The sequence below is a fragment of the Hemitrygon akajei genome, chromosome 19 (genome assembly GCF_048418815.1).
Source record: "Hemitrygon akajei chromosome 19, sHemAka1.3, whole genome shotgun sequence".
NCBI lineage: Eukaryota > Metazoa > Chordata > Chondrichthyes > Myliobatiformes > Dasyatidae > Hemitrygon > Hemitrygon akajei.
Genome location: NC_133142.1, coordinates 27,202,236 through 27,274,324, shown reverse-complemented (window position 1 = coordinate 27,274,324; position 72,089 = coordinate 27,202,236). Strand labels below are relative to the sequence as shown.

Sequence of the window (72,089 nt, the reverse complement as noted above, 5' to 3'; positions counted from 1 at the left end):
CTGCACCAGTTTGCCATGGTTGGCCTTGTCAAAAGTCTTGCTAAAGCTCATGGAGACAGCATCTACCCCACACCCCAATTCAACTCTCCGTGTCTTCTTTTAAAAAATAACAATCAAATTTTTGGGAAATAATTCCCCAGGCACTAAGTCATGCTGACCATCCCTAATCAGTCTTTGCCTTTCTAATCATAGACATATCCTGTCTTTATTCACACATCAAACCTTCAGGAGACAGTCCACAAGAATTTCATTCTCCTGACCCAATGTTTTATATATTTTTGAACACAAAGGTAACAATAAAGAATTAACTCCAGTTTCAATGGGCATAATCACCTACTTAACTTTTAACATCTTAGAGTCAGGTAACATGGAAAAATTACATATTTATAATGATTACATATCCCAAATAGCAGACTCCTTTGAATATTCCATACTAGTGTCTGAAAGATTCTAAGCACGAATTTCAGACATCTAAAATAATTTATTTCATTAGTATTGAGGAAAGCTCCATGAATATATGACTATCAGGAAATTTAAGTGACTAAACAGGCCTGTCCTGCACTGTGCATTAAGTACCTTTAATGATATGCTGATAGTGGTCTCTTGATGCTTTGCTTCATCAATTCTGAAGTTTGCAATAATTATCGATTAACATGAACATTCACCTATTCTCTTCCCGTGTGGTTTCAATGGGACAGAATCTGAATTTCCCACAGCCACTGGCCAGTTTTAACACCCTGAATGCATCCATTGAAGTTGCATTGTGAACAGGTTTTATTTCTTGAAGACTGGTTCTAATTTTAATTACTGTTATATTTATATAACTCCATAACTCCTGAATAATCCCCAACACAGGTATACTTTCATTTTTGTCCCTTGTTTCCTGGGATATACTTGTTCAGGCCCGGGGAGTTATTGACCTTTATATGCATTAACACAACCAGCACCTCCTCTTTTGTAATGTCAAGATGTTTCACGACATCACTGTTCTCTTTCCCAAATTCTCTAGCTTCCATGACATTTTCCATGGCAAATATAGACGACTTCCAATGACTCCACACAGATGATCACACTGATCCTTAAGGAGATCTATTCTCACCCAAGTTACACCTTTGATCTAATATACTTACTAGAATCTGGTTTCTCATCACTGACATATGTTGTGAAATTCGTTCTTTTGTGGCAGTACAGTGCAATACATTTAAAAGGTTGCTGTTACAGTAACATGAAAAATAAGTAATGTAAAACTAATGCAAAAGGCAAGGTAGTGTACATGGGTTTATGATCTAGTCAGAAATCTGTTAGCAGAAGGGTGCCACAGTAGTGTAATGGTTAGCGCAATGCTAATGCAATTTGGGTGGAGTTCAGAGTTCAATCCGTGTCCCCTGTAAGGAGTTCGTATGTCCTCCCCATGGAATGTGTGGGTGGTCTCCTGATGTTCCAGTTTCCTTCCATAGTCCAAAGATGTAGTGGTTAGTAGGTTAATTTGGCAATGTAAATGGTCACTTGATTAGGCTATGGTTAAATCAGGGTTGCAGGGCTGAAGGGCTGGAAGAGCTATGCTGTAGCCCTAAATCAAAAAAGAGAAGCTATTCCTAAAATGTTGAGTGTCTCTCTTCAGGCACTTGTATCTCCTCTCTGATGGCAGCAATGAGAAGCAGGTATGTCTTGGACAGTGAGTGTCTATAATGATGGATGCCACCTTCAAGGTATCACCTGTTGAAGGTGTCCTCCTTGGTGGGAAAGCTGGTGCCCATAACAGAGCTAGCTGAATTTATAACCCACTAGTGTTTTTAAAAAAAGTAATCCTATGCACTGGTGCCTCCCTAACAGATGGTGTTGCAACCAGATAGAATGCATTCTATGTACATCCAGATACATTTGCTAGTCTTTAGCGACCTATCAAATCTCAAATTCCTCATGAAATATAGCCACTGGTGTGCCTTCTTTGTAACTGTATCAATATATGTTGGACCCAGGATAGATCTTTGAAGACTTTGGAACCCAGGAACTTTTAAGATGCTCACCCCTTCCACGGCTGGTCCTTCAATAAGGACTGGTAGATATCCTCCCAACTTCCCCCTTCCTGAAGTCCACAATCAGTTACTGGGTCTTACTGATGTTGTGACATTCCTCAATAAGCTGATCTACCTCATTCCCGTATGTCTCCTCATCTTCATCTGAGATTCTGCCAACATTCTGTCATCAGTAAATTTAGAGATGACATTTGAGTTGTGCATAGCCACACAGTCGCGAATGCAGACAAAGTAGAAGTATGCCTCTGTCAATTATCAATGAGAAAGATATAATTTCCAATATGACTGACTGTGGTCTCCCAGTGAGGAAGTCAAGGATCCAGTTGCAGGAGGTGCAGAGGTTATGAAGCTTGTGATTAGTACTGAAGAGATGATGGTATTTAACACTGAACTATAATCAATAAACTGCAGGTATGGTTATTTTCCAAGTGATTAGGGCTGAAAGGAGAGCCACTGAGATTGTACCTGCTGTAGATCTAGTGTTGCAGTAGGCAAATTGCAGCGGGTCCAGGTCTTTTGCTTGGGCAGAAGTTAATTCTAGCTATAAACAACCTCTCACAGTAGATGCAACTGCTACTGGGTGATAGTTGTTGAGACAGCTCACCCTGCTCTTATTGAATCTCTGTGTATTCTCTATTACCTTATCTGCCAAGGAGATCTCATTCCCTTTTACCCTTTTGATCTCCTCCATCCCGTATGCTCTCAAGCGATTCACGTGATCTCCTCAGCCCATATCCAACATATATACCTACTGCTTTTTCATTACCATAATCTCCTAATCCCTCACGAGCCTTACCTTTTGCTGAAACAGGAAAAAGATGGCCTTGTGACCCAGTGACACCGATCTGTCTTGGAGGCCGATGTCAGAACATCTTTCAAGAAGGGGAAAGCTTGCAAGGCCCCAACTATGTATTGAATTGACTTTATTTCTTACATCCTTCACATAAATGAGTAAAAATCTTTACGTTATGTCTCCACCTAAATGTAATAGTAATTTATAATAAATGGAACAGTCAATGTAACAGAGTACACTCAAATCAGCACGAGTTAATCACTGATGGCCTGGTGGAAGAAGCTGTCCTAGAGCCTGTTGGTCCTGAATTTTATGCTGTGGTACCATTTCCCAATTGGTAGCAGCTGGAATAGATTGTGGTTGGGGTCACTCGGGTCCCCAATGATTCTATGGGCCCTTTTTTTTTTAACATACCTGTCCTTGTAAATGAACTGAATCACGGGAAGTTCACAACTACACAATATGTAGATAAGTCTACAAGAGGAGAGGATGTACTTGATTTGGTATTGGGAAATGACCTGGTCAGGTGTCAGATCTCTCAGTGGGAGCGCATTTTGGAGATAGTGTTCACAATTCTATCTCCTTTACCACAGCATTGGAGAGGGACAGGAACAGACAAGTTAGGAGAGCATTTAATTGGAGTAAGGGGAAATATGAGGCTATCAGGCAGGAACTTGGAAGCATAAATTGGGAACAGATGTTCTCAGGGAAAGGTGGTAAATGTTCAGGGGATATTTGTGTGGAGTTCTGCATAAGTATGTTCCAATGAGACAGGGAAAGAATGGTAGGGTACAAGAACCATGGTGTAAAACTAGTCGAGAAGAGCTTACAAAAGGTTCAAAAAAACTAGGTAATGATAGAGATCTAGAAGATTATAAGGCTAGGAGGGAGGAGTTTAAGAATGAAATTAGGAGAGCCAGAAGGGGCCCTGAGAAGGCCTTGGTGGACAGGATTAAGGAAAACACCAAGGTATTCTACAAGTATTTGAAGAGCAAGAGGATAAGACATGAGAGAATGGGACCAATCAAGTGTGACAGTGGAAAAGTGTGTATGGAACTCAAGGAGATAACAGAGGTATTTAATGAATACTTTACTTCAGTATTCACTATGGAAAAGGATTTTAGCGATTGTAAGGATGACTTACAGCAGACTGAAAAGCTTGAGCATGTAGATATTAAGGAGGAGGATGTGCTGGAGCTTTTGGAAAGCGTCAAGTTGGATAAGTCGCTGGGACTGGGTGAGATATACCCCAGACTACTGTGGGAGGCGAGGGAGGAAATTGTTGAGCCTCTGGCAATGATCTTTGCATCATTAATGAGGACAGGAGAGGTTCTGGAGGGTTGCGGATGTTGTTCCATTATTCAAGAAAGGGAGTAAAGATAGCCCAGGAAATTGATGGAGAAGATCCTGAGAGGCAAGGCTTATGAACATTTGGAGAGGCATAATATGATTATGAATAGTCAGCATGGCTTGCTGAAAGGCAGGTCATGCCTTACGACCCTGATTGAATTTTTTTGAGGATGTGACTAAACACACTGATGAAGGTAGAGCAGTAGATCTAGTATATATGGATTTCAGCAAGGCATTTGACAAGGTACCCCATGCAAGGCTTATTGAGAAAGCAAGGAGGCATGGATCCAAGGGGACGTTGCTTTGTGCATCCAGAACTGGCTTGCCCACAGAAGGCGAAGAGTGGTTGTAGAGGGGTCATATTCTGCATGGAGGTCAGTCACCAGTGGTGTGCCTCAGGAATCTGTTCTGGGACCTCTACTCTTCGTGACTTTGTGGTGTATATAAATGACCTGGATGAGGAAGTGGTGGGATGTTCTAGTAAATTTGCTGATGCTACAAAGGTTGGAGGTGGTGTGGATAGTGTGGAGGGCTGCCAGAGGATACAGCAGGACATTGATAGGATGCAGAACTGGGCTGAGAAGTAGCAGATGGAGTTCAACCCAGATAAGTGTGAGGTGGTTCATTTTGGTAGGTCAAATATGATGACAGAATATTAATGGTAGGACTCTTGGCAGTGTGGAGGATCAGAGAGATCTTGGGGTCTGAGTCCATAGGACACTCAAAAGCTGCTGCACAGGTTGACTTTGTGGTTAAGAAAGCATACGGTGCATTAGCCTTCATCAATCAGGGGACTGAGTTTAGGAGTCGAGAGGTAATGTTCCAGCTATATAGGACCCTGGTCAGACCCAATGGAGTACTGTGCTCAGTTCTAGTCGCCTCACTATAGGAAGGGTGTGGAAACCACAAAGGATGCAGAGGAGATTTACAAGGATGTTGCCTGGATTGGGCAGCATGCCTTATAAGAACAGGTTGAATGAACTTGACCTTTTTTCCTTGGAACGACAGAGGTGTTCAGATGAGAGGCTTTAAATTCTGTGGATAGTCAGAGGCTTCTTCCCAGGGCTGAAATGGCTAGCACAAGAGGGCACAGTTATAAGGTGCTTGGAAGTAGGTACAGAGGAGATGTCAGGGGTAAGCTGTTTCTTTTAAAAACTCATAGAGTGGTGAGTGTGTGGAATGGGCTGCCGGTGGCAGTAGTGGAGGCAGATATGATAGGGTCTTAAAAAACTCCTGGACAGGTACATGGAGCTCAGAAAAACAGAGGGCTATGGGTAACCCTAGGCAATTTCTAAGGTAAGGAAGGACATGCTCAGCACAGCTTTGTGGGCTGAAGGGCCTGTATTGTTCTGTAGGTTTTCCACGTTTCTGCAGATGCACTGGGCAGTCCACACTACCCTCTGCAGAGTCCTGTGAGTAAGGGAGATACAGTTCCCATACCAGGCAGTAATGCAGCCAGTCAGGATGCTCTTAATTGTGCTCCTGGAGAAAGTTAACACAATGAAATCTGCAGATGCTGGAAATTCAAACCACACACACAAAATGCTGGTGGAACACAGCAGGCCAGGCAGCATCTATAAGAAGAGCTGTTGACGTTTTGGGCCGAGACCCTTCGTCAGGACTAACTGAAAGGAAAGATACTCTTTTAGTACACAGACCTGAATGGCTCATGTATTGAGAGTCAGAGGGGTGGAGGTGAGGGAGCCCACTCTTACCACCTGCTGGTGATCTGACAGTAAGTCCAGCATCCAGCTGCACAAGGCAGGGTGAAGGTCAAGGTCTCCAAGCTTCTTGTCGAGCCTGGATGGAACTATGGTGCTGAATGCTGAACTGTAGTCTAAGAACAGCATTCTCACATAAGCATCCTTCTTCTCCAGATGTGTAAGGATGGTACGTAAAGCAGTGGCTGTTGCATTGTCTGTCGATTGGTTGTGTCGGGAGACGATTTGTAGGAGGTCCAGTTTTGGTGATAGCATGCTGCATATGTAATCCTTGACCAGCCTCTCAAATCATTTGCTTATTATTGAGGTGAGTGCGACAGGACGCCAGTCATTCTGGCATGTTACCTTGGTCGTTTTTGGTACAGGGACAATGGTGGACAATTTGAAGCAGGAGGGCACTCTACACTGGGAGAGGGAGAGATTAAATATGTCAGTAAACACCTGCCAGTTGTGCTGTGCACATCCCGAGTACTTGCCCTGGGATGCCATCCGGTCCCGCAGCCTTGTGACTATCCACTCGTTGGAAACATCTGCGTACCTCAGCCTCAGAGATGACCAGTTTGCAGACCGTAGCAGTGGCTTTCCTTGGAGGCTGGGTTAGTGATATCGAACCGAGCATAAAAGCGATTGAGCTCATCTGGGAGAGAGGCCGTGAAGTTGGCGGCACCACATTAAGCTTTGAAGTCTGTGATGGTATGCAGCCCTCACAAGTCACATGTGCTATTTGTTGTGAATCTCGACTCAATCTTGTCCCTATATTGTTTTGCAGACTTGCAGAGATCATAGCTGCTTTTCTTGAGCTCTAGCTGATCGCCAGCAAAGCAAGCTCAATGTCGCGCTGTAAGTGCTGCTCGCACGGAACTACTGATCCAGGTTTCTGATTCGGGAAGACCCTGACTGACTTCTGGGGGACCTGGCAGGGCTCTGAAAACCCGTGCTAACCAACTGGCGGGTGTGTTCAAAGACATTTTTAATCTCTCATCTCTACAGTTGGAAATTCCCACCTGCCTCAAAAGGACAACAATCACACCAATGCCCAAGTCAGCTGCATTAACGACTATCATCCAGGAGTACTCACATCTATGGTGAAGTGCTTTGAAATATTGGTTATGGCAAGAGTCAACTCCTGCCTCAGCAAGGATCTAAACCCACTGCAATTTGCTCATCATCACAGTAAGTTTACAGTGGATGCGATCTCATTGGTCCTTCAAGCAGCCTTGGATCACCTGGACAATACTAATACTTACACCAGGCTATTTATTGACTACAGCTCTGCACTTGACACAATCATTTCTATAATTTTGATCGAAAAGCTCCAAAACCTGGGCCTCTGCACCTCCCTCTGCAACTGGATCTTCGACTTCCTCAGTGAAAGGCCAGTCTGTGCAAATCAGAAATAACACGTCCACCTTGCTGATAATCAACACTAGTGCACCTTAAGAATGTGCTTAGCCCACTGCTCTACTCTCTCTACACCCATGACTGTGTGACTCGGCACAGCTCAATGCCATCTATAAATTTGTTGGCAGAATTTCAGATGATGATGAGAGGGTGTGCAGGTGCAAGACAGATCAGCTGGTTTCGTGGTGCAATAATCTTGTACTCAACATCTGTAAGACCAAAGAATTGCTTGTGGACTTCAGAAAGGGTAAGACAAGGGAACACACACCAGTCCTCATCAAGTTCCTGGGTGTCAACATCTCCTAGGATCTATCCTGGGCCCAACATACTGATTCTATGTTTCTATTCAGTTACAAAGAAGGTATGACAGTGGCTATATTTTGTTAGGTGTTTGATGAGATTTGGTACGTCACCAAAGACACTGCAGATTTCTGGAGATGTACAGTGGAAAGCATTCTAACAGGCTGCATCACTGTCTGGTATGGAAAGGAGTGCTGCACAGGACTGAAATAAGCTGCAGAAAGTTGTGAACTCAGTCAGGTCCATCATGGCAACACCTGCACACCAGACATCTTCAAGGAGTAGTGCCTCAAAGAGTCAGTATCCATCATTAAGGACCCCAATGACTCAGAACATGCCCTCTTCTCATTGCTACCATCAGGGAGGAGGTACAGGTGCCTGAAGGCACACATTCAACAATTCAGAAATAGTTTCTTCTCCTCTGCAATCAGATTTCTGAATGGACACTGAACCTATAACCACTACCTCACTACTTCCCCCCCTTTTAAGCATTACTTATTTAACTTAAAATATATATACTTCTTATTGTAACTTACAGTTTTAATTTATTGCAATGCACTGCTATCACATAACACATTTCACAACATATGCCAGTGATATTAAACCCGATTTTGATTCTTAAACTCACCTTTTCACTTTTAAATTTAGAATGATTTACCATCCATTTAAACGATCAGTTACAATCTTCTCCAAACCTTTAAAATTAGGATAGTACATAGAACAGTACAACACAAGAACCAGCCCTTCAGCCCACAATGTTGTACTGAGCCAATTAATCTAATCTGTTAAACCTACATTATATCCATATAAATTATCTTCACATTCATGTGTCTATCTTAAAATCTCTAAAAACGCCCTTATGTATCTGCCTCTATTGCTACCCCAGGCAACCACCACTGTGTAAAAAAAATAGGCCCCTAATGATCTCCTTTGAAATTACCCATTCTTATGCCCTCTGCTATGAGACATTTCAACACTGGGAAAAAGATACTGTCAATGTCTCTCATAATCTTATAACCCTCTATCAGGTCTCCACTCAGCCTCCACTGCTGCAGAGAACAACCCAAGTTGGTCCAAAATCTCATCATAGCACATGCACTCTAATAGAGGGAACATCCTGGTGAACCTTTTCTGCACTTTCTCCAAAGCCTTGACACCCTTCCTATAATGGGGTGACCAGAACTGTATGCAATACTCCAGATGTGAGCCAACTAGTTTTATAAAGCTGCAAAATAATCCCATGACTTTTGAAATCAAAACCTCAACTAATAAAGTCAAGCATGCCACATGCCTTCCTAACCACCCTTAAACTAGGATAAATTTTTGATAATCAAAATGTATTCTAATTGATGACTTTAGATAAACATACTAATGTAATTTAAATACTGGAAAAATTGGCTGCAGGGAGATTAATTTTGTTACTGAAAAAACAGTTTAATGATTTCCTTCATTAAGATGCAAATTGTCCAAATTTTCAATTGCCTGTGAATTACAAATTGCTGCACAATGCTGGGAGGATTGCAAAATCTGCCTTGTGAAATTCACATGCAAAATACTGGAGGAACTCAGCAGTTCAGGCAGCATCCACAGAGGGAAATGACCCCTCCACAGGGTTCGGGCTGAGACCCTTCATCGAGTCCTGATGATGGGTCTCAGTCTCAAACATCGACCATTCAATTTCCTTTCAGAGATGCCACCTAAGCTGCTGAGTTCCTCCTGCACTTTGTGTGTTGCTCAAGATCTCCACCATCTGTAGAATATCTTGTGCCCCAAGATAATGGCAGTTTACCACAATCTCCCAGTGAGTTTTATCAAATTGTGGTATTGACTCCCAATTTAAAATGAAGTGTAATGCCAGGTCCGGATCGTAATACTGTACTACATATGCTTTTTTTAAACATTAAGATACAAATTCTGAAAATACTAATCACCTCTCCAATGCAGAAAAGGAGCAACTTCAATTATGAAGCTTCATTAGATAAACATAAATATTTTCAAAGTATTAATTGCTTTAAAAGATAATCCTTGCTTTAACATAATATAAAAAGCAGAAATGAAAAACAGCAAGATTAACTCCAGCATTAGTCTTATCAGCTTATGGCATTTTTAAACTAAGACTGCTACATTTAATAACTTTGCAGATTGGCACACCAAGACCATTGATCTCCAACTCGATTTAGATCAATAATCAGAAAGTAATTAGGCTTTAATCACAAGTGGGAAATAGGTGTGTGAGAATCTCAGCTACCATTTCTGTTCACCTGCTCACATTAATTGCCATTGAATTTATTACATCCTAATGTGTTGAGGTAAGCACAACTAGAGGTTAGTACTATGACGTAGGCACATAAATACAGCTAGGGTACCCAAGTTTTGCACAGTACAGTAATAATTTTGTATTGCACTGTACTGCTGCAAAAAAAATCATGACATATGTGAGTGATGACAGACCTGATTTTATGGGTCTCTTTCGTGGACTGAGAGTAGGAAGGGGACAGGGAGAAGGGAATCATGGTTGGGAAAAGGGGAAGTGAGTGGGGAGGGAGCAGGAAGCACCAGAAAGACATCTGTAATTATCAATAAACCCATTGCTTGGAATCAAATGACCTTGCCTGGTGTCTCAGGGCTGAGTGCACACATGTCAACAACTGTTCCAGCACTCCTCCTCTGCCACATGTCCCACACTCATCCTGCTGCACTCCAGCATCACCATTCCCAACATCCTTTGCTTCCACCAGATTTACAATCTCTCTCTGCTCCATGTTGACAAATACAGTATTATGCAAAAGTCTCAGGCACCCTATCTATATATATGTGCCGAAGACTTTTGCACAGTACTGTATATTGAAATTGTTCCGTTTCACACCTTCTCTATTATTTGTTATTTTTGAGTAAGGCTGTGTCCAACAATTGTAAAAGGAACTGCAGTTCTACTCATTCAAACTGAGGAAAGACCCACATTTAAATGTTTGGGATTGAATGCTAGACTAAAGGAGTTGACTGTCCACTTGCCCCAGCACATGAAAACCAACAATGGGGTCTATGATTTCCTGTATTATGCTGCAGCATTGCCATTGGATTCCTGTGCTAGACTGAATTTTGTATAGGAGCCAAAATCCCTTAATTTTCATAAACATTCAAATTTCTAGGTCAGCAGCCAAAAGAGACAATTCATTTTTGGTTTATTAATTATTTTAGAGTCAAAGTAATAGAAAAGTACAGCACAGATAAAGGCCCTTTGGGCCACCTAGTCCATACCAAACCATTTAAACTGCCTACTCCCATTGACCCACACTCGAACCATAGCCCTCCATACCCCTACCAATCAAACTTCTCTTAAACATTGAAATTAAACTTGCATGTACCACTTGCACAGGCAGCTTGTTCCACACCCTCACGATCCTGAGTGAAGCCTCATCTCATGTTCCCCTTACCTTTTACCCTTAACCTCAGTGGAAAAAGCCTGCTTGCATTTACCCCATCTGTACCCCTCAATTTTCTATACCTCTATCAAATCTCCCCTCAATCTGCTACGTTTCAAAGGAATAAAGTCCTAACTGTCCCATCTTTCCTTATAACTCGGGTCCTCTAGTCCCGGCAACATCCTTGTAAAGTTTCTCTGTACTCTTTCAACCTTATTTTCAGTTTAAATAGCTTGCTATGGACCAGATGGGCCAAAAGGCCTGTTTCAGTGCTTTACTTTACTATGACTCTATCGTTGGGACTTCTATGTACCGAAAAACTTTGCTGAATCATTTGAGAAATTCTATCCCATCCAGTCCTTTTACAGTATGGGACTCACAGACACTATGTGGAAAGTCATCAAATATAACAACCTTATGTTGCTTGCAACAGTCTCTGACCTCTCCACAATTTTATTCCTCTAAATCACTTGGACTGTTAGTTGGTCTGTAAAATAGCCCCATTAATGTGGCTGTATTCCTCATTCCCACCCATAACACGAGCACTGTCCTGACTGAGCAATGCTGTAACATTTTCCCTGATTAGTAACACCACCCCTCCTCCTTTAATCCTTCCCACTCTGTCATGCCTGTAACAATGAACCCTGGAATATTGAGCTGCCAGTCCTACCCCTCCTGCAACCAAGTCTCACTAATGGTTACAATATAATAGTTTCACATGTTAATCCATGCCTTTCCTATACTTCTCAAACTGAAATATACAGCTCAGGACATTAGTTGCACCATGCTCAACCTTTCAGTTCCTGACTCTATCTGACATCTCAACATGTCTCCACAATCTTTCCACTATCTGTTCAGGCATTCTGGTTCCACCCCGTTACTCTAGTTTAAAGTCCCCCCCCCCAAACAGCACTAGCAAACCTTCCTGCTAGGATATTAGTCCCCTTTCCAGTTCAGGTGCAATGTTCTGGCACTCTGGTTCCTATCCCCCGCAACTCTAGTTAAAACCCCTCCACCCCCTGTACAGAACAGGAAAACCTTCCTGGTCTGCTTCCAGTTCAGGTGCAAACTATCCCTTCTGTACAGGTCCCATCTTCCCTGGAAGACAGTCCAATTATCCAAAAATCTTAAGCCCCCGCCCCACCTACACCAACTTCAACTGTATAATCTTCCTATTTTTGTTCTCACTAGCACGTGGCATGGGTAGCAATCCTGAGATCACAACCCTGGAGGTCCTGCCCTTTAACTTAGCACCTAACTCCTTAAATTCATTTTACATATTCTAGTCACATTTCCTACCCATGTCATTGGTACCTACATGGACCACAACCTCTGCTGCTCACCCTCCCACTTAAGAATGTCGAGGACTTGATCCGAGATGTCCTGAACATACTGTAGTTTAACATTAAATTAATTTTGCAATTTGTCTTTAACTATTGTAATAATTGTAAAATCTTACTTTTCCACTTTAATTTGAATAGTTTTAAATGCTCTGGATGTTCCAGCAGATGGCTCATTGTTACTTTCAAGCAATAAGTATTTTTGCCCTGCCTGATCTGCCAACATCCCAAAAATGAATAACATATTGCTCTCTACTCAACTGAGTCTTGGAATGCAGAACTCAGCCCTTGAGTTTTCAACTCTTGGCTTTAAAAAGTGCATTTAAGTGATACTCTTCTGGAGGTAACAAATAATCAGTTATCAAATTAAGAATAAAACTGGGAAACTCTAGATGTCATTCTAGTGAGTGCACCTCCTGGAGGATTATTCAGTACCCCAAATATTACAATTTGTCATCACCTGCTGCACCTTGACTAACAAGATTAGGTGTACCAAGACAACTCAAAAACATCTTAGATGAAACATAATGGAAAGGTCTTAAATTTGGGCTGTCAAACAATGAATTATAACACAAAAATACAACTGCAAATGCTGTGGATCAAAGAATAGGAAATGGCATTTTTGCATTGGGTAGGGTGGGAAGAGGTATAGTCAAGATAGTTATGGGAGTTAGTGGGTTTGTAGAAGATGCTTTCATGCTTATCCCCTCCCCCTCCCCCCTTTATCTTTCCTCTGATTGGTTTTCCACCTGGCGCCTCTAGGCCCTACCCCCTTCCCATCTCTATTACTGGGCTTCGACCCTCTCTTCCCCCCTATACCTGATGAAAGGTCTCGGGCCGAAACGTTGGCTACTCTTTTCTCACGGATGCTGCCTGACCTGCTGAGTTCTTCCAGCATTGTGCACGTAAACAATGAATTATTTTGTTAATGGTATCAATGCTTTATGATCATTGAACAAATGAGCAAACACTAAGTTCCTCTGTCTCCGCCGCATCTGCTCCCAGGATGAGGCTTTCCGTTCCAGGACTTCTCAAATGTCCTCTTTCTTTCAGGATTGTGGTTTCCCTTCTGGCGTCATCAAAGATGTCCTCACCTGCATCTCCTCCACTTCCCGAACTTCAGCCCTTAACCCATCCTCCTGTCACAACAGGGACAGGGTTCCCCTTGTCCTCACCTACCACCCCACCAGCCTCCAGATCCAACACATTATCCTCCGCAACTTCCGCCACCTCCAACAGGACCCCACCACCGAGCACATCTTTCCCTCCCTACCCCTCTCAGCTTTTCGCAGGGATCGTTCCCTCCGCGACTACCTGGTCCACACGTCCCTCCCCACAGAACTCCCACCTGGCACTTATCCCTGCAAGCGCAAATGCTACACCTGTCCCCACACCTCCCCCCTTACCACCATTCCGGGCCCCAGACAGTCCTTCCAGGTGAGGCAACACTTCACTTGCGAGTCTGCTGGAGTCGTCTATTGCATCCGGTGCTCCTGGTGCGGCCTCCTCTACATCGGTGAGACCCGACACAGATTGGGGGACTGCTTCGTCGAGCACAATAGACAGGACCTCCCAGTAGCCACCCACTTCAACTCTGCCTCTCATTCCCATCTAGATATGTCCATACATGGCCTCCTCTACTGCTATGATGAGGCCAAACTCAGGTCGGTGGAGCAACACCTCATCTACCATCTGGGTAGCCTCCAGCCTGTTGGTATGAACATTGAATTCTCCAATTTCCGGTAATTCCCTCCCCCTCCCCCTATCCCAGGTCCCTCTCTGCCTCTCTCCCCTTTCAACTTTCTGCTTCTTTATCTCTACAGTTCTTTCATGCTTATCCCCTCCCTCTCCCCCCTTTATCTTTCCTCCGATTGGTTTTCCACCTGGTGCCTCTAGGCCCTACCGCCTCCCCATCTCTATTACTGGGCTTCGACCCTCTCTTCCCCCCCCCCCCCCCATTCCTGATGAAGGGTCTCGGCCCGAAACGTTGGCTACTCTTTTCTCATGGATGCTGCCTGACCTGCTGAGTTCTTCCAGCGTTGTGTACGTAAACAATGAATTATGTTGTTAATGGTATCAATGCTTTATGATCATTGAACAAATGAGCAAACACTAAGTTTCAATGAAGATAAGCACTGATCTATGCATTGTTTCATAAAACTCAATCTAAACTTCTAATAACAAACAAGAGAAAATCTGCCTGTGCTGGAAATTCAAACAACACACACAAAATGGTGGAAGAACTCAGCAGGCCAGGCATCAACTCTGGAATAAAAAAAGTCCAGTTGACATTTCAGGCTAAGACCTTTCAGATGGATTGCACAAAAATTCCTGCAGATGGGTCTCTGGCCTAAATGTCAACTGTAATACTTTCCATAGATGCTGTCTAGCCTGCTGAGTTCCTCCAGCATTTTGTGTGTATAATCTAAATTTCTAACTGGATTAGTTTGGTGGTTGGGTGATTGCAATAAAGACATTTAACAAACAATGGTAAATAAATATACCAGTCAAAATTAAATTTACCAGACAGACCAGCAGGAAGAATTTAAAAGGTCATTTTTTCTTCAGTGGTTTGATCGAGGCACAACTGTGCAGGAGCGTGGACATTAGCCAGTTAGACAGGCGGGAAGAATTTTTGAAAAGAAGAGCAGGTGTCAGAGTATGAGTGCTTTGACTCAACAGGGATTAGGCAATAACGGGTCAAGGCGAGGTAATTTACTTGTGAAGAACAGGAATAGGAAGTATGTCCGCGAGGCCGGTGTTCTGTACTGGGTGTCGGATGTGGGATGTCCAGGAAACTCTCAGCCTCTTGGACAGCCACATCTGCGCCAGTTGCATTGAGCTTCATTCAGCTCCTTAGGGACGGGATTAGGGAACTGGAGATGTAGCTCAATGACCTTTGTTTGGGCAGAAAAAGTGAGGAGATGATAGACAGAAGCTAAAGGCAAGCAGTTACACCAGGGCCTTGGGTAACAGTTAGGAGAGGGAAGGGCAAGAGGCAGATTCAAGAGAGTACCCCTGTGGTTGTCCACCTTAACAGTAAGTACTCCTGTTTGAATACTGTCAGGGCAGATGACGTACCTGGGGGAAGCAACAGCGACTGCGCCTCTGACACAAAGTCTGGCCCTGTGGCTCAGAAGGGTAGGGAAAGGAAGAGGATGGCAGCAGTGATAAGGGACTCTATAGTTAGGGAGTCAGACAGGCGATTCTGTGGACTCATGAAAGAAACACGAAAGGTAGTTTGCCTCCCAGGGTCTGGGATGTTTCTGATCTTGTCCACAATATCCTTAAGTCGGAAGGTGAACAGCTACAGGTTGTGGCACATATTGGTACCGATGACATAGGCAGGAAAAGGGAGGAGGTCCTGAAAACAGACTACAGAGAGATAGGAAGTAAAGAAGCAGGACCTCTAAAGGTAGTAATCTTGGGATTACTGCCTGTGCCAAATGACAGTGAGTATAGGAATAGAGTGAGGTGGCGGATAAATGCGTGGCTGAGGGATTGGAGCAGGGGGCAGGTGTGACCTGTACAAAAAGGACAGGTTGCACTTGAATCTGAGGGAGACCAATATCCTGGCAGGGAGGTTTGCTAAGGCAATTGGGGAGAGTTTAAGCTAGAATTGCTGGGGGGTGGGAACCAAACTGAAGAGACGGAGGAAGGGGCGGTTGGCTCACAAATCGAGAAAGCTTCTGGACAGTGTGAGAGGGAGGATAGAGAAGGGATCCGCTCAGACTGATGGTTTGAGATGTGTCAATTTTAATGCAAGGAGTATCATGAACAAAGTGGGTGAGTTTAGAGTGCAGATCAGTACTTGGAGCTATGATGTTGTGGCCATTACAGAGACTTGGATGGCTCAGGAGCAGGAATGGTTACTTAGAGTGCCAGGCTTTAGATGTTTCAGAAAGGACAGGGAGGGAGGCAAGAGAGGTGGGGACATGATCAGAGACAGTGTCACGGCTGAAGAAAAGGAGGAAGTCATGGAGGGATTGTTTACCGAGTCTCTGTGGGGGGAAGTTAAGAAAAGGAAGTGGTCAATAACTCTACTGGGTGTTTTCTTAAAAAAATAGATCACCCAATAGCTAACAGGGAGGTACAATAATACAGGGTTGTCATGGTGGGAGATTCTAATTTCCCCAAAACTGATTGGCATCTCCCTAGAGCAAGGGGTTTAGATGGGGTGAAGTTTGTTAGGTACGTTCAGGAAGGTTTCCTGATACAGTATGTTGATAAGCCTAAAACAGGAGAGGCTGTACTTGATCTGGTATAGGGAAATGAACCTGGTCAGGTGTCAGGTCTCTCAGTGGGACAGCATTTTGGAGATAGTGATCACAATTCTATCTCCTTTACCATAACATTGGAGAGGGATAGGAATAGACAAGTTAGGAAAGTGTTTAATTGGAGTAAGGGGAAATATGAAGCTATTAGGCAGGAACTTGGAAGCATAAATTGGGAACAGATGTTCTTAGGGAAATGCACAGCAGAAATGTGGCAAATGTTCAGGGTATACTTGATTGGCATTCTGCATAGGTCCATTCCAATGAGACAGGGAAAGGATGGTAGGGTACAGGAACCATGGTGTACAAAGGCTGTTAAAAATCTAGTCAAGAAGAAAAGCTTACAAATGTTCAAAAAACTGGGTAGTAATAGAGATCTAGAAAATTATAAGGCTAGCAGGAAGAAGCTTAAGAATGACATCAGGAGAGCCAGAAGGGGCCATGAGAAGGCCTTGGCGAGCAGGATTAAGGGAAACCCCAAGCCATTCTATAAGTATGTGAAGAGCAAGAGGATAAGATGTGAGAAAATAGGACCAATCAAGTGTGACAGTGGAAAAGTGTGTATGGAACTGGAGGCAATTAATGAATATTTTGCTTCCGTATTTACTATGGAAAAGGATCTTGGCGATTGTAGGGATGACTTACAGCAGACTGAAAAGCTTGAGCACAGACATTAAGAAAGAGGATGTGCTAGAACTTTTGGAAAACATCAAGTTGGATAAGTCACTGGGACCAGGCGAGATTTACCCCAGACTACTGTGGGAGGTGAGGGAGGAGATTGCTGAGCCTCTGACAATGATCTTTGCATCATCAATGGGGACGGGAGAGGTTCCGGAGGATTGGAGGGTTGCAAATGTTGTTCCATTATTCAAGAAAGGGAGCAGAGATAGCCCAGGAAATTACAGACAAGTGCGTCTTACTTCAGTGGTTGGTAAGTTGATGGAGAAGATCCTGAGAGACAGGATTTATGAACATTTGGAGAGGCATAATATGATTAGCAATAGTCATCATGGCTTTGTCAAAGGCTGGTGGTGCCTGACGAGCCTGATAGAATTTTTTGAGGATGTGACTAAACACATTGATGAAGTTAAAGCAGTGGATGCAGTGTATATGGATTTCAGCAAGGCATTTGACAAGGTACCCCATGCAAGGCTTATTGAGAAAGGAGCGACGAAGGACGAGAGGTGACCTGATAGAGATGTATAAGATGATGAGAGGCATTGAATGTGTGGATAGTCAGGGGCTTTTTCCCAGGGCTGAAATGGCTATCACGAGAGGGAACTGTTTTTAAGGTGCTTGGAAGTAGGTACAGAGGGGATGTCAGGGGTAAGTTTGTGTTTAAAAAAAAACACTAAGTAGTGAATGCGTGGAATGAGCTGCAGGCGACAGTGGTGGAGGCGGATATGATAGGGTCTTTTAAGAGACTCCTGGATAGGTACATGGAGCTTAGAAAAATAGAGGGCTATGGGTGACCCTCGTTAATTTCTAAAGTAAGTACATATTTGGCAGAACACTGTGGGCTGAAGGGCTTGTATTGTGCTGAAGGTTTTCTATGTTTCTAAATATTAATAATAACCTTGGTGCTTAAATCTTTGTGATTACCTTTCGCCATTGCTTAATAGATCAAATTATGAAGTACCGGTAGCTAACTGTGGGAATAGGCAAAGACATTGCTTTGGGTGGAGAAGTAGTCACACCTTTAGAGACTGTTGTGTTCATATTATGCAAACTAATGTTACTTCCTAGGGCTCACGCATACCACTGCCATCAATGGTTCTAGATTGGTGCCAATAGCATAATCAAATAATAACTAGTAGCAGGAGTAGCTTTTCAGCCTCTCCTACCTGTCCTGCCATTGGATGATGTTTTACTTGTTCTGATTTTCATTGTCATTACCCAGCATCCACCAAAATCAGTCATCACACTGCTTTTTGTCTGCCATATTCTCCTAGATTGTCACTGCTGCTGAGGTTGCTAATTAGATCCCCAATTATTAAATCTCCTATGACTAACCCATTTCAATTCTACTTTTTCTTCTTTTGGAGAGTTTGGTTGCATGGCTTTATGATTAGTCTCCTGATTTTTCTCTTTACAGTCAACAAGTCTGAAAGATAGCAAGCACAAAATATTTTGTTAGTTTTGACTTTTACTCAATTAAATTTAAGTGTATTCACTTAAGACAATTAGATAAATGTGACAACAATTTCCATATTTTAATGTACGTATATATAAATATTACAAAGGACCATTATCATGTAAAAATAGAAGACAGCTCAAAGGCAGCAAAATTGGGGGGGGGGGGGAATTGTCAACCTCCAAATGTCCATCAGATTCCCCCACCCCCAAAATATCAAGAAAAATAATTGACCTTAAGGCAATCAAAAATTATCAATCAGGTAAATGGGTAAGAGACAGATAAGCCACTGTCTAATTGAATTTATTGTCTTAAAGGTGTTGAATGCCCGCTGTTTTTTTCTACTCTTTTTATTCTTTTTCCAATCTGTTCCTTTTCTGCATGAGCAAGCAGTGGACCTGGTTGGCGAAGCAATACAGGTTAGGGTTAAAGATGGGTAAAATGAAGATCTATTAAACCTAGGAACTGGAGAAAAATGCAAGGCTTTGCACTTTGGAATTTTGGAATATAGGAGGTTTTTGAGGAGCAGGGCACAGGGATTACTCAAGTAGATCATTTCTGCTATCACCCAGAAGAGGGAATGGAGAGAAAACAGGTAGCATTGAGAGGCAGGCAAGAAAATATAAGCAAACAGCCTGACTAACACACACAATTAAGGCAACTTGAAATATTATTCACCAGTACCAAATTTTCAAAGGCCAATGCACAACAGCAGATGGATGGTTTAAGTGAGTTAAGACCAATAACATTCTGGCTTGCAGAGAATCATGGTGGTACAACTGCAAGGAATTAAGACTGTGGCATGTGCCCTACTTATGCCAGTAAGACATTGCTCATGCATAGCTATCAACTCTCAAGTTATCCCAACAACTCTCAAGTCTTAAGTGATAAACCAACCTTCAGCCACAAGTTAGAAACTAAATCTAAGGAGTTCCAGAAGAGAAATTTCTGGAACAATATTAGATGTTGAACTGAGGAATTGCAATTTATTTTTAATTTGTAGCATAGAAATAATTATCTATTATTTAACTACGGTTATCTATTATTCAGGCCTGACTCATTGCCAGCTATGTAATACTGACATTTTTTAAAACAAGCTGTTTATAGGTCAGAGAATTTGCCTAAATTAGCATACAGTTCTTTACATCCTGCATAATATCACGTTATTCCCACACTTTTGAGAAACAATTTCAAAGGAAGTTTAACTATCCAAACAAACCATCACAGGTAGTGAATCATAAAATACCTGGGGAAATATATTTGATAATTAACAGTTCATTTTAAAAGTTGAAATATATTTGAAATAAATGAACATCAGATTCTGTCATCATCCAGAAGCTATACAAAGTTAACAAGACCACATAAATTAACAGTCCAAATTGCTTGCAACATATTTGTTACACTTTTCTAATTTTATTTATTTTCACTTGTATCAATGAACTTTGAGTGTGGTCATATTTTTCCCAGGAAATTGTTGGCTCCTGTGGTGTTTGATTCAGTATATGGAAATACATGGAAAACATAACTCAAGATAAGCTTAATATAAAAATCCTACTTTAAGATAACAAAAACATCTCCAAGAGACTGAATACATATTTTTCTAGAACTAACGTTCCTCAATCAGATTGCTAAATCCTAATTTCCTTCACTTAACATCTTCATCACTTATTCAGTGCAATCTAAATAATTTCACTGTTCATCGCTGCAGACCAGAAATATAACAGTTAAATAGGATGTATGATTTTTTCTTCTCCCATCAACAATCTCCACATCTGGTGCAACTAACATCACAAAAAAAATCCCTTAATCAATACAATAAACAGTTTTCAAAGATACAAAAGCTTCAATGACTGATACTGCGCATGGATAAATCAATATGTACTTAAACCTCAAAAATAACATACGCTATCATTCACAGTAGAGTTCTTTAAATGAATACAATACAGCTGAGTACAGAGAAGGCCAGCAAGTAAATAGCACCAGCTGGCATGGCAATGAAATGTGCAGAACGAGAACATTCCAAGTTTAATTCCCAAATTGTGTTTACTGAGCCGACTGATGCAATGGCACTATTATTGACCTCCATGGCACAGGATGATGTGAAAAAGTAAGCCAAAGCTCTCACATGTCCAGTGAAACATTTAAAAAACAGAACTTTTGAGAAACTCAGGTTTGAACAGAACTCTCTGTCTGTAATGCCATCTATTTGCAATAATTCAGGGTACAAGCTCACTGATAAAGAATAACATTTGCATAAAGTGGCAGTAGTATTAAGGATAAAACATACTGCTGGATGAACCACATACCAGTTGTAAAGGAGAAGAAAATGATTAAACATATTCAAAAATATTCCTCTATCCACCATGAATCACAGGACACAGAAAAGTTATTTTTTTTCACCATTCCTTGTGCAGAGGTTGATAATAGTGCTATAGACCAATCATTTATGTAAACACATGCTGAGAATTAAATTTGGAATGTTCTCGGAATAGATGGTTCATTACCAAGCCAGCTGGTGCATTTACCTATCGGACGTCTTAGTATTCATCTACATTTTCATTCATTTCCAAAATCCACCATTATGATAGCCCACACTATATCTTTGATATACATTACCCATATTGCATTTATATGCAGTATTCACATTTGAACTTATATAGCATGTTAAATGCATGTATACAAATGAGAAAGAGGCTCTTACTTTGAGTAAAATCTAACTAAAGATATTTTAGAAAAAAAAATCAAAAATAAATCTGAGGGATTTAAGTCATTCATCAAATCAGTTGACCCACACACCAATTAAATGCTTGATATATTCAAAATAAATAAAATTAGAGCTGCTGATTGAAGTAGTAGTAATAGTATCAGATTTGCTCACAAAGCTGAATTTAATAGTTTATATCTAAAACACAGATATTAATGCACAGAAAGCACAAGCTCACAAGTTTGCTTCCTAGGTGTCACACCTCCTCCTCAGGGACAATTGAAGATGGGCAATAAGCTGGCTTTCAAAGTAGTGACCGAATTATTAAGAAATTAAAATCTGGTTAAAAATATTGCTAAATTATCTCTCCTGGACATAATTTCATAATCTGACTGAGCTAAAAGGGGCAAGTTTTTATTTTTAGCATAATTATGAAATGATTCCAAATGCTTTGACTGTTTTATTGAGATGAAGTTATGGTTCAAGTTTCCATCCAAATCATCTGTATAATTACAAGCTTAAAGTCTTTTGATAAAACAATGGAATCACATAAAACATTCACCTCCCCCTTCCACCCCTATAACTTCCCCTTGGCATTAACATAATTTTCTGATTTTTAATCTGGCACTATTTGATTCATACAGTTGAAGTTATAATTATGACAAAACAGCCCTTCAATTAGCATCATGCTCTTCAGCTAATTAAGCCCCTAAAATTTAGAAATAACTACAAAGAACAATTCATTAGTTTAATTGGTGCAAGCAAGCAAAATGTCTTTTAAATCAGCAGAAAATACACTAACATTCAACATTATGTTTTAGTTTAAAATTCCCTGATGTTTTGCACTAGCTCTGGTGATTTTTAGGTCGACATTTTGGGTCAAGATCCATGTATTGGGAAAGATCTTTACAGATTTTTTTTGTTCTAATCTCCAGCATTTGCAGTCTCTTTTCTTTCCAAATCCTTTGGATTTTTTAAAATGTCTTTGAATGTCAAAGATATTTTTAAAACAGTGTAAATTAATTACAGGTTCTAAAGAAGGCACAGTTCTTACTCCAGCTTTGCTTTCTGTTAAGCCCCACTGGTTGCAAAGGGCTAGCAAAATTAGCATTCTGGATATGGGTTACATGAATGTATCCAAATCATTCAGTTAATACCAACATTTGTTACGACATCTTCACAAACCATATTGATGACAGAAATATTTTAGAATCAGACATCATTTTTTATGAGCTTGTTTTTTTTTAAATTTCCGTAATTGAGGAAACTGAGGTGGTGTCTTGAAAGTTGATACTGGAGAGGATAAATTAGTAACTTTAATGGTATCTTTGTCTTGTAGCAACTCATTCTGTGATTGTTTGTGCCTTGCATCCTTTACTTCAAGTGGATTTCTTGTTTGTTCCAGAAAAAGCTGTTCCCATTTAGGAAGTCGTTCTTCAATGGATGCCCAGTATTTGGTCTGCATTGAACAAACACAAGTTTTGTAAATAAAAGCAAACCAAATTTCAAATGCATTTGACTTAAACATTACAAATTTTGGGCAAAACAATGGAAAAGCCCATTATATTCAATGGAGAGTGTCAAATTGGATCCAAAATTGGCTAAGTGGAAAGAAGCAAGAGGTAATATTCCATAGGTATTTTCTTTATCTGGATGTTGGCCAGTGTGGCTCCTTAGTACTTAGTATTCAATCATTTATTTCTGTCATGTATTTTAGTAACTTAGACCCAACTGTAGGGGCATGACAGACATACAAAATTTAGACAAATATGAAGAAAGCTTAAGATAAGTAGCTTTCTAGGTAAGTAAGTAGAAAAATGATGAATGGAACTCTTAAAAAGTGCAATGTAATGCATCTGGGACAGTTCATCAAGGCAAGAAGATATACAGTATGAGGAACTGAGGGACTTTAAAAAGTATATTCAGATTGTTTTTTAATGTCGAAAGGTATAAAGGAGGCTGTTCTTTTTAAGCCAAGGCACACAGCATAACAGGAAAATTTTGCTAGAACTATATAAAACACAAATTAGGCCATGATTTAATTTGGTTTTTCAGTTCTGGTCACCACAGTATATGAAAAATATGATTTACTGGACAGGTGCTGAGCAGATTTAGGTACCGGTAGAATGGCTATTCTCTCCTCTGTTCCAAGTTTTATTTCAAATATTATTTCTCCCATAAGCTTTATTCTTTCTTACACACACTATAAGTATTAGTTATTTTCTATGCTTCTAAATATCATGCATATTTTAAAATTTAATTAGCCAAACGAATATGCTGACATAACAATGAAACTAAACAACACATTAAGCAAGCATGTACCTGAAGGGCAATAACAGCTGGATGCAGTTGTACATGTACTCCAGCTGTTAGGTTTTTCTCTGCTGCCTCTAGATCCTCAAAATAAATAAATAATCACAGATCAACTAAAACAGTTTACATGCCAGACCATTATTTGTTACACTAGATCATTGTCAAAATTCAGAATTAGGACATTTAGATTCTTGTCAAAAATTAACCAAAAGGAATTTCACCAAATATATTGGTTGTGTACTTAAAATTTCTGATTGCCAACTGGTTCTGTAAATTGATCTTAACAGTTAGAAAAATTTGCAGGGAACAGTAATTAATGCACACTGCTGCAAATCTATCTGGCAAATATGATCTTAGCAACTTTTTCCATAATTCCCAGTGCTGACTTGTTGCGTCAAACCACCAAGTCAAAAATTGAAGGCCCTGCTGCACAACAAAATTATTTCACATTGACAAGTCCAGAATAAGGCCTATCCTCAGGGAAAGAAATTGACAACAACTAAAGTCCCACTCCAGGTCTTTGCTGCTGTCAATATTTTTGATTGAGAAGCAATGAAAAATACTGAAACATAAAATGTTCTTGAAATCAAGGTTCACTTAATTAATAAAGTGACCAACTGAGTGCAAGTTCTTTGACTTCTACTGTTGTAGCCCATCTACTTCAAATTTCTATGTATTGTGCAGAGATGCTTTTCTGCACACCTCTGTCACAATGTGAGGTTATCTGAGTTAATATCACCTTTATATCAGATGAATCAGTCTGGTCATTCTCCTTTGACCTCTCTTATTAACAAGGCATTTTTGCCCAGAACACTGCCGCTCACTGGATTTTTTTTTGTTTTTTTTTGCACTTCTTCATAAACTCTAGAGACTCTAGAAAATCTCAGGAGATCAGCAATTTCTGAGATACTCAAACCGCTTCATCTAGCACCAGCAATCATTCTACAGTCAAAGTTACTTAGATCACATTCTGATGTTTGATCAGAACAACAACAGAACCTCTTGACCATGCCTGCAAGCTTTTATGCATTGAGTTGCTGCCACGATTGGCTAATTAGATATTTACATTAACGAACTCGTGTACAGGTGTGCCTAAATAAGTGGCCAATGAGTGTAAATTAATTCATACTTACCCGTGTTTCCAGCAGTTTAACTTTTTCATTCAAATGAACCAACTTCCTGTTTCTGCATATATTTTGTAGATACACACCCCAGCGTGGCCGCTGGAGAAGTGCAGAAAGTCTGATCTGCCACTTAGCTCAAAGGAAACCTAATGTCAGAGTGCATTTAGGGGTATGGTCACCAAATAGCAGCCAAATAGTTTAGAAAATCAAGTTTAAAATGGAAACCCTGAATTTGGCAAGAAATACTGGTGATTTGGTGCGTAATTACTGGCATTCCCAACAAGTTCTCTCCTACTGAATGGGCTGTTCGCTTTACTCACTTCTCACAGCAATGTATATGAGGGTATCATAACATATGCAGATGCAATTAGTCACAAATATTATTAGTGGAGGATCTTCTTTCTTCCTCCTTCTTTACTCCATTTTAAAAGTATGTGAATATGGTTCTAACTTTAATGTTTTAAACATATCTAAGACCCACTCCACTTAATCCAGAAAAAGGAAAACATATCTTTCGGATCTTCTTCTCACCCGTATCCTGGTTGATTTACTTAAATGCAACAGCCTGGGAAAGGTTTCACTGCTAATGTAATGGTTGTTCTGTAGCAGCAGTGTTTGGGTTATGGCTAGAGATAATGGGGGCTTTGGAATGTGCGCCATCCAATGAAAGGAGTGTTTTTTCTTGTTGTGTGCCTAAGAACGAGGTGATCTGGGTCTTTTGTTCAGCGAGAGATAAAGAGAGAAGACGCCAGAAAGGAGAGGTTGTAGACAGCAGGACGAAGTGGGGCCAGGAGTCGACAAAGCCTGGGGAAATCAATGGAGGACCAACGGATGGAAAACTATGAGCTCCAATTTATGCATATTAGACCGTTTCATTAGAACGGGCCCTTTTCTTTTTTTTAACTAACCCTTTAGTCAAATTAAGAATTATAAAGCTAAATCATTTAGTTACATATGGCGTACTGTCTGTACTTTTGTAGTACTGATTTGTTACGGGGGAACATATCACACAGCATTCACACAAACAAGAGGTTTTACACCTCAGATTTCACACGTTTGGTGGGGCCAGAGACTGTCTTCTCTAGACTAATGCCACTGGCCAAACTTAAGGGTTACATAAACATGGGCGGAAAAACAGTCTCAATATTATTTGATATTTTAGGCCACAATCAACCTATTTAACAAAGGATTCCAATAGCTATGTATAGGCACCTAAGCCACTTGCTCACAAACATGAACAAATCTGAAGATCAACACAAACCAGACACTTTTGGATCAGGTAATTAAGAACTTGATTATTTGCACCTCCCATTTACAGACTGGATTATAATCACCCAGATAAACTTCAGAGCCACTTCAAATTTAGTGTTTGCTTCACACTGTCAACCAACACTACAAATAGCAGATGAACCATAATTGGTCTCTGTGGTGTTCAGCTCTGTGGAGTTGAGCGTTTAAGCACCAAGTCTTTATCTACTCACTCACGAAGCATTAAAGAGGATAGACTTTACACTCAACATTTGCAAAACAAAGGTTCTCTGACCACACTGGGCCCCAATAATAATGGGGCAATGTAAACATGGGTCATTTCCCCACTGCTCTCTCTACATATTATTCATTGATCACCAAATAGAAGTTCACCAATGTTGTTCACAATTTCAACACAGCATCTCATTAATTTTTTAATGCAAGATTTCATAATGTAACTAAAGCATTAAGTTATTATGTATTATGCTTTAGCAGTATTTTTAAATTATAGAGCATTTCATATGTACAGTAAATTAATGTGCATAAAAAGCCACTTCTCCATACTGCCATTTGAGTAATGAGCTTCAAAGACCATCAAATCACTACTTTACCAAGTAGTAAAGCTTCTCCTGAGTTGTCACTTGAGCTTTCAACACCCATAAAGCCCTGCTTTGTCACTTCTTGAGGGTCATACCTGTGGTTTCATTTTAGTTAATTTGATTGCATCAAAACATGTCCAATTTTTCCCCCATTATAAACTGCCATATTTTTCATTTCAGAAGGAAAGATAGGCGAACAAGCCAAGACACAAAATGTTAGTGGTTGTTGAAGCTGTGGGTACAGGAAGTTGTGTATTTTTCTTCTATGAAAATATCAACGTCATACAGAAACAGATTTCTGCCAAACTTTATATAACTTTGAGGAAATTTAAGTGACAGTAAAAAAAAATGTGGTAGTCAAATTTCTATGAGATGCAAAATTTATTATAGATTTATCTATTAATACCTGCAGTATCGTACCAGTGGTCAGAGCTACCGTAGATTCCGGATTATAAGCCGCTACTTTTTTCCCACGCTTTGAACACTGCGGCCTTTACTACGGTGCGGCTAATGCATGGTTTTTTTTCATGCCGCCAAAAACATTTTGCCTCGTAACAGTAAACCAATAAAATTGATGAGTAGTTCACAGAGGTCCAATGAAATTGTACGATAAATCAAGCGCACTTTCACAATTAAATTATTGTAAATCAGTCATTTGTACTCACCCTCATCAACATGGAAAACACTCGAAGAAAAGCATTGTGCTGCCTTTATGGCAGTTATTTAGTTTATAATATTTTCGCTTAGTAATTCATTTGTTAGTATTTTCTAGTTAAAGTTAGAAGTGTTTTAAGTATATTTGTTTTCTGTACTACATCCCAGAATGCTATGACGTCACATCCGGTTTCGCCGCGTCTTGTGGGAAAATATCGGTTTGCGATAAACGGAAAGGAGGGGGCGAGCGCATTAGACCCGAGCGAAAACGCTGCAAAGCATATGATGCAGCTTTTAAGTTAAAGGCAATCAATAACTTTTCCTGGTAGGCTGCAGTATATATTTTTTTTTACCAGTCGTTAGGAGATATTGGAATGTTGTTCGTGCACTGTTCAGTAAAAAAGTATATGCAACGTAATTTGTGTGTTACCGATACATATGTATATTTAAAAGTAGCCGTGTTACAGGCACGGTTCGAAAAAAAGCATTTGCAATATGTATTTGTTTATGTTACCATACGGATTTAATTAAAAGTTAAAAAATCCTCACGTGTAATATCTTTCTGTGTAAATATCTCATATTACAACGTGGGACACCTGCAGCTTAAAATCCGGTGCGGCCTGTACAAGTACAAAATTGATTTTTTTTCTACGATTAGAGCCTGCGGCTTTTAATCAGGTGCGCTCTGTAGTCCGGAATTTACGGTAATTATAAGCATTTTCTTTTTGAAGTTTAATTGTTTGTTTTAAAACATTAGCTCTTAAAAAGTTAAACTTTTATTTAAATGCTGATGAACTAAAACTATAACAGAATAAGCAGATCAGAGTTCAAACCAAATTTTAAAAACAAGTAAAAAGCACTTACTTTTAAAAGTAATTCGTTTCTCTCATTTGCTGACTCAAACTTTATTGCTTGCAGTTTTTTCTCCTTTACCTGTCTTTCAAGCTGGTCTTCCATTTGCTGAAGCAATGTTGCTCTTAGACTCAATCTAGAGGGAACAAAATGAATACCAAATTGCACTTGTCCCAATTCCTGCATGTGTGAAACCAACAGCACCACGCTCTTCTACTTCACCATAAGGCTAAATATTTTATAATATCATTAAAACATATTCTCTTGCTTACCCACCACAAACCTAGTTGTACTACAAATTAAAAATCAGAAGAAAGCTACTTGAGTACAAGTTTCAAATAAGCCCTTTTCTATACATCGTATTTACCTTATGGTCTTGGAACCCATCAGTGAAAATTAGTGTATTACCAACTGTGGGTCCAATTACACCTTAAGATTTCAAACAAAATCCACCGTCTTTGGCATGACTTGTTCTTCCAGCAATGCTTGAGATCAAATACCCTTTTCTTTTTATTACTTTCCACCAAACACCTTCTCCCCACCCGCAACTGATTTGCACTCTAACCAAAATCTAGGCCCTCTAGAGGCCACCCAAAAGTGCCTCTGCCAGGTGAACCGTACTTTGATAACAAAATGATTACAGTATTTATTGCCAAGCTAGGGGATTCCTCCAAACATTTAAAATGCTCTAAACATAGTATCTTTAAAAATTCTGGGTTATTTTGATATAATATGTAGGGTACAATTGGCCAATGTAATTTAATTTTCAGTCCACAATAAAGTCCCTTGTTTAATTCCAGGCCAGAATGCAAAGCTTAGCTTTGTTAAACTACCCTTATAATGCAACAAACAGTTCTCTTTATATTGTTTTGTTGCATGAAGATTAAATTAAGTACCCTAATTATTGTTTGAACAATGCATTATAATGCTTAAATTGTTTTAGACTATTGAGCAGGCTAATCATTCTAACATCAAAAGCACTTCTGTCACAATATCTGCACCATGAAAGTTACAGATATATCTGCTAATCCAAAACTCTTTCTAAACTGCTTTGTTTGCAGCACATTTTTCAATGTGCAGAATTTTGTTTCCTCATTCAATATTAGTTATTCATTTTGCCACAAACTAGTAGAAATTATTTTATACTTTATATCAACCTGTTTGGAGGATGGGGGAAGAAGGCTAATGACAATAGTTTTGCCAAGTACCTTTTGTTTTTAAAACAAACTTATTGGTTGGGTTCACCATATTTAAAGTTGGCTTTGGTTTAAATGATGAATAGAAAGGATCAGGAATTCCAAATTCAACTTGTGATAGCCAGAAGGGTGTCTAATTTTCATGATAGAGATTGGTTCAGCATAATTTCTACAAAATGCATTACAATGCCTTCAGAGAAAGAACATAAATAAATCTGCAGATTATAATTACAAAGAATGCAGATAAGTACAACAAATGGAATTCAATACAGGGAAGTCTGGGGTAATAAATTTCGCATCCCCAATTAAATTATTTTCAAAACAGTGAGAAACTATGACTGTGCATGAATGAATATTTAGTTGTCCATGGGCACAGGTAGTTGGAAGGTTAGTCCATAAATACATAAAGCCCATTGAAATATTGTCCTTTATCTCAAAGTGGTTGAATTGAAAAAGAGAGCTACTCAAGCATCACCAGGCTCTAACTGGAAGACTGATTTTAATTTTGAGCATACAATTCAGCAAAAAGTATATTTGGACAATCCAAAAGAGTAAAAATGAAAAATGTCTCAAAGCATTAAACTTTTAAATAACATGTAAAGTCTACATGTAGTTTTGAAAGGCTAAAGTGATGATGGCAAGTGAGAGGCATTGACTCAGACTTGATACAATGGAACTCTTCCTGTGATGAGGAAGTCAACTCAAACAGAATCTCAAAGAATGGAGATGAGGAATTTAAAAGTTAAATCTGGAATCACTTCTTATACAGCAAGATGACTGCAAGTATAACTCAAATATTGGGCCAATTTGTATTTTCAACAGTTAAATCGATACACAAGGCTCCTGAAAACAGTGAGTAGCACAATCAAACACACATCTCCCAGAGATTGAAAGTTAAATATTGGATGGATCAGCTAGACGGTGTGTTTATTTGTTTATTTATTGAGATAGAGAGCAGAATAGGCCCATTTGGTTCTTCGAGCCCCCCTGCCCAGCAACCCAATTTAACTCTAGCCTAATCATGGGACAACTTACAATGACCCATTAACCAACTAACCAGTATGTCTTTGAACAGTGGGAGGAAACCTGAAAACCCGGAGAAAATCCACGCATTCCACAGGAAGATTACAAACTCCTTTTAGATGATGTCAGAATTGAACTCAGACACCCCAAGCTGTAATAGCATCGTGCAAACTGCTACGCTACTGTGGCGAGGCTTTAAAATCAAATCAAAAAGCAAACTAAAGAGAAGGAAATAAAATTCGGTCAAGAAAAGGTAAAATGTTTTAAAAAGATTTTACAAACTGCAAAATTGAAAAGCTTTGAGTCCACACTCAATTAATTAATAGCTCTGTGACTGAATTAGATAGTTATCAACAAATCACACTGAAAGGACATTTCTATTTATAATCAGGAGACTTAGAATTCTGTAGTGTGTTTAATAGGGACAGATGAGAAGGTGTTTAAATAGGATCAGATGAGAAGGCATATGTAGTTCCTGGAAGAGAGGATATTTTCACAAAGCCAACAGTGAAGCTGCTTAATTTAGCCAGCAACTTTCACATATTTACATTTAATTACACATTTGCTCCTCACTTGAAACAGTTCTGCCATTTACTCATAAATAACAGTCAGTACCATTAGCCATACCATTGCATCATAAGTGTGTCACTCCTACTAATCTCAAATTGTTCATTGGTAAGGTAACACTACAGATTTGATTCCAGGTTTTTAAACTTTGGTATTAGAACACCCTGAATAAAATAATTCTTGTCGGGAGCATAGATACATACATCTGGCATTCATTGTACTGTTTAAGAAAAGTTTAAAAGAACACTATTGTGTTCCTTAGAAGCTTGGAGACTTCATTTAGAAGGGGGGTATTTTTGAAAAATAAGTAGTATTCCAATTGATTCCTCAGAAGCTCAAAGAAAAATGTGCTCAAAAGGGAGTCTAATTTCAAATTAAATTAATTTGGAACTAATTTGAAAGCAAAATACCATCAGCACTAGAAAATGGAAATAAACAGCAAGTCAGGCAGTATCTGTGAAGAGAGAAACAAGGTAATTGCTTCAGACTACAGGTCATTCACCAGAAATGAACTCTAGAATGTAAACAAACAAAAAAGGGGAGAAAGGAATTAAATTCAAAATTTCTAACATGGTGAAGCCAGAAGAGATTCAAAAGACAAAAAGGATGATGGCTCAAGGCAAAAGTGAAAATGTGACAAATATGAGGAGACACAAATAAATGAATCATCATCTGAAATTGGTGAAAATGTCGAGTCATGAATGACATAAGACACCAAATGAGAAGATGAGCGCTACTGTTTCAACTTACACCATGTGCAGTGAAGACAGAGAAACTGGGGTGGAGTACAGAACTGAAGTGGAAAACGAATGGAGGCCCCAATTCAAACTCTTGCAAACAAGTGCTCCATTAAGAGATTACCCAATATGAAATTTTCACAAAGTCCTAAACTTATTTTAAGCTGTGGAAGAAATTGCCAATACAACCCAAATACCTGCATTCCTTTTATTTTGAACAAGTACTACAAACAGTTCATTAGGATGTCAGAAAACATTGCCCATTAAAGGAAAAAAATGGTGACACCTTCATAATTCATAGTGAAAAAGCAAGTTGAAATCCTATACTTCTATACGCATGACATGTGAACTACCTCTAACAGACATAAAGGCATGGGAGAAATACCACAAATACTGTTGCTTAAGACCTTCCAAATTCAATGGAATAAACAGACTAAGGCAGCATCCTCTCCCAGGACAACATTCCCAGGAGAGTCCTTGGTAAATCTCAGTTGGCTACATTGGGCAGACAACATCATGAGCTGTCACGAAGGGAGATTGCTTGATAAAGAAGAAGATCCAAGGATCAAGGAGGCTCCTTGAAGCACAAAATCCCAACTGACTCCCTGGAATCTCTGCCCCGTGATCAGCAAGTAAAAAGGTATATTCAGGACAGTAATAAAGGCTATACATTAGAGCACTGCCTAAGATGCAGAAAGAGAGCACAGAACCACTTCCAAAACTAGCGAGACATCTCCCGTTCCATCTGTGGAGTGTATGTGCTTCCACCCACCGACCACATTTGAACCTACAGATAATCAAGCCCTACTTCAAGGTACTGCTTACAACTAAGTGGGGTTATTAAATTTAGTGAAATACTGTATGCCATCTTACAAAGAACGAATCCTGAGTTCAGCAAGTCAACGGCCAGCCGAATAACGTTAAACTTAGCTCACAGTAATCTTCCAAAGGCGACTTCCATGAACTACGAGAATCCTTCACGGCGAGGAAGACGAAACTCTGGCCATAAATCTGATAACCAGCTCAACAACCCCTCCTAGTGGGGCGACAAGTGGTCTAGCTCTGTTCAACAACTGAGCCACAATACTGCAGAAGGGAACCCATTATTTGTGTGTTTTTTTTAACTCAACGGTTCAGAACTGTTACAACTATAACCTCAACCCATATCAATATTTCCAGTTTGTTTTAATTTACAAGTGATAAACAATCTGGAATTGTTATTTCATACTGCAGCAGGAATGTACCGCGGCTTGGGTTTAACAAGTTTAACGATAGATAAGACAGTTTAGCTCACTGCTCTTATAGCACTTACATTTTTTCATGACGTTTGCTCAGTTCAACTTCATGTGCTAAGTAAGACATTTTCATTCGGGTTCACGGCACTGTAAGCGTCCCAGCTTCTTAATGATCGCTCTCAGTAACGTGTCAATGAAAACCTATTGATGCAAAACACAAGGATATACAGTGCATGAATCTAAACTTGAACCTCTGTTTGACGAGTGGCTCCCCAAGCCGTTAAATCCCTGTTTTAAAAGGAGAATCAATTGCAACGAGATTTAACTGTAGCTTTATCTGTGATCGTATTATTGCCCTTTGCTGGGCGGATAGGAGGCCTGATACCCAAGTCATCGAGCAGAATGACCAAGCCCCTGGTCCCCAGGCCGAGCCCTAATGCCCCCTGAACTCCTCTCCAGGGCAGCGGGCCCGGACTTCCGCGCTGAATTCTGGGAGCGCAGCAAATCACGGGAACATCACCATAGCAACCGCACGGCGGGAGCAGCGGTCCCTGAGACTCATTCAGTCCCGAATTATCGATGGATCGTGGCAAGAGAGTGCTGCCGACCTGTTGGAACGAATACAGTGGTACTCACTCAGAGAGAGAGGCGATACTTTTGGGAAAGAGTAAGTCCCTGAACGGCAGCAGAAGACATTTGATTCCTTCACCCCGGTCACCTGAAGTTACTAGGCCTGACGATAAGGCGATATTAATAGAGTCCAATAGATTAGTTGGGTGAATTTGTTCTTAATTCACCCTTCTAGGAATTTAGCCTATTGTTTCTGATGGTTTATGAAAGTACATGAGTTCTGGCGGCTTGGGAATGAACCCTGAGACCTTTAACCTCAAGACATTTGGCCACAGGTTAATGCAACATCTATCTTCCCTTTCCGGCCATTTCAGCTGCACTGCCCAGCAACCCTCAGTTTAACCCCAGCCTAATCACGGGACAATATACAATGAACATACCAATCAGTACGCCTTTGGACTGTGGGAGGAAACCAGAGTACCCAGAGGAAACACACGCAGCCACGGGGAGAACATCCAAACTCCTCACAGGAAGCGATGGGAATTGAACCTAGGTTGCTGGTATTGTAAAGTGTTGCATTACGCTACCATGCCGCCCTGTGAGTTGGAAAGGTCTGTGGTCTGCCCATGCAGGAATTTTATACTTCGTCTGCTTTAAGGCATTGATGGAGCCTTGGCCACATGACATGGCGAATTTGAAATCTCTGGTTATATTATTGTTTTATAATGTATTATCTTCACATTTTGTATTTGCCTCAGTTTCAAGGTTTTTCTTTGCCAACTTTCTTAAGTAAAGCACAACATTTACAACCCTCTACTGGCACCTCACCTGCAAGTAAATGCCATTACAAAGAAAGCATGGCAGTGACTCTACTTTTTTAGAAGTTTATGAAAGTCATCTAAAACTTTGACAAACCTTTGGTGGAAAGTATACTGACTGGTTTTATCATGCCTGGTGTGGAAATGCCAATACCCTTGAATGGAAAAACCTACAAAAACTAGAGGATACAGCCAAGTCAGTCACGGGTAAAGCCCTCCCATCATTGAGCACATCTACACTGTCACAGGAAAGCAGCATCCATCTTCAAGGACCCACACCATCCAGGTCATGCTTTCTTTTTGCTGCTACCACCAGGAAGAGTTTCAAAAGCCTCAGGACCAACACCACCGGGTTCAGCAGCTGTTACTGTCCCTCAGCCATCAGGCTCTTGAACCAGAGGGGATAACTTCACTCATCCCATCACTGAACTGTTCTCACAATCTATGCACTCACTTTCAAGGACTTTTCATCTCATGTTCTCAATATTTATTGTTTATTCATTTATTACTTTTTTTTGTTCTTTAATTGCACAGATAAGGTCTTTTGCACATTGGCTGTCTGTAGTGTTGGGTGCAGTCTTTCATTGATTCTGTTGTGTTTCTTGTATTTACTGCGAATGCCCATTAGAAAATGAATCTCAGGGATGTATATGGTGATATATATGTACGCACATTGATAATAAATTTACTTTGAACCTGTGGCTAATAATGATGCAAATATCTCAACCCAAGCTCCTGCAGTTTCTGCTCTAGATTCCCACTGTGTTCTTGGATAACCTTGGTCAACCTCAACTCCACATTCCTGCCTTCTTTCAATAATTTTTCTCTGTTTGCTTATTAAACATCTATACAATTGCCTTAAAATATTCAAAAGTATTCCCTTTCATCACTGTATAAAAGTTTCAATAACTCTTCTTCCCCTGAGAGCAAGCTTTCACCTCACCACTGTATTAAATGCTCATTTAAGTGCTCATCCAAGTGCTTATTTAGAAACTTCTTAAATATAATGGTAGTTTCTGCCTCCACCATCCCCTCAGACAGTGCATTCCAAACTCCAACTATTCTCTGGATGAAAATTTCTTCCTTATAATCCTTCTAAACTTCTTGCTCTTGACCTTAAACCAATGTCCTCTGGTGCAAGCCATCACACTTATGGAGAAAAGTTTACTACTTCTGCAGAAAAGTTTACCACTTCTGAATTATCTATGGCTGTCATAAGTTTGTACATCTCAATCAGATCCCCTCTCCATCCCAGACAATATCCTGGTGAATCTCCACTGCACCCTCTCCTGAGCAATTGTGTCCTTTCTATACTGTAGCAACCAAAACCACACACAACATTTCTAGGTGTATCCTTGCTAATATTTTAAAAAGCTGCACCATCAGTTCCCTGCTGTTATGTTCGATCCATGGATTAGTGCACCACTTGGACACAAGTCGGGGACTGATCACTTCTGGCTGGGTCACCCAGGCGAGGGTGCCTGATGATTAAAGATCCAAAACATCCTATAACCCCGGGTTCATCACTGAAGACATGCCCAAGTAGCACCATGCCCTGGTTAATAAAGACTAGCATTCTATATGTCCTCTATCTACCTGTTGCTGCCACCTTCAGGGATAATTAAATTTATACACAACAGTCTCTTTGCTTTTTAATACTCCCCAGGGTCTTCCTATTCATTGTGTTCTGTATATCCTACCTTATTTGACCTCAAAATATATCACTTTGCCCTTATCAGGATTAAATTCTGATAATTTAATCCTCACTTTCTACTACCCATCAATTTTTGTCACATCTGCCAACTCACAAATTGTGCCTTCTACAGTACATTAATATCTAAGTCATTGTTGTTAATGTGTAGAATAAACAGTAAGGACCCTAGTACTGATCTCTGTGATCATATGCTACCAATTATGAAATCAGCCGTTCACCATTAATCATCCTGTCTCCTATTATAACCCAATTTTTGATCCAATTTGCCCTTTACCTATCTCCAAGCATGCAATTTATACCTCTCCAGTAGCATGTCAAATGTGGCTTTGAAAAGATAATCAAAAAACATCCTTCCAACCTTGTTTTGTTTGTCTCAGCTATACCATCCTCATGAGAGTTTCTATAGTTTGCTACAAAGATGATTGTCCATCTACAAAGATTAAAGTCCATTGTGTTACGCTCTACTTGCCAGTGTTGGCGCGTGACCAAGTGATCTGAAGGTCACTAGTTCAAGCCTAAGGCGCTTAACCACACATTGCTGTGCGATGACACCATGGCCAAGCTGTATCGGTCTAGTGCCCTTCCCTTGGACAACATCGGTGGCGTGGAGAGGGGAGATTTGCAGCTTGGGCAACTGCCGGTCTCTCATACAATCTTGCCCAGGCCTCAGTCAACATTGAAATCGATGGACAGTCGAAGAAGAAAAATAAACATGCCACTTCTAATATCTGTAGACCCCCGTCCTTCTAGCTTTTAAATTCAATGCTACTTTCTGTCAATCTAGCTGAATTTGCTAGAGTTAGCATACTGATCTATTGAATGGCCTGCAAATGTATTAACTTGTTAGTTGCTTTTATTGTTTCAGTGAATGAATAACAGAAAATGCCTGAAATAAAGGCAGGTCAGGGTATGTCTATGGGAGGAAGAGAACAAGAGTTAATGTCACAGGACAAAGAGTGTGTTCTGATGAAGGGGTTAACTCCTTTTCTCTGCCCTCAGTCAAAGCCTGATTTACTGAGTATTTCCAGTATTTTCTGTTTTAATTTTAGATTTCCAATATCTGCAGGTTTTGTTTTGATGCAAGAATGATGGATGTCAAAATATGACTTTTCTTACAGTACTTGAATGTTTTGATTTTTCAAGACTTTGGTCAGTGATGGTCACTGCAAAGAATGCAACTGAATGGTCTCATCGGTATGTTCCGAAAGCTATGGCTTTCTGGCAGTGGACTGCAAGTATACCAGCCACTCTTGGATGCCATTTCAATAATCAGAGGAAATTTTGTATTCAACACTGAATTTCAGTCTTTGCATGGTATCAGACACCACACAGATACATCGCACAGCACATAATCTAAATGGCGCCAAAATTCAACTGTAAAGAAAAGCTCTTTAACAAAACAATGCACTCACAAATTGGTTTCATTTTGTTTCTGGGTCCTTGTCCCAAAATAACTGTCTGCTATTTCTAATTTCTGAAGTCATCTTTCAGTTAATGTAAAATATATATGTGTCTTGCTTGGTGTGAGAAAATTTGTCAGTGTGCAATATGGTTCCTGGCTAAATCTCTATAAGTGGGATATTTTTATACTTGTATATCACACGTCATTGCTCTCAAAATGTCACCTCCATAGGTTTTCATGATATTGTTTATTTTTATTAACATGTCCATTTGCTCTGTGTAGAATGATACTCAAACTCTGTCACACACACTGAGGCTTATAAATCAGGGCAGCCATATAGTCCCAGTCCTATTCAACAGTGACACTGTTAAGTTGGGGACATTTGACATTATAGTGATAAATAAATATTGCTGTCCTTTGCCATGACAAACAGATAAAGCAGCTGTAAACACTGGGTCTTTTCACATTTTCGACAAGCAGAAACTGATCCATTCAGTTAGTACTAAACACATTTTAATAGGGGTATTCTGCCTAAAATCTGCTTATTACACCATCAGAACTCAAAGTAGTGCATGGACAACTTTAGATATAAATTCAAAGTCTGCCTGCACCTTTAAAACAGGAGGTGCATTCTTGTTGGGATAAAAGTTCTGGAACACATTTTAAGACCATAAGATATTGGAGCAGAATTAGGCTATTTGGACCATTGGGTCTGTTCTGTCATTCCATCATGGCTGATTTATTATCCTTCTCTACCCTATTCTCCTATCTTCTCCCCACGACCTTTGATTCTTTACTAATCAAAAACCTTCCAACCTCTGCTTTAAATATACCCAATCACTTGGCCTCCACAGCCATCTGTGACAATAAATTTCACAGATTCACCAACCTCCTTGCGTCACATTTTCTGAGGAGATGTTAGATTGTGCATCGTGGGAGAGGGATTTCAAAAGAAGTGAGAGGTGCCAGTCAGAACATTCAGTATGCCACATTTCCTGAGGAGATGTTGGATTGTGCATAATTAGGCACTTGGCAAAGACCAATAAAAAGAAGTTGGGTTTAAGCAAAGCAGGCATTGTGTGAGCGGGCCAGTATTATGAGTGGGAGTTGAGGCTTTGGCTCAAGGGGCTTCAGTGAGAAGGGACAAAGGCTTTAGGTAGATTATTTTTAAGAATTTTCTTTCTTTCTCTTGCACAGTTAAAGCAGTGGGGATGTCAGACAGGATAATAGAAAGCTCCTCTTGGGAAGGCAGGGAGATGTACTTCTTGCAGGTGACTACACCTGTAAGGAGTACATACAGCTGCAGTTTCTTACAGACCATGTTAAGAAATTGGAACTGGAGCTGAATGAACTCAGGATCATTCAAGAGGCTGAAGGGTTGATTGACAGGATATACAGGAAGGTAGTTACACCCAAGCTGCACCTAACTGGTAACTGTCAGGAGGGGTAAAGGGAATAGGCAGCCAGAGCAGAGTACCCCTGTGGCTATTCCCCTCAATGACAGGTATACCTCTTTGGATACTGTTGGGGGGGAGGGGGGTATGACCTAGCAGAAGAAAACACAGAGGTCAGGTCTCTGGCACTAAGTCTGGCTCTGTGTTTCAGAAGTGAAGGGAGGAGAAGAGGCGAGCTGTGGTAATAGGTCATTCAATGGTTAGGGGAACAGGCAGGAGGTTCTATGGACAAGAACAAGATTCTCAGATGGTACATTGCCTTCCAGGTGCCAGGATCAGGGACAATGTGGATTGAGTCCACAGCATTCTGAAGTGGGAGGGTGAGCAGCCAGAAGTTGTTGTCCGCATTGGTATTGATGACATGAGTACGGAGGGTGATGAGGTCCTGCAAAATGAGTTCAGGAAATTAGGTGCTAAGTTAAAGGACAGGACCTCCAGGGTGGTAATCTCAGCAATGCTACCCAGGCCACGTGCTAGTGAGGCCAGAAATAGGAATATTGGCTAAGAAGTTGGTGCAAGAGGGAAGGCTTCAGATTTTTGGATTATTGTGTTGTGTCTTTGCAACTACATAGCTATGAATTAAAAGCATACATGCACACATTCACTTTCAGTTTGCATTTGGGAGACACGTTTTCGCCTGAGTAGGTCTTGAACATCACTGAGGTCTTTTCTAATGGTTGCTTTGAACACGGTCTGTTGTAGTCAGCCTCTGAAATTATATACAAAGCTGATCCAGTATCCAGCTCCATTTTCAGATCTATTGTGATCCACGTGTAGGCATGACAGCTCAGCTTTGTCGGACACTGTATTGTCTGATTCTGTTTCCCGTTTGGTCACTTTATGCACTTACTTAGTTTCATGTTTGAAACTTCTCACTCTGTGTGGTTTTTCTCTTTGGTTGTGCTTTTTATCTGACTTGTACACACTCTCTATGTGACCTTGTCTGTGACACTTTCTGCAAACTTTTTCTTTGAACCAACAGTCATTTGCATCATGGGAGGATTTGCCACATCAATAACATTTTTGGCTTGTTGATTGGAGTACTGTACAGACGCAGTTGATTGGAGTACTGTGCAGACATGATAGAAGCTTTCCAGTGCAAGTCCGGTGAAGAGCTTTAAAAAGCAGGAGGTTTTTCAACAGGAATCGTTGATTGGAGTACTGCATAGATGCAACAGAAGTGTTCCCTTGCAGGTCCAGCGAAGAGCTTTAAAAACCCAGTCTCTGTAAAAGAGGGGTACTGCCTAGTGGAGCAGCCATTATGGGAGTGGCCATTGTCAGAATGGTCTGAGTCAGAGTAGTAAGGCTTTAGCTCAACAAGGCTTCAGCGAGAGTAGGCAGAGGAAAGGTAAGTAGGTAACTCAGTCCTTATTTCTTATTTAACTCTATGGAGAATAGTGGGTATGTCTACAGAGCCAGTGTTCCATTCTGGGTGACTGATGTGGGATTTCCAGGAGACTACCAGCCTCCCAGATGGCCAAATCTGTACCAGGTGCATTGAGGTACAGCTCCTTAGAGACCGTGTTAGGGATCTGGAGCTGCAGCTCGACGACCTTAGGCTTGTTAGGGAAAGTGAAGCAGTGATAGATAGGATCTACAGGGAGGTACTGGAGGCAGGTTAATGGATGACTGTCAGGAGAGGGAAGGGAGACATCAGATGGTGGAAAGCACCCATGTCGCTGTCCCCCTCAACAATAAGTACCCCATTTTGAGTATTGTTGGTGGGGTGGGGGAGGGGAAGGGGAGACCTATTAGGGGAAGGAACAGTGACCATGCTTCTGGCACCGAGTCTGGCCCTATGGTTCAGAAAGGGAGAGAACTGAAGAGGATGACAGCAGGGAACTCTATAGTTGGGGGACAGATAGGTGATTCTGTGGACACAAAAAGGAAACATGGATGGTAGTTTACCTCCCGGGTGCCAGGGTCCACGATGTTTCTGAACGCATCCGCAATATTCTGAAAAGGGAGGGTGAGCAGCCAGAAGTCCTGGTACATATCGGTAGAAAAAGGGAGGAGGTCCTGAAAAAAGAATACAGGGAGGTAGAAAGGTAGCTGAGAAGCAGGGCCTTGAGGGTAGTAATCTTGGGATTGCTGCCTGTGCCATGTGACAGTGAAGATAGGAATAGAATGAGGTGACAGATAAATGCATGGGTGAAGAATTGGAGCAAGTGGCAGAGATTCAGATTGCTGGATAATTGGGACCTCTTGTGGGGCAAGTGTGACCTGTTCAAAGGGGATGGGTTGCACTTGATTCTGAGGGGGACCAATATTCTTGCGGGCAGGTTTACTAGAGCTGTTGGGAGTGGTTTAAGCTAAAATGGCAGGGGGATGGGAACCAGTATGATAGAGCTGAGGAAGAGTCAACAGGTTTACAAGTAGATGATGGATTTAACATGAACATAAGGAAGGACAAGCCAATGCTTGAGTACAGATGCAGACAGAGCAAAGCGATGAATTGTGCCACAGAGATAAAATTCAAAAGGGTGAAGAATACAGGACTGAAGGTGCTAATGCGTGTTGCATTCGGAATAAGGTGGACAAACTTATGGTGCAATTAGAGATTGGTTGGTATGACGTTCTTGGCGTCACTGAGTCGTGGCTGAAAGAAGGCCATAGTTGGGAGCTTAACATCAAAGGATTTACTTTGTATCAAAAGGACAGGCAGGAAGGCATAGGCAGTGATCTGGCTCTACACATAAGAGATGGAATTAAATCTTTAGAAAGGGGTGACATAGGATCAGAGAATGTTGAGTCTTTGTGGGTGGAGTTAAGAAATTGCAAGGGTTAAAAAAACCCCCATAAAAACCATCATATATAGGCCTCCAAATAGTAGCTAAGATGTGGGGTTGAGATTACAAAGAGAGCTGGAAAAGGCATGTAATAAGGGTAATGACACAGTTGTAATCAGGGACATCAACATGCAGGGGGTTTTGGAAAATCAGGTTGCTGTTGGATCACAAACGAGGGAGTTTGTTGAATGCCCGCAAGATGGCTTTTTAGAGCAGCTTGTGCTTGAGACTGCTTGGGGAAAGGCTAACTTAGATTGGGTGTTCTGTAATAACCCAGATCTTATTAGGGAGCTTAATGTAAAGGAACCCTTAGGAGGCAGTGATCATAATATGATTGCATTCATACTGCAATTTGAGTGGGAAAAGCGTAAGTCACATGTATCAGTATTGCAATGGAATAAAGGGAATTATAAAAGCATGTGAGAGGAGCTTGCCCAGGTAGATTGGAGGAGGATATTTGCAGGGATGACAGCAGAGCAGAGATGGCTGAAGTTTCTGTGAATGGTTCACAAGTCACAGAGTAGATAAGTCCCACAGAGAAGCAGTTTGCAAATGGCAGGGCTAGGCAACTGTGGCTGACAAGGAAAGTTAAGGACTGCATAAAAACCAAGGAAATGACATATAAGGTAGCAAAAGTGAATGGGAATTTGAATGATCGAGAAGCTTTTAAAATCCAAGAAAAGGCAACTAAAAAAGCTATAAGAAGGGAAAGATGAAACATGAGGGCAAACTAGCCAATAATATAAAGCAGGATTATTTAAGTTTTTTCAGTTATATAAAGAGTAAAAGGGAGGTGAGAGTTGATACTGGAACATCACTGGAAAATGATGTTAGTAAGATAATAATGGGGAATAAAGAAATGGCAGATGAACTTACTAAGTACTAAGTAGGTAGTGCTGAGAAAGCAATGCGATTGCAGCAGGACTTGACAAATTAGAAGAATGGGCAAAAAAGTGGCAGATGGAATAAAGTGACAGGAAATGTATGGTAATGCATTTTGGTAAAAGGAATAATAGTGTAGACTATTATCTAAATGAGAAGAAAATTCAAACATCAGAGGTGCAGAGGGAGTTAAAATTCCTTGTACAAGACTCCTAGAAGGTTAATTTACGGGTTGAGTCTGTGGTGAAGAAGGCAAATGCAATGGGAGCATTTATTTCAAGGGGAATAGAATATAAAAACAAGGAGATAATGCTGATGCTTTATAAGACACTAGTCAAGCCGCATTTGGAGTATTATCAACAGTTTTGGGCCCCATATCTCAGAAAGGATGTGTTTTCATTGGAGAGAGTCCAGAGGAGGTTCATGAGGGTGATTCTGGGTTAACATATGAAGCGGTTGGCATCTTTGAGCCTGTACTCACTTGAATTTAAAAGGACGCGGTGGGATCTCATTGAAACCTACCGAATGCTGAAAGAACTAGATAGGGTGGATGTGGAGAGGATGTTTCCTATGGTGGAGGTATCAAAATTGAGGGGCAACTTTTTAGAACAGAGGTAAGGAGGATTTTTTTTTTAGCCAGAGAGTAGTGAATCTGTGGAATGCTCTGCCACAGACTGTGGCGGAGGCCAAGTCTGTGAGTTTATTTGTGGAAGTTGATAGTTTCCTGTTCAGTCAGGGCATCAAAGGATATGGCAAGAAGGCAGGTATATGGGTTTATCTGTGACCCAAGATCAGCCATGATGGAATGATGGAGCTGACACGATGGGCTGAATGGCCTAATTCTGCCTCTATGTCTTATGGTCTTATGGCTTTTTGTACCATTCAGGGACATTTTGTGCATTTCACATTCTAACCCCTTTTTCTGTAGGTCTGCTGTATCCTTTGCTGCAGCCTCTAAAGATATTGCAATGGTCAATGTATGTTCTAAGGTTAGGTCTCTTTCTGACAGTAGCCTCTACTGAGTGCTTTGACCACATACAAGTCTGTCCCTTAATGCATCCGAAATTCTGTCTCTAAAGTCACAGTACCGGGAAAGTTTGCGCAGTTCCGCAATGTATTAAGAAATGCTTTCATTCTTTGACTGGTTCCTTTTTGTAAAATCTAAATCTCTTTGCTATTACTAGTGGTTAAGTGCTCAAGTGATTTTGTAAAACTGTAACAATTTTGTTGAATGTCTTGCTTGCTGGCTTTTCAGGAGTTACTAGGTTGCATTAGAGACTGTACATTCTAGCACCCATTAAGCCAAGAAGCATTGGGCCTTTCTTTTGCTCACCCACATTGTTTGTGTTACAATACAGTTCCACCCTCTCGATATATGACACCCAGCCTTCAACAGCACTATTGAATTCATCAACTTTCTCAAGTGAAGCCATTCGCCATGTTATTTGTGTCTTTCACTGTGTACTATGCAGTACACGTCCCTTTGTTAGTGTCCATGGCGGTTATCTCCATACTGTTTAACTCTTTCCTCTCACTGTCTCAAACCATAATCATCCCTTAACTGTCGGTGCAGTTAGTAATATTCTCTGACATTCAGGTTCATACTCATCGCCAATTAGTTGTGTCTGCAACTATGTATCAATTAAATAAAAGCATGCACACAGGAGATGTCTTTAACTGGGGGTGGGGGGGGAGGGGGAGGAGAGAGAGAGAGAGAGAGAGAGAGAATTAAATCATCCAAGGGATTGCTGAAGAAGTTCTGTCTGTTATTTCGCACCATCTCTCCTCCTCCACCACTGGCCATCCCAACATGCCTGATTACCCTTGCGCTGCACTGAGAAGACAACATATTCCCCCACAGAAACAATTTATAGCTTTCCACCCCTTCCTTTTCTAACGTGCCCAATGCATCACTTCATCATCTGATTAGGGATAGTTAGCATGGCTTTATCAAGGGCAGGTCGTGCCTTATAAGCCTGATTGCTTTGAGGATATAACAAAACACATTGATGAAGGTAGAGCAGTGGGTGTAGTGTATATGGATTTCAGTAAGGCATTTGATAAGGTTCTCCATGCAAGGCTCCCTCAGAAAGTAAGGAGACATGGGATCCAAGGAGACCTTGCTTTGTGAATTTAGAAAAAACAAAGTACACTGCAGATGCTGTGGTCAAATCAACACGTACAAAAGCTGGATGAACTCAGCAGGTCGGGCAGCATCCGTTGAATGAGCAGTCAACGTTTCGGGCCGAGACCCTTCATCAGGCCTGAAGAAGGAGGGGGCAGGGGCCCTATAAAGAAGGTGGGGGGAGGGTGGAAGGTGCCAAGTGAAAGGTCCCGTCACCGCAACAGGGACCATGTTCCCCTTGTCCTCACCTACCACCCCATCAGCCTCCGGATCCAGCATATTATCCTCCGTAACTTCTGCCACCTTCAACAGAGCCCCACCACTAAGCACATCTTTCCCTCTCTACCCCTCTCTGCTTTTCGCAGGGATCGTTCCCTCCATGACTGCCTGGTCCACAAGTCCCTCCCCACAGATCTCCCACCTGGTACTTATCCCTGCAAGCGTAAGTGCTACACCTATCCCTACACCTCCTCACTTACCACCATTCAGGGCCCCAAACAGTCCTTCCAGGTGAGGCAACACTTCACTTGTGAGTCTGTTGGGGTAAACTATTGCATCTGGTTCTCCCGGTGTGGCCTCCTCTACATCGGCAAGACCCAACGCAGATTGGGGGAGCACTGCGTTGAGCACCTCTGCTCCGTCCACCACAACAGACGGGATCTCCCGGTTGCCACCCACTTCAACTCTGTTTCACATTCCCATTTGGATATGTCCATACATGGCCTCCTCTACTGCCATGAAGAGGCCAAACTCAGGTTGGAGGAGCAACACCTCATATACCATCTGGGTAGTCTCCAGTCCGTTGGTATGAACATCGAATTCTCCAACTTCCGGTAATTCCCTCCCTCTCCCTTCCACTATCCCACCTTCTTCTACTACCCATAGTGCTTTCCCCTTACATTCCTTCTTCACCTCTCCTGCCTATCCCCTCCCTGCTTCTCCTCCCCCACCCTTTGATCTTTCCTCTGATTGGTTTTTCACCTGGTACCTTCCACCTTCCCTCCACTTTATAGGACTCTTGCCCCCTCCTTCTTCAGTCCTGAGAAAGGGTCTTGGCCCGAAACGTTGACTGCTCATTTCAACGGATGCTGCCCGACCTGCTGAGTTCATCCAGCTTTTGTACGTGTTGATTTGTGAATTTAGAATTGGCTTGTCCACAGAAGGCAAAAGGTATTTGTAGATGGTTTGTATGCTGCATGGAGGTCTGTGACCAGCAGTGTTCTGCAGGGATCTGTTCTGGGACCCCCTCCTCTTGGTGATTTTTATAAATGACTTGGATGAAGAAGTAGAAGGGTGGGTTAGTAAGTTTGCTGATGACACAAAGGTTGGGGGTGTTGTGGATAGTCTGGAGGGTTGTCAGAGGTTAGAGAGGAACATCAATAGGATGCAGAACTGGGCTGAGAAGTGGCAGATGGACTTCACCCAGATAAGTGTGAAGTGGTTTATTTTGCCAGGTCCAATTTACCATATAAATGGTAAGATTCTTGGCGGCATGGAAGATCTGAGAGATCTTGGGGTCTGTGTCAATAGGACACTCAAAGCTACTGCACAGGTTGACAGAGTTGTTAAGAAGATATATGGTGTGTTGGCATTCACCAACTGTGGGATTGAGCTCAAGAGCTGTGAGGTAATGTTATAGCTATATAAAACCTTGGTTATACCCCACTAGGAGTACTGTGTTCATTTCTGGTCACCTCACTACAGGAAGGATGTGGATACTATAGAGAGAGTCCAGAGGAGATTTACAAGGATGTTCCCTGGATTGGAGAGCATGCCTTATGAGAATAAACTGAGTGTACTTGGCCATTTCTCCTTGGAGCGACAGAGGATGAGAGGTGACCTGATAGAGGTGTACAAGATAATGAGGGGCATTGATCGTGTAGATAGAAGCTTCTTCCCAGGGCTGAACTGGCTAACAGGAGGGGGCATAGTTTTAAGGTGTTTGGAAATAGGTACCGAGGGGATATCAGGGGTAAGTTTTTCACACAGAGTGTTGGGTACATGGAAGTGGATACAATAGGGTCTTTAAGAGCCTCTTAGATAGGTACATGGAGCTTAGAAAAATAGAGGACTATGTGCTAGGGAAATTCTTGGCAGTCTCTAGAGTAGGTTACATAGTCGGCACAACATTGTGGGACGAAGGGCCTGTAATGTGCTGTAAATTTCTATGTTCTATGTTCTATTATCAGAAAGCCACCGAGCCTTCAGTCTCTGTTGTTGCATTATTCTTTGAATGGCATGCAGGTTAAAATCAATCAGTTAGCCTGACTTTAGTAGCTAGTAAAATGTTAGAGTCCATTATTAAGGATGAAGTTTCGAGGTACTTGAAGGCACATGATAAAATAAGCCAGTTTCCTTAAAGGGAAATCTTTTCTGACAAATCTGTTGGAATTCTTTGAGGAAGTAACAGGCAGGATAGACAAAGGAGAGTCATTGGATGTTGCTTACTTGGATTTTCAGAAGGTCTTTGGCAAGATGCCGCACATAAGGCTGCTAAACAAGATAAAGCCCATGGCAACCAGGAGAGATACTAGCATGGATTAAATATTGGCTGACTGGCAGGAGGCAGAGAATGGGAATAAAGGAGGCCTTTTCTGGTTGGCTGCAGGGGTTGGTGTTGGGACCTCTTCTTTTCTCATTATATGGCAATGATTTGGATAACAGAATTGATGGTTTTGTGGCCAAATTTGCAGAAGATATCAGGACAAGTGGTTGGGGAGGCGGGGAACTGGTGGTGTTGAAGAAGCAGGGAATCTGAAGCAGAACCTGGACAGAGTAGGAGATTGAGGAAAGAAGTGGTAGATGGAATATAGAGAAGGGAGGTGTATGATCATGCACTTTGGTAAAAGGAGTAAAGGCATAGACTATTCTCTAAATGGAGAAAATTCAGATATCGGAGGTGCATAGTCCAAATGACGATTCCATAAAGGTAAACTTGCAGTTTGAGTTGGTGGTGAGGAAGACAAATGCAATATTAGCATTCATTTTGAGAGGAATAGGTGGATTATATCAAGGATGTAATGTTGAGTCTTTCAAAGGCAATTGCCAGACTACACTTGGAATATTGCAAGCAGATCTGAACCCCTTACCTAAGAAAAGATGAGCTGTTCCCCTTAAATGTTTCACCTTTCACTCTTAACTCAATGACTTCTAGTTCTAGTCTTACCCAATCTCCATGGAAAAAGCCTACTTACATTTATCATGTCTATACCCATTATAATTTTGTATACCTCTATCAAACCTCCCTTCATTTTACTACTGTTACGAATGATGAACAACTCTGATGGGCAGAAGTGTGCAAAATCGCTAATGCCCCCCCCCCCCGGAGAATCGCAAATCGCTACTATTCCGATGCTGTTATCAAGGAAATGAGAGAGACACAGGACTCTGCCAGGGCAGTTGTTATTGATAATAGCTCATGCAAGTTAATGAGAGAGAGGCACAGCTAAGGTGGAATGTCTCCAGCTAACAAAAGAGAGCGGAACCATTGATTACTGCTATTGTCTTTTGGAGAAGGTTTGTGTACTTGGTACTGTTCTATTCATTGAAACCCCTCAGGGGGCAACCAGAGTGGGCTGGTTTGATGGGTTACATCATCTCAACCTGATTGACACCTGAGACCCCGTGAGTGGGGATAAAAGTGAGGTCTGGGGAACACCCCTCAGACGCACCAGGAGAAGCACTAGTGAGCATCAGAACCCCCATGAGACAGGGTGGGAGACCAGAAACCGAACAGAGGTTTTAACTCACAATGTTTTTTGTAGCGAGACCGGTGGGGGCTTGTGTGTGTGTCCACCCTTGCCTGGGTGACGAGTCCACCACGGAAGAACGGTCTAGCTAAAGGACAGAGGGGTCATACGTGAATGGCCACAGCAACAACGCATCGACGGATCAAAATTGTAAAGGAAAGTTGGCAAGTCAATAGCTGTTACTGTTCTCTCTCTCTCTCTCTCTCTCTCCAACAATTGCAATACAGCAACCAACAACTACCGCAGCCTGCATGAACTGAAGTGAACTTTATATTTCCATCTGACAATTCATTATCCCCTAGAGAATGATATAGCTTATTTCTTATTGATTATTATTATACCCGCACTTTTAGGTTTAGTATTGATGACATATATTATCTGTATATTTGCATTGATATTATTTTGTGTATTTTTACTAATAAATACTGTTGAAAATAGTATCACCAGACTCCAACGGACACTTCTATCTTTGCTGGTAAGACACCCAGTTACGGGGTTCGTAACACTACGCTCTAAGGAATAAAGTCCTAACATATTCAATCTTTCTCTATAACTCAGGTCCTCATGTCCCGGAAACATGCTTGTAAATTTTCTCTGCACTCCTTCAATCTTATTGTTATCTATACTGTAGGTAGGTGACCAGAACTGCACCCAGTACTCCAAATCAGGCCTCAGCATCGTCTTATACAACATCAACATAACATCCCAATTCCTGTAAACAATACTTTGATTTATGAAAGCTAATGTACCAAAAGCTCTCTTTGAGGCCCATCTACCTTTGACACTACTTTCAAGGAATTATGCATCTGTATTCTCTGACCCCTCTGTCTACCACACTCTTCAGTGCCCTACCACTTACCATGTGAGCCCTACCCTTGTTTGTCCTCCCAGTATGCAACACCTCACACTTGTCCACATTGAATCTCATCTGCTATTTTTTAGCTCATTGTCCCAGCTGGTCGAGATTCTGCCGAAAGCTTTGATAGCCATTCTCGCATTCTACTATGCCCCCAGTCTTGATGTCATTTGCAAATTTGCTGATCCAAGTTACTATATTATTATCCAGATCCAGATCGCTGATATAGATGACAAACAATAACAGATCCTGCAGCACACCACTAGTCACAGGCCTCTGGGCAACCATCTACTGTAACTCTCTGGCTTCTCCCGGGCAATATCTAAACCAATTTACTTCCTCATTCTGAATGCCAAGTGACTGAACATTCTTGACCAACCTCTCCTGTGGGACCTTATCAAAGGCCTTGATAAATCCATGTAGATGTACAGAAGCCTTATAGTTAGTAGAAAAATGTATCTTCTTGTAGTCTAACAGATTTAGTAAATTATAGAAAGCACACAGCTCTTGTTGAATTAGAGCAACCAAAACAATGACTCTTGATTCTTTTATGCTCATTGATGACTCTTCTAAATAGTATGTGGGTTAGAGATGGGTGTCTTTTCTACTTTTCACTGTGTGTCTAATCTGACAAGGTTAACGGATTAACCGGAATTTTGATCTCCATCTTTGCATTACTGGATTCAAATTTGCGTGGTTACTATGGTCAGCCAATTTTAAATACTTGCAATATGGCAGCCTGTAAAACACTACCAATATGTATACTGTATATATGTGAACTTTGAACTTTTATATTTGGCATCAGTATTTTCTTTATATATTTTATTGTCAATAATAAACCAGCAGATGGCACTGCAAGAATGTGGTTTGTGCAAAAATCAAACCAGATTATTGTTAGTACAATGTTAACAGAATACAAAGTTGGGGGTAGAGATTGTACATTGAAGTTGAAATGAAAAGGTCTTTATTTTCTGATGTTCTTTTAACTCAAAACCCTGCTAATTTATGGATTAAAGCAAATAAACAAAGCCATGTGATTACGTTGAGCAAGCTAACAGAAATTTAGTCAAATCTTGCCCAACTGTTGTGAGAATATTTCTTTTGGCTATTGGGTATTGCTTCTCTCTAAAAGTAACTCTTAGTCATTAGAATAATTATAAACTACCGACTGCTAAAGTTACTACTCGTATTTAGTTTAAAGACATTACTTATTCCCTCAAAACAATTGATATAAAGTACACTCAAGAGATTCTGCAGATACTGGAAATCATGAGAGGTATACACAAAATACTGGAGGAACTCAGCAAGTCAGGCAGTACTCTGTAGAGGGAATGAACTGTCAACATTTCAGACTGAGAATTCTTCAACAGGAATGACCTCCAGTTTATTTGCCTTCATGGACGTAGCCCGACTTCCCGAGTTCCTCCAGCATTTTGCATGTATTCCTCTTAATTTCCAGCATCTGCAAAATCTCTTACAGCTATTTCATGTCAATTGTTTTGAGGGATAGGTACAGCCTTTAAATTGAGGTAGCTGCTTGTAGGTTTCATCTGCTGATAATGATCTCTAGATTCTTGCATTGTGTGTCCAATTTAAAGTGCTTTGTTTATCCCTACTATTGAGCACTTAGCACCAAGTTTCTAGTGTTTGCCAGATTTTTTCCCTCTAGTTAGCATAACAAGTATTTCACATAACCCAGTATTGCCAGCACTTATATGCAAAGTTAATTCTGCTGGGAGAATTTGAAATAGAAGTGATGAAATTCAAATTAGCAATAGATTAAATGGAAATTTATCTGCTAGTGAAACTTTCTCAATTTAACATATTTTCATGAACCATCTCAAAGTGAAGATCTAGAATGGATTATTTTAACTTTGGCACAAGTGTGAAGAGGATAGTGTGGATAGAGAAATCAGGGAAGTCTGCACAGTCAATTTAGTTCTGCCTGTTTTATGCTTTCATGAAATGATATTGCTTTGTCTTTTTAACTATATATAAAATACACTTACATGGATTTCCAGTAACATCTTTAGAATTTAAGGGTAGTCTATATAAAATTCAGATCAGTTCATTAAAAATCATCAGTATTGCCTTAATTATTTGAAACCTTGACATGCTATTTGACCGACACACACAGAAAGTGCTGGAGGAACTCAACAGGCCAGGCAGCGTCTATGGAAAAGAATACAGACAACATTTCGGGCCGAGACCCCTTCAGCAGAACTAGAGGAAAAGAGATGAGGAGTTGGTGTTAGAAGGTGGGGGAGGGGAGGAAGAAACACAAGGCGATAGGTGAAACTGGGAGGGGAAGAGGCAAAGTGAAGAGCTGGGAAGTTGATGGGTGAAAATGATACAGGGCTGGAGAAAGGGGAATAGGAGAGGACAGAAGACCATGAATAAAAGAAAAAGGGGGAGGAGCTCCAGAGGGAGGCAATGGGCAGGCAAGGCGATAAGGTGAGAGAGGGAAAAGGGGATGGGGAATAGGGAATGGGGGCCATTACTGCAAGTTCAAGAAATCAATGTTCATGCCATCAGGTTGGAGGCTGGTGGGATGGTAGGTGAGGACAAGAGGAAGGAACCCTATCCCTGGAGGGGTGGAGGGAGGATGGGATGATGAAGTCGATGAGTTGGGCATTGGTGCAGGAAGCAGCGCCAATGCAGTCATTGATGTAGCATAGGAAAAGTGGGGGACTGACACCAGTGTAGGCTTGGAACGTAGATTGTTCCACGTAGCCGACAAAAAGCACTTCATAGCCGGGACCCATGGGATTACCCATGGCCACACCATTTGTTTGAAGGAAGTGGGAGGAGCCAAAGGAGAAACTATTGAGAGTGAGGACAAGTGCCACTAGATGGAGGAGAGAGGTGGTGGAAGGGAACTGCGAACTCCATCCCCCACCAGGACAGATCCTATACACCTCATCCCCCACCAGGAAGGTCTCCAAGCTCTCCATTTCTTTCTGGACACCAGACTCAACCAGTTCTCTTATCTTTTCTTGTCATTAACCATATCAATTTTTCAGGAAATTAATTAAGATTTTATTTTCCATGACATTCTGCTGTTTGAAGAGTTAATATATACATCAATTATTTGGAAACTGTAAATCATTATTCCTTGAGTGTTCTTTTATTCATGATATAAACTTATGTTTGTCAAAAGCTGTTGGCAGTCATGCTCAAAATGGTAACAGAAAATCAAAGAAAAAGCCACAGATCATAAACACAAGAAGGTCTGCAGATGCTGGAAATCCAAAGCAACACACACAAAATGCTGGAGAGCTCAGGCAGCATCTATGAAAATGAATAGATAGTCAATGTTTCGGGCCAAGATCCTTCTTCAGGACTGATAAGGAAGGGGGAAGATGACAGAAAAACAACAGAAGCAGGAAATCTGAAGTAAAATTGTGAGTGAGTCTGGCAGCTTCAGCAGATAGAGAAACAGTAACATAATTGTACAAAAGATGGGGAAGGGGCGGATTGGTGATATACTTATTGGAAGACATAGAGATAAGAGAGTGAGATGAGAATTAGAGAGAGGGATGAAAGAGACCTGCAAAAGCTTCGAATTGCAGGTCCGTGCTGTTGCAGAGAACTGAAAACCAACGGAAAATGTTGGAAATCATTAATGAAGTGAGGGGGAGGGAGGGAGAGAAGGCTGGGTGTTTGGGGAGAGGGAGGCAGATGGAGAAGGTAAAGGGAGGGGAAGAGAGACAGAGAGAGACACAAACTCTTCCCACATAGTGTTGTTCCTCAGTCTTATGTGCAGCTTCAAGAAGTGGTTAAATAAGAATGGGCGTGTGATTGAGATTAAAGTGAATCTTTCGATCTAAAACAGCAACTTGTTCCTCTTTCCACAGATACTGCTTGACCTTCTATTTTTATTGCCCACTTGCCTTAGATTTTCCCACCATGGGAAGCATTCCTTCCACATCTATTCTGTCTAGGCCTTTCAACATTCAAAAGGTTTGTTGGAGTCCGGTCCGGAGCCCGCCTTCCGGGTCTTGCTCTGGTCCGCGGACTCCGGACTCCGGGCCTTGCAGCCAGCCCTCTTGTCACACGGAGCCATTGGATCATCTTGGCTTAAGGAGGTACACCTGTTGCTTATTAGGGGGCAGGTATTTATAATGGACTCGGACACTGAGCCTAGTTGTGGGGTCATCCTGCTCCAAAGCCAGTTTAACCTGCTCTGTACCTGGACTGCTGGCTCTGAATCCCGTTCTGCTATGGTTGCTGCCCTGCTTGGAATCCTGTTCTGCCCTGGTTGCTGCCCTGCTCAGAATCCTGCTCTGCCCTGGTTGCGGGCCTGTTCTGTATATGCTCTATCTGGTTGGTCTTGTTCCCCTGCTTCTCTCCTGTGCGCTGGTCCCGCTGTTCCGCCTTATTCTTGCTCGTGCTGCCACGCTGTCAATTGCCTTTCCCAAATTACCTGTGTACCACGGTGGTCCTGCTGTTCACCTTGGACCCAGCTTCCTTCTGATCCCTTGCCTCCGTCGGGCAGGTCTGGCCGGACTGCCACTGCCTGGCGGGGGTTCTACCCCTTCCTACCCATTGCCTCCGTTGGGCAGGTCTGGCTGGACTGCCACTGCCCGGTGGGTTTCTGCCCTTTCCACCCATCTGCCTTTTCCTACCCATTACCTCCGTCAGGCAGGTCTGGCTGGACTGCCGCTGCCTGGCGGGGGTTCTGCCCCTTCCTATCTGTTACCTCTGTCGGGCAGGTCCGGCCAGATTGCTGCTGGCCGGCGGGGGTTTCTGCCCTTTCCACCTATTGCTCCCTAAGGGTTGTGCCCTGCACCTGCCCAGGTGTCTGTGACTGGCCCAGGCCTCCGTGTTTCCGCCTGGGAGGCGGCCCTGCCCAGGATCCATGCGGCCTGCCCTAAGGACTCCTACCCTTTCGTCCCCTCGTTTCCCATGGGTTGTGCCCCGCACTTGCCCAGGTGTCCGCCACTGGCCTAGGCCTCTGTGTTTCCACCTGGGAGGTGGCCCTGCCCGGGATCCATGCGGCTCGCCATGAGGAATCCTCCTGCCTCGTCTGAACTCTGGGATCCTCCTGCCTGCCTCGTCTGAACTCTGGGATCCTCCTGCCTTACCCCTCACATGCCATGGCATCCCCATCCTGTCCTACCTCTAGTACTTCAGTGTCTGCGTCCTGCATTTGAGTCCAATCCTGCCCCTGTTTCTTGACAAGGTTTCAATGAGATCCTCCTTCATCGTTCTAAATTCCAGTGGGTACAGACCCAGAGACACCAAATGTTCCTTGTATGATAACCCTTTCATTCCTGGAATCATCGTTGTGAACCTCTTCTGGACCCTTATCAATGCCAGCATATCATTTCTAAGATGAGGAACCCAAAACCATTCACAATACTCAAGGTGATGCCTCATCAGTGGCTTATAAGGCCTCAGCATCACATCCTTGCTCTTGTATTCTAGATTTCTTGAAATTAATGCTAACATAATATTTGCCTTCCTCACCTCTGATTCAACCAGCAAGTTCACCTTCAGGGTGTTCTGCACAAGGACTCCAAAGCATCTCTGCATCTCAGATTCCTGGATTTTCTCCCCATTTAGAAAATAGTCCGCACATTTATTTCTACTACCAAAGTGCATGACCATGCATTTTCCAACATTGTATTTCATTTGCCACTTTCTTGCCCATTCTCCTAATCTGCCTAAGTCCTTCTGCATCCTGCCTGATTCCTCAACACTATCTGTGCCTCCACCAATCTTTGTATCATCTGCAAACTTGGCAATAAAGCCATCTATTCCATCATCTAAATTGTTTATATACAGCATAAAAAGAAGTGGTTCCAACACCGACCCTGTGGAACACCACTAGTCACTGGCAGCCAACCAGACAGGGATCCTTTTATTCCTATTCCCTGCTTCCTTCCAATCAGCCAATGCTCTAACCATGTCGGAAACTTTCCTGTAACTCATGGGTTCTTAACTTGGTAAGCAGCCTCATGTGTGGTACCTTGCCAAAGGCCTTCTGAAAGTCCAAATATACAATATCCAGACAGATAATTTTGAATGCCACCCAGACAGATCATTCCAAACATTAATAGTTTGAGTTAGAACAAAGGGAAGAACAACAATATAATGTAGAATGCATTGTCATAGCTGGAAAGAGAGCAATACAGGTACACAGCCAAGATTCAAGGACAATGATGAAGTACATTGAGAGATCAGGAGTTCACCTTTATCATACAAGATGACCATTCAGGAGAAGTATAACAGCAGAATAGAAACTACCCTTGAGGCTGGTGATGCGTGTTTTCAGTTTTCATGCTTTTGCATCTCCTGCATAATGAAAATTTAAAAATAACCAGTGCGGGAGGGGTTTACAATTATAAGCGACGTACAATCTACGTGGCCTATCAGCAGCATTAACACAGAGCTCTACCAAGAGGGATTTCTCGCAGGTCAGTGGTAATTATTTAAAAAGGGAGCTTTAAGAGCATTTGTCCATTGTATGTGGCCAATCAGCGGCATCAATGGAGCTCTACAAACTAAATAAAAGTATAGAAGGGATAAGGGAGAATGCCATGGTGAATGGGCTACAGGCACTGAGCATGGGTCAGTGGTGCAGAAGGCAAAGAGAGAGAAGAAGAGAGTGGCAGTGATAGGGGACTTGATAGAGAGGGGAGCAGACAGGAGATTCGGTGGATGTGAACGGGACACCCAGATAGAATGTTGCTTCCCAAGTGCCAGGGTCAGCGGTGTCTCAGATTACGTCCACAACACTTTGGAGAGGAAGGGCGAGCAGCCAGATGTCTTGGTACATATTGGTACCAATGACATAGGAAGGAAAAGTAATGAGGTCCTGAAAAGAGAATTTAGAGAGCTAGGTAGAAAGCTGAGAAGCAGGGCCTCCTGGGTAGTAATTTCTGGATTGCTGCCTGTGCCACGCAACTGTGAGGGTAGAAACACGATGATTTGGCAAATAAATGAGTGGCTGAGAAGCTGGTGCAGGGGGCAGGGCTTCAGGTTCTTGGATAATTGGGATCTCTTCTGGGGGAGGTGTGACCTGTTCAAAAGTGACAGGTTGGACCCGAACCCGAGGGGGACCAATATTCTCGTGGGCAGGTTTGTTAGAGCTGTTGGAGAGGGTTTAAACTAACTTGGTAGGGGGGTGGGAACTGGAGTGAAGGGAATCAGGAAAGGATGGATGGTAAAAAAGCAAAGATAGCATGCAGTCAGATTGTCAGGAAGGCAGGCAGGTGATGGGACTTAGTTGCAGCCAACAGGCTGAGTATCAAATCATTAGGGATGCAGAGTCAGAAAGGAAAGTAAATACAGTACTCAAGATGTTGTATCTAAATGGATGTAGTATAAGAAATAAGGAGTATGATCTTGTTGCACTATTACAGATTTCCAGGTGTGATGTTGTGGCCATCACTGAATCGTGGCTGAAGGATGGTTGTAGTTGGGAATGTCCAAGGTTACTCGTTATATCGAAGGGATAGGAAGGTAGGCAGAGGGGTTGGTGTGGCTCTATTGGTAAAGAATGGCATCAAATCATTAGAAAGAGGTGACATAGGATCAGAAGATGTTGAATCCTTGTGGGTTGAGTTAAGATACTACAAGGGTAAAAGGACATTGATGACAGTTATATACAAGCCTCCCAACAGTGGCTGGGAGGTGAACCACAGGTTACAAGAGGAAATAGAAAAGGCGAGTCAAAAGGGCAATGTTATGGTAGTCATGGGAGATTTCAACATGCAGGTTGACTGGGAAAATCAGGTTAGTAGTGGATCTCAAGAGTGTGAGTTTGTTGAATGCCTAAGAGATAGCTTTTTAGAGCAGTTTGTCATTGAGCTTACTAGAAGACCAGCTATACTGGATTGGGTGTTATGTAATGAACCGGAGGCGATTAGGGAGCTTAAGGTAGAAGAACCCCTAGGAACCAATGATCAAAATGTGATTGTGTTCAACTTGAAACTTGATAGGGAGAACATAAAGTCTGATGTAGCAGTATTTCAGTGGAGTAAGGGGACTTACAGTGGTATGAGAGAGGAGATGGCCAAAGTAAATTGGAAGGAGCTGCTGGCAGGGATGTCAGCAGAGCAGCAATGCCATGCATTTCTGGGAAAAATGAGGAAGGTGCAGGACATGTGCATTCCAAAAGTGAAGAAATACTCAAATGGTAAAATAGTACAACTGTGGCTGATAAGGGAAGTCAAAGCTATTGCAAAAGCAAAAGAAAGGGCATACAACAAAGCAAAAATTAATGGGAAGATAGAGGATTGGGACGTTTTTAAAAACCTACAGAGAGCAACTAAAAAAATCATTACAAGGGAAAAGATGAAATATGAAAGCAAGCTAGCAAATAATATCAAAGTGGATAGTAAAAGTTTTTTCAAGTATGTTAAAAATAAAAGAGAAATGAGAGTGGATATAGGACTGCTAGAAAATGAGGCAGGAGAAATAATAACGGAATGAACTAAATGAGTACTTTGCGTCATTCTTCACTGTGGAAGACAGTAGCCGTATGTCTGAAGTTGTAGTGTGTGACGGAAGCGAAATGGGTGCAGTTACTGTTACAAGAGGGAAGGTGCTCAAAAAGCTGAAAGACCTAAAGTCATCTGAACCAGAGGAACTACACCCTAGAGTTCTGAAAGAGGTAGTGTTAGAGATTGTGGTGGCATTGGAAATGATCTTTCAAAAATCATTGGACTCTGGCATGATGCCAGAGGACTGGAAAATTGCAAATGTTACTCCACTCTTTAAGAAAGGAGGAAGACAGCAGAAAGGAAATTGTAGACCAGTTAGCCTGACCTCAGTGGTTGGGAAGATGTCAGAGTCAATTGTTAAGGATGAGGTGATGGATAGTACAACATCAGCATGGTTTCCTACAGGGAAAATCCTGCCTGATGAACCTGTTGGAATCCTTTGAGGAGATTACAAGTATAGATAAAAGGGATGCAGTGGATTTTGCATATTTGGACTTTCAGAAGGCCTTTGACAAGGTGCTACATATGAGGCTGCTTACCAAGTTAAGAGCCCATGGTATTACAGGGAAGTTACTAACATGGTTAGAGCATTGGCTGATGGGTAGGAGGTAGCAAGTGGGAATAAAAGGGTTCTTTTCTGGTTGGCTGCCAGTGAATAGTGGTGTTCCGCAGGGGTCAGTGTTGGGACCACTTCTTTTTATGCTGTATATAAATGATTTAGATGTTGGAATGGATGGCTTTGTTGCCAAGTTTGCAGATGATATGAATATTGGTGGAGGCACAGGTAGTGTTGAGGAATCAGGCAGGATGCAGAAGGACTTAGCCAGATTAAGAGAATGGGCAAGAAAGTGGCAAATGAAATACAATGTTGGAAAATGCATGGTCATGCACTTTGGTAGTAGAAATAAATGTGTGGACTATTTTCTAAGTGGGGAGAAAATCCAGGAATCTGAGATGCAGAGATGCTTTGGAGTCCTTGTGCAGAACACCCTGAAGGTTAACTTGCAGGTTGAGTCGGTGGTGAGGAAGGCAAGTACCATGTTAGCATTCATTTCAAGAGGCCTAGAATACAAGAGCAAAGATGTGATGCTGAGGCTTTATAATGAGGCATCATCCTAAGTACTGTGAACAGTGTTGGGCCCATCTGAGAAAATTTGTGCTGGCGTTTGAGAGGGTCTGGAGGAGGTTCACAAGGATGATTCCAAGAATGAAAGGGTTATCATACGAGGAACGTTTGATGACTTTGGGTCTGTACTCACTGGAATTCAGTGGATGAGGGGGGGATCTCATTGAAACCTTTCAAATGTTGAAAAGCCTAGACAGAGTAGATTTGAAAAGGATGTTTCCCATGGTAGTAGAGTCTAGGACAAGAGGGCACAGGATAGAGGGGTGCCCTTTCAAACAGAGATACAGAAAAATTTCTTTAGCCAAAAGGTGGTGAATTTGTGGAATTTATTGCCACATGCAGCTGTGGAAGCCAGGTCATTGGGTGTATTTAAGGCAGAGATTGATAGTTTCTTGATTGGATATGGCATCAAAGGTTACTGGGAGAAGACCGGGAACTGGGGTTGAGGAGGAGCCATGACTGAATGGCAGAGCAGAATCAATGGGCCAGATGGCCCAATTCTGCTCCTATGTCTTATGCCCTTATGGTCTACAATTATGTTGGTTGCTTTCCCAAGGCGGTGAGAAGTGTAGACAGAGTCAATGGAGGACAGGTTAGGTTTTGTGACATTCTGTGCTACGTTCACAATCCTTTGCAATTTCCTGCAGCCTTGGGCAGAACAGTTGTCATAGAAAACTGTGGTGCATCCATAGAGAATGCTCTTTATGATGCATCTATAAAATTGGTTAAATCCATTGGGGACATGCTGAATTTCCACAGCCTTCTGAGGAAGTAAAGGCACTAGTAAGCTTTCTTGCACCCTATTCATATAAAAATGTAATTAATGTAGGTATTCAATTTTTAAAATAATCTGAAAAAGTACTATTACTAAACTTATTTAGGAGATGCCAAGCTGGTGCCTCAAAGAATATAGGAGATATGTGGAAGAAAACTGATCCCAGGTATGGTAGTTTCAGGGATAGCAAGTGTCATGGCACAGAGATGAGCAGAGGTTTCTCCTGCTGTTCTGATCAACATTCTTCCTTCAAGTAATGCCTTTGAAAATTAATGTTTATGGCCATTCATTTTCAGAGGACTAGAATATAAAAGCAAGGATGTAATGCTGAGGCTTTTAAAGTACTGGTGAGGCCTCACTTGGAATATTGCAAGCAGTTTTGGGCTTCTTATCTTTGAAGGGATGTGCTGACATTGAAGAGGGTTCAAAGGAGGTTCACGAAAATGATTTCAGAATTGGAAGTCTTATCATATAAGGAGCAATTGATGGCTCTGGGCCTCTATTCACTGGAATACAGAAGAATGGGGGGGGGGGGAATCTCATTAAGACCTATCAAATACTGAAAGGCCTTAATAGAGTGGATGTTTCCTAAGGCAGGGGAGTTTTAAGACCAGAGGACAGAGGCTCAGAATAGAGGTGCGCCTGTTTAGAATGGAGATGAGGAGGATTTCCTTTAGCCAGAGAGTGGTGAATCTGTGGAATTTGTTGCCACAGGCAACTGTGAAGGTCAAGTCATTGGATATTTTTAAAGCAGACGTTAATAGATTCTTGATTAGTCAGGGCATAAAGGAAAATGGGGAGAAGGCAGGAGATTGGGGCTGAAAGGGAAAATGAATCAACCATGATCAAATGGTGGAGCAGACTTGATGGGCCAAATGGCTTCATTCTGTTCCTATATCTAATGGTCTTATGGCCTTATAAATTTATTTTCTGCTTGCAGAACCTTAATGTAATATTTATTTGTATTTACCTGAAATTTAGCAATATTGCATATAAATGAACATTCATTCTTAAGTATTTTCTAGAACTGAAATTGACAGATACCTTATAAATTATGAAGACTTCCTCAGATACATAATATTCTTACATAGTCTATATTGATGTACACAAGTTGTTTTTAATTTCTTCTTCTGGCAGTATTGACCTTTGTACCGGGGTTGGTTTCCTCCAATATCTTGCCGTCCTTAATGAAAGACCTCTATAATACGAACATTAAGAAAGATGATTATATCTAATTCAGAGTTGACTCCATGCTCACAAAGTGCATTTCCATTAAAACTCTTTGGAATCTGAAGAGGAACTCCTGTGATGATTAATCTTCTCTTCACAACTCTGGATAATTGTTGCACTGACAGCTCCTGAGTTAGAAATTTAACCTGTTTACATTATTATACTTATTACTAAAACTCTATTCATGACAGTCAAATGAATAAAACTTGAGTACAAGAGCAAGGAAATCCTTTTGCATTTGTACAGGGCCCTGGTGAAACCACACCTGGAGTATTGTGTACAGTTTTGGTCTCCAGGGTTAAGGAAGGACATCCTAGTTATAGAGAAAGTGCAGCGTAGATTCATGAGGTTAATTCCTGGGATGTCCGAACTGTCTTACGCAGAGAGGTTAGAGAGACTAGGCTAGTACACGTTGGAATTAAGGAGATTGAGAGGGGATCGGATTGCAACTTATAAGATTATTAAGGGATTGGACAAGATAGAGGCAGGAAATATGTTCCAGATGCTGGGAGAGTCCAGTACTAGAGGGCATGGTTTGAGAATAAGGGGTAGGTCATTTAGGACAGAGTTAAGGAAAAACTTCTTTTCCCAGAGAGTTGTGGGGGTCTGGAATGCACTGCCTCAGAAGGCAGTGGAGGCCAATTCTCTGGATGCTTTCAAGGAGGAGCTAGATAGGTATCTTATGGATAGGGGAATCAAGGGATATGGGGACAAGGCAGGAACCGGGTATTGATAGTAGATGATCAGCCATGATCTCAGAATGGTTGTGCAGGCTCGAAGGGCCGAATGGTCTACTTCTGCACCTATTGTCTATTGTCTAAAGGATGAATATTATTGACATATAAAACAGAAAATAGTGGAAACACACAGCAGTTCAGGCAGCATCTGTGGAAAGATAATTAAGTAGGCAGTCACTTTAATTCTCAATCCATCATGATCACTTGTTATTTTAACGATTTTATCCCTTTGAAACAGTAATACAGTGCTTTCAAAGTTCAAAGTAAATTTTATTATCAAAATACATATATGGCACCATATACAATCCAGAGATTCATTTTCCTGTAGGTATGCTAAGCAAATCTATAGAATAATAATTATAACAGAATCGATGAAAGACCGCCCATTTGAGGTGTTCAATCAAAGTGCAGAAGACAACAAACTGCAAATACAAAAAGAAGAACCAATAATAATAATATTCATGTGTAAATTTTGAAGGGAATGTGAGTATTTACTCTCTGAAATATATTAGTGGAAGTCAAAGACAAAGTCACCTTTATTCCTTTAAGTAAGTCAATAAATACACTGCTCATTTTGTAAAGTGTGCATGTTCAACGGATCTATAAAATAAATTGTTCCAGTCTTGAGATAATCACATTCTATGATAAATATAAAGTCACGCCAGATATGATGAATTCTCCTCAGTTAAAAATGTCAGATTATTCTTTGATTAGGTATTGTTAAACAATCATAAAGTCATATTTCAGAGTGTGGACTCCTTAACAATGAGTTTTGCATTTGCCTTTTAAAGTCAGTCTACTTGATAATCATTGCAGGCATCTGTGCTTGAGTCATTCATTTCATTCTCTTAATTTGCTTCTTTAAATCTTGAAATTATATTCCTACTCAATCTGTAAATGTCTGCACTATCACTTGCTCAATGACAAGGTAACCATGGAAATAAATTTGCTTATAGCTTCTTGTGGACGTGAAAGAGTGTGCTGGATCATTGAATGAAGACTATTCTGGTTGCTGTCCCATTACATCAAAATTCAGATAAGATGGAGGTCTTGGCTGTGCACATACTCATGGACTGTGCTTGAGAGGTTGGCCACAGGCCTATGGCTGGGGGAGAAGGATCTGGGACAATGTTGTTAAAAAAAAAAACACAACCAGCTGGAGGAACTCAGCATTTGTTGGAGAAAAGCAACTATCAATGTTCTGGGTTGAGATCCTGCATCAGGGGTGATTTTGGAGAGGGAATATAGCTGATTATAAAGAGAAGAGGGGAAAAGTTGAGTTAGGGGCAGGTACGTGATGGGTGCACTGAGTGAGGGATAATGGGCAAGAGGAACCAGGTGTGGGAAGGAAGGAGTGTAGTTGGGAGACAGGTGGGTGATAAACCAGGGCACAAAGGCTACAAGTGTTGGAATCTGATAAATAAGGAAGCTAATAATAGGAGAAATGAAGGGCAGATAGATCCAAATAGGGAAGAAGATTCTGTGGGTGAAGTTTGTGGTAGTAGTTGATGGAGCCAAAAGGGGACAAGTGAACAAGGAGAAGCTGGATGGAGTGTATGTGATGGGGAATTCCAACAATAGGCAGGGGAACTGAAATAGCATGCAGCTAGGAGCTTGGGACAGAGTGCAGATGCTCTGCAGACTGGTTATCACATCTGTACTTGGTCTTGCAGATGTCATTCTTGATCTCCTCCACTGCTTGGAGTAATGCCCTTCTTGAACTAACAGAATTGCATCTCATATTCCTACAACCAAATGGTATGAACCTTGATTTTTACAATTTCAAGTAACTCTTAGGTCCTGTGTTTCTTTTGGTCTCCTTCTCTGCTCCCCTTCTGATCCAGTTACATTTCTTCTTTTTTTTCCCTTTCTTGCACCTCCATCCCCTCCTAGTTCCATTCACCTACTACCCACACACTTCATCCATTGGATCCTCTCCCCTATTCTATCCCATTTGCTCTTCATCCCTTCATAATGGTTCCCATTATCACCTTCCTTTCTCGTCTGCTTCCAGCACTTGTAGGCTTTGAGTCCCTGCCCCTTATCATTCTCCACCTCCTTGCATTCACCTTCACTCTCCTCTTCTGTCAGCTGGATATTTGCCTATTTGCACCTGTTTCTGTCTCCTAATTCAACCTTCCCCTCTTCCTCCTGTCTCCTTCTGTCTATCATCTCTCATCTCTTCCCTGTCCAACTTCCTACCAACTCTTGTTTCACCTCTTCTTCTCTTATACTGCCTCTCTTCCCCTTTGTGTTCATTTGGATGCATGGTCTAAACCTGAAGCATCAACAATTTCTTTTCGTCACCCACCACCCCACCCTGCCCCCATGGGTATTGCTCTACCTGCTGCGTTCCTCCAAGCAGTTTGTTTTTGCTGTAGGGTTTTCTGTCTACAAAGTAGTTCTGTGCTGGTATTAGGTTTGTTGACTGCAAAGTTCTAAACTCAAAGACCTTAAGCTCTATCAGATATAAATACCCATGAGTACTCTCATTAAAGGGAAATTATATTGTTACTACCCAATCTTCAAGGACAAGTTCCCACTATGCCCACTATTTGAGTGGTGGGTCCCCTTTCCCTACCAAGGAGAAGATACTTCCAGCTAAAGAAGTAGTTTAAAACACAGATAATTTATTTTCAGTGATACACATTTAAAATCAAACAACATTCTTTAAACACATTTAAAACTCACAGAGGATTTCTAGGTTAAACATTTCCAAATTACACCCGTTTCTAAAACACAAAGCAAAAAAGAATTTCCAAATCCCAGGTATAGCTCCTATAATCTAAAAAGACATATCAATGATACAGATGAACAAATCGTTCCTTGCAGAAACTGAAGACAGGGAATGGGTTCTAGGACATCCTGCATTTCTTTCATAGCCCCTTGATGTTCTTTACTCCATTCCTAATAAGCTTGAACTGCTCTCCACATTTCAAATTTCTTACTATCTTTCCTTTCGGTTAGTCCTGACGAAGGTCCTTGGCCCGAAACGTCGACAGCGCTTCTCCCTGTAGATGCTGCCTGGCCTGCTGTGTTCCACCAGCATTTTGTGTGTGTTGTTGTCCTCCACATTTATACTCTTTTTTTCCCCACTTCGGTGACTTCAAATGTGTATGATATTTCACCAGATAGCTTTTTTACAGAAACGGTCTGAAAACAGCTTGGAGACATAGACCTGAGATTATATTTTAAGAACGAGGACTGACTCCCATTTATGACCATAAGTTAAACAAAGTAATACCAGTTGGAAGCTTATAGCAGTTTTATCTTACAAGTGGCAGCAGCTGTGTTTAGAAGGCAAGCTTTGCAAATAACCAAGGGGCCCACTGGCCAGGGAAATGAATACCCATCACATCCTTTTCTGGATAAGTGAAGATTTTTAACCCAGCTTCGAGATCAAGGCTCCTGCCAAGACTCCTCTTGGGAACAGATTATACCTTCTCCATCTGTTACCAGTCTTCAATCTGATGAGTACTTCCCTATGCAGGGGTTTCTTCGTGATTTTCTTTTTAGAGTATTCACTTCCTCAGTCTCAGCTGCACACTATTGCCCAAACCTCAAAGGAATGTCACCTTTATAATTTTCCATAAACAAGTGACAATGAAACATCAATGTCCATATTAGTCCATCTTTAAGTTCTTCTTCCTCACAAACAGTTCTTGCCATTTCCTTGATGCAATTTTCAATCACTGTCTCTGTCACCATTAGTTCATCAAGTCAGATGGTGATGTCTCCCACTGAGCTGAAGATAGTTAATCTCTTTCACAGAGCTGTTCCCATTTCTTTCAATACAATGCATGACTATACTTAGGTTTTCTGAAAGCGAGACTTGTAAACAAGTTATTGATTGTGTATTGCTGTATTCTTTTTGATGAGTAATCATATATTTTTGTTATAGAAAGGTTGAGCTGCAGGTGCAGCAAGCTATCAAGAAGGTAAATGGAATGTTGGCCTTCATTGCTAGAGGGATTAAATTTAAGAGCAGGGAGGTTATGCTGCAACTGTATAGGGTACTGGTCAGGCTGCATCTGTTGTACTGCATGCAATTCTGGTTTCCTTACCTGAGGAAGGATATATTGGCTTTGGAGACAGTGCAGAAGAGGTTCACCAGGTTGATTCCAGAGACGAGGGATTAGACTATGAGGAGAGATTGAGTCACCTGGGACTGTACTTGCTGGAATTCAGAAGGATGAGAGGAGATTTTATAGAAACATATAAAATTATGGAAGGGATAGATAAGATAGAGGCAGGAAAGTTGTTTCCACTGATAGGTGAAGCTAGAACTAGGGGACATAGGCTCAAGATTTGGAGGAGTAAATTTAGGCCAGAGATGAAGAGGAACTGCTTTTCCCAAAGAGTGTGAATCTGTGGAATTCTCTGCCAAATGAATGAAGCAGTGGAAGCTACCTCAGTAAATAAACTTAAGACAAGGTTGGATAGATTTTTGCATAGTAGGGGAATTAAGAGTTATGGGGAAAAGGCAGGTTGGTGGAGATGAGTCAATGGTCAGATCAGCCATGATGTTATGAATGGCGGAGCAGGCTCGATGGGCCAGATGGCCTATTCCTGCTCCTATTTCTTATGTTCTTATGTTCTAAAATTATATCCTTTGGCTGCATGATTTTACAATATAATAATATACATAAAAATGAAACACTTACAGAAGTAAGGAAGAGCACAGTTCTCCTTTTGAGGATTCTATCTATACCTTTAATTTTAAACTCACAAAAAAAATGTCAGAATATAGGAGTTGGCTATGACCTCCCATGGGAGTGAACACCCATTGGTATGCTATAACTTAACATTCAGATACCAACCAGACCACCTGCATAAGTTTCTGGGCTCTGGGTATAATTGTTCAGCTCTTCCCCCTTTACTTTATTAAGGATTGGGCCTAAGAGAGACGATTTGATACATCTTCCCAGCTTTTGTGTTTTCCCAGAAAACTTTAACTGAGCAAGGGCTACTCAGTCAATTCTGTCAGACCATGGAATTTAATTGATAATATTTAATTTAATATACAAACTATTTTTGCATCATTAAGTACAGCTCAAGTAGCAGTATTAATAGACCTATTGGTCCTACTTGTCGCCTAGTAGGAGTACTACATATGCAATATTTGCTTATACCCCGTAGTAAGTAAAACACATTCAAATAGTTGTACCTTGTGACAATATAATGCTTTGTAGAACTCGGAGAACTTGAGATTGCATCACTGTTTCCGAAGAGATTACAGCAGAATAAGGTAAAAAGGTTCTTGGGGTATAGCATTCCTCAGGGTTAGCTATCTTTCTCCTCATGATAAATCTTTAATGTGTAACACGGAGTTTAGTAAGATAGATGATTTCAAAAGTCAAAGGTATACACCTTGATAGTATAATACCATAATTAGCAGTGAATAACACATTTACAAAGTACTTTATATAAAACCTTAAGAACCATATGTCTACATCTAAAATGTAAAAAGTAAATATGCACATCCAAACAGGTAAGTAAAAATAATGTTTGTCAACTCATCTTTCAGTGGGATTGTGGTATTAGACCAACTATTCATGACAGTCACATCTGAACCTCCCTTGAGATGAGATGAAAAACATGCATAACTGTTAGTGATCAGGACTAGGAAAAGGAATGGGCAAGGATACCATGATTAGGGCAGTCCCTGCTCCTCAATTTTCCAGAGTTGAGAACAAAGAGGAATAGGTAAAGAGGCGAGTACAAAGCAGTATATAGCAAAACAGTCATACAAGAGGTAACTCATAGTATTGTAGGTTAGGTATGGGAGTTAACAAAGTCTTAGGAGTTGAGCCATTATACAAACTTCCATCCTTCGCAGACTATAATGTCTCAACAAAAATACCACTTAAAAAACAATAATTCCAGTGGCTAGGAGAATTGCTCATTGGAAAACTGCGAAAAAATATTCAACTCAGTTTAAAGCAGGGCCAATCCACCCTGAAAGTGCTGCAGAAGCTAAATCTGCAACAGCTGGGAAGGTCTGAGTACAGTTTCACCTAGAGCATTAAGCCAGTCAAAGGCTAAGCATGAGTGTGCAAAGGAAACTTGTGAAAGGAGGTGCCTTGTTCATCTGATTGTGTCAGTTCACTGACTCTCGTAATTTAGAGAGGAACATTTTAATTTGACTGAGTTTCTTCTAGCCATTGTTGATAAACATCAAGTCCTTCTAAAACATTCTTTTGCTGCATCCATCATAAATCATTCCAGAGCTTGGGTTTCTATCTGGAGGCACGCAACATAGATCAAATTGTCAAATTATCCCTGGAGTAATTTCTTCAACAAACCTGAAAAAGTGAGTGATCCTCTGATAGTAGTGTGTCTGAACAACATTTGTCCTCAGAGGTTTTTACCTTCCGAGTGAACCGAAGGATTGCATCAGTGCTATGATGAGAGAAAGCTCTGTCAAGGCATGGCTGTACAGGCAGTTTTCTTCTAATAATTTTTAAAAATTATAACATTGTTTAGGGCTGGATCATTTTTTTCTGCTTGTAAGTGAACAGCTGTGCAACTGAATGCACTGCTGTAATTGAAGGCTTGCCTGTGTATGTAACATTGTCTATTTAGGAAGAAATGTTATCTGTGTAACCCCTAAGTTTAGCATTATCAATTGGTCTCCAACAGTAAAATTTGCCACAAGCTTGTTTCTGGGTAGATACAATAGTCTTCAGGGCTAAAGTCCCTAAAAAAAAGTTTGTGGGACTGATCAATTTCAGTTGATTAGGGAGGTAAACATTTTTGTTTTATCTTAGCTCTTCTTCAGCACATCTTTCCACCTTAACTTCTCGCAAAAACCTCGATCAAGGGCTTCACTAAACCATCAGAAAATAACCCAGAAAAGCAGAAAATTGCCCTGTTATCATGGCATTTAATAAAGGAATGGAATAATGGCCATAATTGGAGAAATAGAAACTTCGGAAATCTTTGTAGTGAGCATGTTCACATACTTACTGGTCATAAAGGGAAAGCACAATAAGATATCTGTCTAATGTAGAAGTCCATTCAAAAAACAGGTTTTTTTCATAGTCTACACGAGTGAATCTGCAGATGCTGGAAATAAATAAAAAACACAAAATGCTGGCAGAACTCAGCAGGCCAGACAGCATCTATGGGCGGAGGTAATAACGACGTTTCGGGCCGATTCATCAATTCTGATGAAGGGTTTCGGCCCGAAACGTCGTTATTACCTCCTCCCATAGATGCTGTCTGGCCTGCTGAGTTCTGCCAGTATTTTGTGTTTTTTCATAGTCTCCTAGTTTAATGATTTCAATGTCATAATGTTATGTTTTGTACCTCCGAAGTATAAAACTAATTGAAAGAAACATGGGGTGACCGAGACAAATAACAAAATATTTTTACTTTTAGCAAGGTGCACACTTATGATGTGGTGGTGTGATAACGTATGCCATTCACATTCTTTTATGTATAACCCGGAACAAATTATTTAAACAAACAAAGAACGTTTAATCTAATAATATATTTACAATATTATCAAAAATGACTGAAATATTAAATGCACAACACTCCTCCCTGCTTAGCTATAAACTCCAGCTCAATACAGAATGCATCTCAACTTATCTACGATATACAGTAATATATAATATAACTACAATAAAGACCTCAACACCACAGTACATTTTAAATTGTCCCATTCAGGCATAAAGATTTATTTGCCGTGGAGGATTTTCCATTCTTGTGGGATAACATCTTTCCTGATGGGGTGCGGGGGGGCGGGGTCACAGTGGTAAGGGAATGTGATGCAAAGGCTATGGTCATTCAATTCCATCACTCATACCATGTATGACATGATTGAACCTATACCATAAGGCAAGACATCACAGGCAAGATTCACTGGATGGTGAAGATCATAATACGTGAGTTGTTACGAATTGTATCATTTTAGAAATGAACCAGAAATAATAGATTACACAGGGAGTCTGGTTTTGATGTTAAAACCATTATCTTTATTAGTAACTACTTATCATATAGTAACTCAACCAAGATAAACAAAAGTTAACAGTGTTATGTGTATATATGTGTGTAGATATAGCTCCCAAACTATTGAGCTTGGGAGAACAAGGCTCAGAGTCTTGAGATGGTAAAGTAGGAAAGTTGAGTCATCTACTGAATAAATGATGAGAGAGAGTTATTTTGTAATCCACGTTGTACTGGAGAAGGTAAGTACGAAGTATTCTGCAGGTTCCACGCTGGTAAATCGAGATAACAGTTGCCTTAGACCTTGTCTGTCGTATCGTTCCAAATCCACATATGAATTGTCCCCAGAAGTGACCTGTCACAGGAATATCGTCTTCGAGGGGTTACCACACAACGTATCCAGGCAAGGGTTAACACATGAGTGGTCCCACAGGATATCCCCCAAAAAATCCACTCCTATGGATTGTACAAAGTGACTGTCATACATTCATTGTGCACCGTGTGCCGATGATCAACCCACCCTTGTGGGCATGGGAGAGTTCCAATCCACAGCTGCGACAAGCTGAAGCTACCGGCTTCCCCAGTCTCTCTCACTCCCTCTCTCTCTTACTGTGTCTCTGTATTTTAATCTGCACAGACCGCGACAGCCTGTGACTGCCGTCATAGTCCCGCCTCACTCAGGCACTTAAAGCGACAGTCCACAGTAAATGAAACCGGCGGGTTCGTAACAGAGTACAGTGTTTGACGTCACCATTTCCTTTGTCTTTTGGAAAGCATCTCACGCTGATTTGTACATTGTTATTTTTCCTGATCTGTAGTAATGAGTTCAAGGGCTGGAACACAGTAGGCAGGTTTGGCAGGAACCTGGTATAGTAATTGACAAATCCTGAAAAGGACTGTAATTGTGATACATCCTTTGGCCTTTCAGCATCCACCACTCCTTGAATTTTCTCAGCATACTTGATTAATTCTTGTGCATCGATGGTGTGATCACATTAAGTGATGCTTGGTTTAAAGAATTCACACCGTCACATTGTGCTCTGAGCCCATAATCTTCTGATCTTTTTAACACTATCTTGAGATTTTGGAGATGCTCCTTGTCATCCTTACTGGTAACAATGATGTCCTCAAGTTAACACTGAGTGCCTAGCACCTGGTCCATAGGTTTTTGCCAGGCTGCAGGTGCAGATACTGCTTCAAAAATGTCTTTTACAGTAATAAAGCCATTTGTGAGTGTTTATGGTGAGGAACACCTTGGACTCTTCTTCCTTCTCCATCTGTAAGCAGGCCTCAGCTAAGTCCACTTTGCTGAAGTGCTTCCTTCCGGAAAGGCCTGTGAAGATACCCTCTACCTTGAGCAGAGGATATGAATCTACTTTCAGTACTGGGTTGATGGTAACTTTAAAATTATCACAGACCTTGATAGACCCAATTTTCTTGGCTTCTGTTACCAGTGGTGTTGCTGTGGGCTCCACTCAACCTTGGAATGAATTTCTTCAGCTTTCATGTGATCCAGCTCTCTTACTACTTTATGATGGATGGTATAAGGAACCGGAAGGTCTTTGTAAAATTTGGGTGTGGCATTTTCATTTAATATTATTTTACTCTTGAAATGTTTGAATTTTCCAATGCTAATCTTGAACACAACTGTGGCATCATCCAGTACCTTTCTTAATTTGTTTTCATTTGACTCTATTGCAGGGGATGTGGCAAGCAAATGGTAGGTGGATCTTCAAAAAATATTAGTTGTCTCAGCCAATCATGTGTCCACAACATTGGCTCTCACATTTTTACTATATACAATTCCAATTTGGTTTGCTGGTTGTTGTATTTCACTGTTACGAATGTTATTCCCACAGGAGTTATCTTTTCTCCAGTATAAGTTCTTAGTTGGCTATCTGCAAGCTTCAGTTCAGTATCTTTGAAATGCAATTCAAACTCCTTTTGTGGAATGACTGAAAAATCCAAGCCAGTGTTCAATTCCATTTTACTCGATGATCAACTTAATTGAACAACGAACCTTCTCTAAATCTAAATATGACATAATGTCACATAATCATTGAGCATGACTCTTGGCAGTGTGGCAGATCAGAGGGATCTTGGGGTCCGAGTCCATAGGACACTCAAAGCAGGTTGACTCTGTGGTTAAGAAGGCATATGGTGCATTGGTCTTCATCAATCGTGGGATTGAGTTTAAGAGCTGATAGGTAGTGTTGCAGCTATATAGGACCTTAGTCAGACCCCACTTGGAGTACTGTGCTCAATTCGGGTCACCTCACTACAGGAAGGATGTGGAAACCATAGAAAGGGTGCAGAGGATATTTACAAGGCTGTTGCCTGGATTGGAAAGCATGCCTTATGGGAATAGGTTGAGTGAACTCGGCCTTTTCACCTTGGAGCAATGGAGGATGAGAGGTGACCTGATAGAGGTGA

The 72,089-nt window shown here is 41.2% G+C and overlaps 1 protein-coding gene across 1 annotated transcript; it reads right to left on the bottom strand.

Annotated features, from left to right (window-relative positions):
* Positions 1 to 18,825: 18,825 nt before the first annotated feature.
* On the bottom strand, positions 18,826 to 33,508 carry cep15 (centrosomal protein 15). Its single transcript, XM_073072305.1, has 5 exons — positions 33,409 to 33,508; positions 33,101 to 33,224; positions 28,278 to 28,401; positions 23,798 to 23,872; positions 18,826 to 22,934 (listed from the first exon to the last, which is right to left on the bottom strand). The coding sequence occupies exons 2-5, from the start codon at positions 33,154 to 33,156 to the stop codon at positions 22,695 to 22,697; spliced, it is 495 nt and encodes a 164-aa protein (XP_072928406.1). The 5' UTR covers positions 33,157 to 33,224; positions 33,409 to 33,508; the 3' UTR covers positions 18,826 to 22,694.
* Positions 33,509 to 72,089: the final 38,581 nt, after the last annotated feature.

Excerpts from the sequence above, each read along its gene's own strand:
- cep15 (XM_073072305.1), bottom strand. The coding sequence starts at position 33,156 with ATGAAAATGTCTTACTTAGCACATGAAGTTGAACTGAGCAAACGTCAT. Across the intron at positions 23,873-28,277 it reads GAAACGAATTACTTTTAAAA|GATCTAGAGGCAGCAGAGAA; the intron begins GTAAGTGCTTTT and ends ATTTATTTTGAG. Across the intron at positions 22,935-23,797 it reads CAGCTGTTATTGCCCTTCAG|ACCAAATACTGGGCATCCAT; the intron begins GTACATGCTTGC and ends TGTTCAATGCAG.